The following is a 72,089-nucleotide window of genomic DNA, read 5'->3' on the forward strand; positions in this document are numbered from 1 at the left end:
TTTTTATAGATGAAAATGTGCGATCGCGTCGATCCGCGCAGGTGCAAGGGCTCTTGGAACGAGAACATATTCGACAAATGAATTGGCCTGCCCTTTACCCCTAACTTTAATCGAATGGGGCACGTGTGGGGTGTGTTGAAGAGGCGTACTGCAGCCCGTCCGTATGCATTGCAGCACGTCCACATGCGCCAACGACCATCCAGCATCCTCAACCACCCTGGTGGAGAAATGGGACGCCATACCACAAGAACTCTATCACTGCTGTGGCTAGCGTAGGAGAACTTTCCAGAGCGTGTATTGCCGTCTGTGGTGGTCACACACCGTATTAAGAGCCATGTCCAGCATTTTGTAACGATCAGGTGTTCATCGTAAATCGTGGTGACTTCTGTGTAATTACTGTCTTTGAAAAAGTATCATTCTTCAACTTTTGTAGTCATGTTTTCCTCAGTTGCGTGTAATATTACGGTATATTGATAATTTTTACTTATGGACCGTCTGACAGCAACTGAACAAAACACAATTTTAGTGCCATTCGCGTTTCGCCTTTATTTTCTGCAAGGCATCATCAGTGGCCTGGAATATGTACAGAGCCAGATGGTACACCGTGACCTACTCACATAAACTAACACACAGAGTTGCAAATATCCTGAAGAGACAGGGCTTCAAAATAGCATACAAGCCTGGGCAAACCCTCCAATCACACCTAAGCCAACCAGCTACCAAGAGGCAGAAATTCCAACAATCAGGAGTATATAAACTTGAATATCAAAGTTGTGATGCAGTATACATAGGTATGACATGCAGGAGTTTTAAAACACGATAAAAAGAACATACCAGGTGTTGGAAGTACGAAACAAACCATTCAACATTTGCAGAACATTTAAAACACCATAACCACCATCCTACAAACATGGAACAAGAAGTGAAAATAATGAGAATAAGTCACCATGACAAACATCTTATACAAACGTAAGAAAACTTCCACGTTCAGAAAGCCATCGCTGAAAACGAACATGTGATAAATGAATAAACACAGGTCAGCACAGGCTCCATACTACACTTAATAAAAGATATTACACAATAAAAAAAGAAAGAAAGCAGTCGTTCCTCTCACAGAACCAGGAAAAAAACACTCTTCCTCCTTCGCCTTCTGGACATACACACACACAAACACAGCAAAGAAAACACAGACACACACACACACACACACACACACACACACACACACACACACACACAAATGCATACACGAACAGATCACAGGATACTTCAATAATTACACTCGAAAGTTTGGCAATAACATTCGATCTTTGGCAAAAACATCTCACAGTCGGCAACAGAAACCAAAACATTGCATCGAAACAGGTGTTCAGTGCATAGTGCTGTGAAATGTGGGGAATAAACCGCAAATTGGCATTTATAAGAAGAAGAACAACACCAAAAATGCAACAGGAGCGCAATATGTAGGAAATCGTCCACGCAACCTGTAAGTACAGTTCAGAACATTACTACTTAATAGTAAATACCAACCACCAGAACTGTTTATGACCTACAGGTACAGTGACCAAAATGTAAATTAAATAGCATACATATGTAGGCCTACATATTTCAGGCCGCTGATGATGCCTTCCAGAAAATAACGGCACTAAAATCGTGTTTTATTCAGTTGCTGTCAGACGGTCCATAAGTAAAAATCACCAATATACCATAAGTATCATTCTGTTTTTCTCAGCTATCTTCTGTACTATACTGTAGCAATTCTTTCTGCATATGGGGCAAATTTCATAGAGGTATGTTACTTGTCAGTGACACATCATGTGAAAGCTATTTTCGAAGCTAAATTTTGCCCAGCAGCGTATCTGAGCTCAGAATACGTGTTCTACATGCGGCGGCGCGGTTCTTTCCGTCCCTTTACGACGTACCTGCACCTACCTGTGAACATTGTGTCAGCATATCATCAGTAGGGAAACTGAGCGAAACCTACTGTACTTCGAAGTGAACCAGGCTACAATTAAAGTCACTAATCTACGTTTCGGGAGAAAGTTTTCTCACGAAATGAATTAATATATTCTGAAACATAGGTGAACAAGTATCACTGCCAAGCCGGTGCTAGTCTTAACACAGTCACTCACAATCCCTTTCACTCACGTTAGCAAGTTTATGGTGTTGCATTTCCCGAAAACGTAATAGCTACAAAAATACTGATTGTTTTTGATTGAGAATGCTCGCCAAATATTAAGTCTGTCGATTCCAAATGCAGTCAGTTTTTAGCCACCGACCTGCTCAATACGCCACGCAGAATATAAATCTTTTCTAGTCACAAAATTCGTTTAAAAATTCCGAAATTTCTACACGCCCATCGGAATAATAATGCCGTCACTTTACCACACTTTTGATGTATGAAACACAGCTAGATCGGGCAACTTAATCGTTTCCATCGGAACTACTACTACACACGTCCGAATTGTTTCATGGCTAGGCTCCCTCTCCTCCCTAGGATAGTCTGTCTTCTCTACCACCAGAGAAAAGTGCGCGAAGAATATTGCTTTACTATTGGTCAGTTTACTCAACAGCCAATAGCAAAACAACATTCTCCCGCGTCAGTCGCGCTTTTCATCAATAACCAATCGCAAAATAATAAACCTAACGACTGTACTTTCTACCGACGTAATTATCTAATATGCTGAAGTTTGCTTATGCATAAAGTTATTTACTATTGTTATTTACACCTGAATTAACTTTTCCTTTACCATAAACTTACTTTACAAATCTATTCTGCAAAAATCCCCATTGTCCATATCCATACATTTCGAAATGTTCCCACACTAAATCCTACTACACAACTCGTTAAACAATTATCTTCATATTAACCTTAAACCACACTCACGCATCATTCATACTGCTAAAACACATTTATAACATTTTACATACACAAAAAGACATAATAACACTTTATGAAAATACTATAGCAGTTTATTAAAAACATTCAATTACTTTAGTGCACTCTAGTGGGCACGATCGAAACTAAAATCACAGTCCCCCAATTCAATATTGTCCTCTATCGGCTGATACATAAACTACGTGCGCGTCCAGTCTCGCGTCAACATCTGTCACGATCCAGCTCTGAGACATGTCCCACTTAACCAATTCCAAGGCAGGATCGGTATAAGGCGCTACGCCTCAAGAAGATGGAGCTAACAAGGGAACCTCCCCAACGCACCCCCCCTCAGATTTAGCTATAAGTTGGCACAGTGGATAGCCCTTGAAAAACTGAACACAGATCAATCGAGGAACAGGAAGAAGTTGTGTGGAACTATGAAAAAATAAGCAAAATATACAAACTGAGTAGTCCATGTGCAAGATCGGCAACATTAAGGATCGTGTGAGCTAAGGAGTGCCGTGGTCCCGTGGTTAGCGAGAGCGGCTGCGGAGTGAGAGGTCCCTCGAGTGAAAAGTTTACTTTCTTTATTTTCGCAAAGTTATGATCTGTCCCTTCGTTCATTGACGTCTCTCTTCACTGTAATAAGTTTAGTGTCTGTGTTTTGCTACCGCACCGCAAAACCGTGCGATTAGTAGACGAAAGGACGTGCCTCTCCAATGGGAACCGAAAACATTTGATCGCAAGGTCATACGTCAACCGATTCCTCCACCGGAAAACACATCTGATGTATTCTATACGACACTGGTGACGGCATGTGCGTCACATGACAGGAATGTATTGTCGACCCCCCTAACTTGTACACTTGGCGAATGGGTAAAAAGATTCTTCTACCTTGCCCGATTTAGATTTTCTTGTGGATGTGATAATCACTCCCAAAAAAGTGATGAAAACATAAGAGTTTGTCACATAAACTGCAACAAATGAATGCAACAGTTTCACAGTCTCACAGTTTTCCCTGTGCTCTTTCAAAACATACGTCTTTAACGTTTTCAAATTTTTCCGTCTGTAGACCGTCAAATCCTGCATATGTCCAAGCATCTGAACATGTCCTGGAATTTTGGAGAGCGAAGTTGATTATGTGCGAGTGCCTGACTTTTGATAATTGACACACGATCACGTAAACAATACTGCGCTGTGTACCTGTGCAGCTTCGCAAAATCATAGAATCTTTTCACAAAGTATTTCACGTGCCGAAAACCTCGCATCGGATGGACGGACAGATAAGAATTGTCTGAAAATAAAAAATTAAACTTTTTACTCTAAGGAAGACTTGAACCCTGGACCTATCACTCCGCAGCTGCTCTCGCTAACTACGGGACCACGGCGTTCCTGAGCTCACATTCTCCTTGATGTTGCCTATGTTGCGCATGGACTACTCAGTTTGTATATTTTGCTTATTTTTTTCACAGTTCCACACAACTTCTTCCTGTTTTCTCGATTGATCTGTGTTCAGTTTTTCAAGGCCTATCCACTGTGCCAACTTATAACTAAATCTGAGGGGGGTGCGATGGGGAGGTTCCCTTGTAAGCACTATGGGACTTAACATCTGAGGTCATCAGTCCCCTAGACTTAGAACTACTTAAACTTAAGTAACCTAAGGACATCACACACACCCATGCCCGAGACAGGATTCGAATCTTCGACCGTAGCAGCAGCGCGGTTCCGGGCTGAAGCACGTAGAACCGATCGGCCGTAACGGCCGGCTGTTTGACAAGGTCGCCGACACATATCCCCAACGTAAAGACCGATATACGGCCGTTTTTGTGATATGACATCGCATGGACATTGCCGTGGCAGTGGAAGACGATCTCAGAAGGCTACTGGAGTCGCTGTGTCCGGTCACACTGTGATGAATAGGTTACGAAAAAGGACTGTTTGACATAATCGTCCTGTCTGAATACCCTGCTTCACACAACATCTCGTAGCTCGCCTTCAGTTCTGCCGATCCCATGTCAACTGCCGAAATGTGTTATTCACAGATGAATCCTGATATTCTCTGACGCAAGGTGATGCTCATGTTCATGAGTGGAGATCTGTGGTGAGTTGTACCTCCCAAATGTTGTCCAGGATGTCTACAGATTTCCAAAGGCTCTGTGGTCTCCCCTCTTGACAGCCATACAGATCCTGCCGTTGTCCATGATCGCCTTACTGCCAGGCGGTACTCGTACATCGAACAGATCCCGTTGGACCATGTGGTAGATGTTGCGTATGTAGTGACCCAGAATTTCTTCTAATACTGGGACCCATGTGGCGGGAGTTAGTAGCAGGGAGATGGGGTTCCTGCCCCAATTTTGGTATCAAATTGATACCCAAATTGATTGAATTGATCAATTAATTACTCCCACCCCTACCTCCATCCCCTGGTGAAGTCATGTGTTTTCTTCAGCCTGCACATGGGTCCCCATCCCCTCCGCCCTTCTCCCCCTCTGCTACCCACCCTATTGGTAGGAATTTCAAATTTTGGTGGGAATTTTGAACTTTGGTGGGAATTTTGAACTTTGGTGGGAATTTCTTTGTCCCAGGGCTGTACAGACGTCCAACCCCACTCCAAAACCAGGAAATGGCGGGAAATTAAAAATGATGGTGCCATTCTGAGACTTGAACCCTGGTCTTTCTGAATGGAAAGCCCAAGTGCCCCCCCCCCTCCTTTCCCCCACTCCACCCCCTCCAACATATGGGAACTGTCCAGATGCAGGAGGGGAAGGTTATGTTAGTTCACTTCATTTTGGTGGGGAGACTGAAGTAAAGATCGGTCATAATTACGTAATCATAAAGATTGGTCCTATTTACGCAACCATATGCATAGCGCTACACAAGGAGTGTCTAAAATCGCAATACAGCTCAAAAATTTACGATGTCATACAACTGGTATTATCCTTCTGGGAAAAAATTCCACAATACCACTAGAAACTAGTGGTAGACATACTCAAACTCTACCTTTCACCTACAAGCTAGCTGGGAAAAGGTTGGAGTGGAAGGTACTACCTTTATTTTTTTGTGGGAAATATGTTCAACTGACGAGATGCTGATGCTGGACAGAGAGGAATTTAATAAGCGTATTACCTGTAAGGATACAGCTGAGGACTATACCTATACTGTTTGATACCAAAGTTCGCTACAGACACCTCCCCCCACATTGCTTGACAATCACCCTGCAGCCCAATCCAATAAGCGAAACCACGGATGGAAAATGCTTCGATGTTCTAATTACAGATAGAAATTGTCATGAAAAAAAACCAGCACTCATAATCAATGGGTCGTATTGCAACACAAGTACTGGGGAAAATCATCGTCCCAAAAGATTGCAGAAGGGGCAGCAGTTGCAGCTGTGTCCTCCTCGATGGGCACTCGCAAGCTAATCATATTAGGGGCAATCTTACCTTCCCCCTTACCACCCTCATCTATCCCTCCCCTTACCATAGGTAGGGATAGAGGCCTCTTCTATCTTACTGCTGGTGGTCCACAAAGAGATCCTTCTGTTGGCACTGATACACTGTCTCCAGCCTGTGGCAATCAGTCACAGATAGACAAAAGACAAGAAGAGGACGCTTTGTGCAATCTATTAAACGTATTTCTTGGAATACCTGGACCCCCCCCCCCCCCCGGAACAACAACGAAATTCCAGAGAACCCTCAAAATCGCTTTTTCAAACGTCCTCTGCTTGAAAAACAGGAAGCTCACTGCCTATGTCGACCGCAACCCCTTGAGCAACCTCCCGCCGATCTGGTTGAGGAGTCTTAGTACAATGCAACCCTGGCGAGGCACGTGGCTTGATGCTCCATTCGGCAGTTATTGTCTAACACAAAAGTCCATATCGCCGGTTGTCAGCAGAACAAAACGAGGTTAAAAGAGGCCAAAATGAGCCATGCCCTGGTCGGTTCACAGCTGCGTTGGGCGACCACACACACACTGGACCATTCCCACATTGCCCCCTCAAGTGCCCGTCGTTCTGAATGTTAAAACACTTCACTGTAGCAATTGTATTTAACGTCAACATATCTCCTATAAGCAAGCATCTATTAAAAAAGAAAACACAATAGTGACGACTATAAATGTCCTCTTTCCACGAAAATTGGCGCAGCCCATTTTCTTTTAGTTTTATGAGCAAAGTCGGTATAGTGTTTACGTTTGACTGCAGGATACAATACGCATCCCATTATTTTGCGACATTCAACGAAGTACACCGCCGCCGATTACCAATGACCAAAATTCAGAGGTCAAGTTATGCACTCCCATACGTGTCCATCCTTTGTAAAATCAGGAAAAAACACATCCACTATTTTGCTGCAATAACTGCCAATCACTACCGAATTTCTTCATTATTTCGAAAACATCATCGAAGTAAAGAAAAAGTGAGAATTTAAACGCCGAAGGAGAAACATCTAAGATAAGCAATTTCTTTCAGCTTGATGGACAAATTACACAATCTAAGACCGTCTCTCACGTTGAGATCAGTGTCCGTAAATAATCTGTCATGCATGTGTGTATTACAAACATTTCAGACAAGTGAAGTAACAGTAGCGAATACAATCATTCACGCCATCTGCATGTCGGAAAAGACACAATTAGTTAACATTCGACAACAACAAGCTATAATTCAAGAGGACATTACTGTCTTGTACACTATGGCAAGTCCTGTTTTACCAGTGCTATGCTATATCACACTGCCATTTACGAAACAAATCGTTAGAGGCTGTCTTGTAATAGACACACTTACAGGATTTTACCGCATCTCTCTTTTCCGGTACACTGAAATCAAATACTGTCTGCAACTTACATTTGATCTGTGTTCAGTTTTTCAAGGCCTATCCACTGTGCCAACTTATAACTAAATCTGAGGGGGGTGCGATGGGGAGGTTCCCTTGTAAGAACCTTAGGCTTGCCAGACTTGCACGCTATGAGAAAGGGGGCGTTTGAACACCGTAAACAAAGAGGCAGAGTGGAGTAGTGTAAGCAGGCGACGCGCGTGCCTCGCAGTCGGCGGTCAGTGGCCTCTGGAGCACGCAGGAGCAGCGGCTGCAGCGGAAGGCGCGCCAGTCATGGCCGACCCGCGGAGACCGACGCAGGCCCTGGGCGCGCTGCTGCTGGCGCTGCTGGCGGCCGCGCATGCACACGCGCTGCCCGCCGACGTGTACGACCAGCGCCAGAGCGGCCGCGTCAACGTGCACGTGCGCGTCGCGGACGCCGCACTTGTCGCCATGCTGCCCCACGGCACACTCTCGGTAAATAACGCTCGGCACATCGCACTCGTTTTACCGTCGCTATCTGTATTACTAAAACGCTACCCTGGAACCCGGTACCAGCTTCAGCGTAGGGGCAACAAAAATTCGATTTTGAATATTTCGCCTAATTAATTATTTAAAATGCTTTCATAATCTACTCATTCAGACTTATAATCTTGTCTTAAAAGTTTAGCAGAATGAGTCAAGTATTACAGTTAAAAACTGTGTTTGTATTGAGGCAACGTAACTGACGGCGCGCAAGTATACGGATTTCATTCAAGTATTTGACAATGACAGCACTTAGCGACTATGAACCAAGTTTAAACATAATTTCAAACCTTTACGAAATTTTTACTCGCTGATACCTCCCACAAAACGATGAAAGGAAAAGAAGTTTATCGCTTACTACATTTTCGCTTTTCGTGCAGTCGAACTTCAGCATCAAGCGTAACGTTTTACCTTATTACTTCTTTACCACTAACTCTATTCGCAACAATTTTCGCAGACTGTGTCAAAATATGCCGCTGAATGTACCCACAAAAATATATCATTGTACGAGACGTAATTGACGAGGTATGACCTACAATACAGAGATGCGTGAAAAACTGCCGCATCATGTACACCATTTTAATTTATTACTTCTTTGTTAATGGCTCTGAGCACTATGGGACTTAACAGCTGGGGTCATCAGTCCCCTAGAACTTGGAACTACTTAAACCTAACTAACCTAAGGACATCACACACATCCATGCCCGAGGCAGGATTCGAACCTGCGACCGTAGCAGTCGCACAGTTCCGGACTGCGCGCCTAGAACCGCGAGACCACCGCGGCCGGCACTTCTTTGTTACATACTCTATTCGAAATCCAATGTGCAGGCAGAATCCACATATACTAGTGAATGTACCTGCTAAATTATATCATTGTACGGCCAATAATTCAGGAGGTATGACGTAATAAACATTTAGATACCTGAAAAATTAGCTTTTCCTTAAAACGGCGTCCAGTAAAACTTCAACATCAGGCATAACATTTTAATTTATTACGTTTTTACTACTAACCCTATTCGCAACACAGTTAGCATACAGTGTCCACCTACACCACTTAATGTACGTATAAAATTATGACATGGTACGATACATATTTCACGACGAATGATGTTATAAACACGGAGATGTGTGAGAAACTAGCTTTTGATTAAAATGGAGCGCAAATTACCCAGTTCCTACTCACACAGTGTTTCATAGTAAGAGCGTTTGCCAGACCGTGTGGCCGAGCGGTTCTAGACGCTTCAGTCTGGAACCGCGCGACCGCTAAGGTTGCAGGTTCGAATCCTGCCTCGGGCATGGATGTGTGTGATGTCCTTAGGTTAGTTAGGTTTAAGTAGTTCTAAGTTCTAGGGGACTGATGACCTCAGATGTTAAGTCCCATAGTGCTTAGAGCCATTTGAACCATTTGAGAGCGTTTAGCGACTTTCAACTTCCCTAAACTTCTTTCGCTCTCATGCGTTAAAGGCAGTTAACACGTTAACTCATACGCAAAGAAATCAGAAATTTGAAGTTGTTCTATACTTGGGAGTTCGAGTTTTTAAAGAATCGTGGTTTTACTGGTAGTGTCTGACACGCTAACAGTTATGTTTTTTTGCCCTTGGGTGTCAAACGCGTATTCAGATTTCTGTTTTGGAGAGGGTGGAGGGGTCACTTTCGTTACTGTCATTCTTCCATCCCCCCTTTCCCCCCTTCCAAAGAGAACCGCCACTTTAAGCGCTGCAGATTGCTACGAATTTAATAATAACACCAATAAAAATTTAAAACGTTTTAATACAATAATAATATATTGTTCAGTTACAATAAATATGTATAAAGTTTTAACGAAATAATAAAATAATTTGTTTACATCAGTACCTTATTGTATCGCTGTAGCATAACTTCCGAGAAAATACATCTCCGAAAAATACATTTGAGAAATACAGTGTCATGCAAGTGACTTAGAACAATGATAGCAACAAAGTCTCCCAAATTTGACAGCGTCATATCTTACACGATGTGAAATCGAAGTGTGCACGCACCATTATCATTAATTCACTTAAAACAGTTGAGAACAGATGTCCGCAAACTATGGCTATGGAAATGAGCGTTTGGCGTCATTGGCTGGGAGGCCCCTTACGGGGCAGATTCGGCCGCCTTGGTACAGGTCTTATTACCTGCGCGCCGGATGGGGATGAAATGATGATGAAGACAACACAACACCCAGTACCTGAGCGGAGAAAAATCAACGGCCCAGCCGGGAATCGAACTCGGTCCCCTCAAGACGGTAGTCCGTCACGCTGACCATTCAGCTATCGTGGCGGACACTGTGGCTATGCAAGCGACTAAACTGATGTGGCGGTGGGGGATAGGGATTGTTTCTTTCAGCCGTTTTCGCCTGTTTTGGGAAAAGTCAGTCTAAGTTATTGTTCTTTTAATCGAAGACTTTCCTTTTACGTCTTGCCTTACTCTACCCCTGTGGCTTGTTGGTTCTACCAATGGCCTGATGAAATGTATCGGATTTGTTGCTGAGCGCAGGTATGTTCAGCCTGTGAATGTGCGATTTTCCCCGACTGGAAGGTTCTCTGCACCTGGTTAGGCCACATGCACAACTTACCTTTCCTGTAGTATACATAATTTCTAATTTCTAGACTTTCTAGTCATTTTCGAACTTTATAGTTACCATTCTACTTTATTCTCCGAAAGTTAACTGAGGGACTGGGAGAATTTAAGTGTGTAAAAATATAAACGCTTTTACCAAAAGGTCTTTTCGGGGGGCGCTGGATCGAGAGTGAAGACCTTGTTGGATCTGCGCCTTTTGGGATCGTGGGAGCAGCAAAACAGATACGCCATCGGTTGTATTTTAAAATAATAATAATGTCGTGTGACGAGGGCCTCCCGTCGGGTAGACCGCTCGCCTGGTGCAAGTCTTTCGATTTGACGCCACTTCGTCGACTTGCGCGTCGATGGGGATGAAATGATGAAACGATGATGATTAGGACAACACAACACCCAGTCCCTGAGCGGAGAAAATCTCTGGGAATCGAACCCGGGCCCTTAGGATTGACAGTCGGTCAATTTTAAAATGAAAGACGCGCATTGTTCAAATGATTCAAATGGCTCTAAGCACTATGGGACTTAACATCTGAGGTCATCATCCCCGAGACTTAGAACGACTTAAACCTAACTAACCTAAGGACATCACACGCATCCATGCCCGAGGCAGGATTCGAACCTGCGACCGTAGCAGCTGAGCGGTTCCGGACTGAACCTCCTAGAACCGTCGGTCACAGCGGCCGGCACGCACATTGTATTCACCCACACAGGGTGACGGCGTAAAATTATGACGACGGCAGTAGCAGCAGAAAATAGCACATCACTGAAATCAGCTGAACGGGTGGAGTAAATGACAGTGATCGTGATACAGCCAAGGAGAAGCATGGGATTGTCTTTCAGATTTACAACACTATTCTGTCTTCCTTGCTTGAGGCATCGTGTCACTTTTTTCTCTGTGGTGTATTTATTTCTGCATAGAGCAATAGCCATGTTAAGATTTTGTTGGACTGAAGTGAATGAAACACAATTCACGAAGGTGCTTTTCTCCCTTCCGCTCGTATAGCCGATCGGGTTAGCACGCCCCTTCCGGGGCCAATGTCTCTAAGGGAGCGAGGCGTTCCTAAATGATTGAAAATGAAGCGCAGACCATTCCCGCTTTCATGAAGGGTCAGCAAACAGCCGCACAAAACTATAGGCATGTATCTCTGACGTCAGTCTGTTGTAGAATTTTGAAACGTTTTGAGCTCGCGTATTATGACATTTCTGCAGACCGAAAATCTCCTTTGTAGGAATCAACATGGTTCCGTAAACAACAATCGTGAGAAACCCAGCTCGCTCTGTTCTTCCATGAGACCCAGGAAGCAGCAGACACCGGCGCTTTGGTTGTCGCCCTGTTCCTTGGCTTACGGAAAGCGTTCGATACAGTTGTGCACTGCTGTCCAGTGAACGAAATACAAGCATATGCTATATAGTACCAACTTTGTGACCGGATGGGAGAATTTCTAGCAAACAGTACACAGCATATCACTCTCAACGGAAAGAAGTCTTCACACATAAAGTCTCTTCGGCGTGCCCCAGCCGAGTATTATAGGACCATTAATTTTCACGACGTAATATAATTGCACAACAAGCACTGGAAGCAATTACCTTCATAAAATACGAGGGGCGTTCATCGGTAAGTAACATCTTTTACTTTTATTCATGATTCAAATACACCCTGTTATTCCCCTATTCTTCTGGCTACAAAACGCTTTTTTGAACAGAATCTGCACTCTATGCGATAGCCTTACGCCACGTTACTCAAAGGGCTCGTGTTCCCACATGGTACCACTCCACTGGTCGATGTCGGAGCCAACGTCTCACTGCGTCAATAACCTGGCCGTAATCTTTTACTGCTTCCAGCGGAGTGCACCCTTCATTGGGCGAAACAGATGGAAGTCTAAAGGTGCGAAATCCTTGCGGTATGGTGGATGAGGAAGAACAGTCCACTGGAGTTCTGTGAGCTCCTGTCGGGTGCGCAGACTTGTGTGAGGCCTTACTTTGTCACAGAGAAGGAGAAGTTGGTATGCATTCTTGTGGTGACGAACATTCTGAAGTGGTTTCTTCAGATTGCTGGGCCGGCCGGGCTGGCCGTGCGGTTCTAGGCGCTACAGTCTGGAACCGCAGGACCGCTACGGTCGCAGGTTCGAATCCTACGTCGGGCATGGGTGTGTGTGGTGTCCTTAGGTTAGTTAGGTTTAAGTAGTTCTGTTCTAGGGGACTGATGACCTCAGAAGTTAAGTCCCATAGTGCTCAGAGCCATTTGAACCATTTTTTCAGATTCCTGAGGGTAGTACAATAACACTTCCTAGTTGATCGTTGCACCATGAGAGACGAATCAAACGGAATAACACCTTCGGAGTCCCACAAGACGGCCGCCATGACTTTACCGGCGGAGAGTGCGGAACTGAACTTTTTCTTCGAAGGAGATTGCTATTTTGTTTCCGGTCCGAAGTGATGCATATTGTTACGATAAGCCTCGTGCCGAGCAAGCAACTCCGCACAGATGGTCCTTCGTTGCTCTGCATGACCTTCTGTTAAGAGCGGACTCACACCTTTGAGTATCCCAACTGGTGGGCGAGGTGTTTGATCGTCATCCGTCCATCACCTCGAACGAGAGCGTGCGTAGGTCCAACACTGCAGGAGTCTTAAGCCGTGTGCGGACGGCCGACACGCGGGGGATCGGGCAGATTGACAAAATGTCATTTTTTCCAAAAAGATTTGCGCGGCCTTGTTGCGATCATGACAGACTCCTCGCTCAACGATTCACCGTGTTCTTGTTCACTGCTAGGTCTTCATAGACATTCTGCAAGCGCCTATGAATATCTGAAATGCTCTGGTATTCCGCCAAAAGAAACTCAATGACGGTTCTGCTTGGAACGCACGTCCGTCACAGATGCCATTTTGAAGGCTACGTACAGCGCCGCCACCTATCGGAACATCATGAAACTAAAGGGGCTGAAGCCAGAATATTCTAGGATGTTGCGCAACAAATTCCGCATTTTTGTTAGCGAAATTTTTCGAAGAAATAAATGTGTTGCATTATTTATTGAACGTCTCTCGTACCTAGGAGTATGCGTACGGAGCAATTTGAAGTGGAACAACCACATAAAATTAACGAAGGGTACGGAAGATGCCAGACAGATTCATTGGATGAACGCTCTGGAAAAGTAGTCCGTCAACAAATGAAGTAGTTTATAAAACAGTCATTCGATCACTACTTGAATATTGTTCGGGGCAGTCTGGGAACCGTACCAGACAGGATTGTTAGAGGAAATAGAGAAGATCCAAAGAAGATCAGCACCTTTAGTTACAGGTTCACCTGGTAACTACGAAAGCCTCACAGGGAGGCTCCACTACACATGACTGTAGGCAAATTTATCGGTGTGTTCCCTAAACCCGGGCGCATCCATCGGACTGCCACACGGCTCAGCGTGATTCAGCTCTCATTTTAGTCACCCGCTGACCCGTGGCGTCACTCTTTACATCTCGTCAAGCGACGGTTTACACTGACTACGGAAGCGTGTGGTTTTTAAGATGATGTTCGAACACTGTACCCCATTTTTTTAACTCCCTAAGCGCAATCACTGTGCTAGCTAAAGTGCTGGTAGCGCTTTGAAACTCACGAGTGGTTCCTTCCTCGATTTCCTGCGAGTTTGTGCCGCCACGCTCCCTCAACTCTGATAACTACCATCTGGTTTCTGTACAAATTGTAAAGAGCCTTTCGCTCCCTGTATTTTACCCCTGCCACCTTCATGATTTGAAAGAGAGTATTCCAGTCAACATTGTCAAAAGCTTTCTTTAAGTCTACTAATGCTAGAAACGTAGGTTTGCCTTTCCTTAATCTTTCTTCTAAGATAAGTCGTAGTGTCAGTATTGCCTCGCGTGTTCCAACATTTCTACGGAATCCAAACTGATCTTCCCCGAGGTCGGCTTCTATCAGTTTTTCCATTCGTCTCTAAAGAATTCGCTTTAGTATTTTGCAGCTGTGACTTATTAAACTGATAGTTCGGTAATTTTTACACCTGTCAACACGTGCTTTCTTTGAGATTGGAATTATTAGATTCTTCATGAAGTCTCAGGGAATTTAGCCTGTCTCATACATTTTGCTCACCAGATGGTAGAGTTTTGTCAGCACTGGCTCTCCCAAGGCTATCAGTAGTTCTAATGGAATGTTGTCTACTCCCGGGGCCTTGTTTTGACTTAGGTCTTTCATTGCTCTGTCAGTATCGTATCTCCCATTTCATCTTCATCTACATCCTCTTCCATTTCCATAATATTGTCCTCAAGAACATCGGCCCTGCATAGACCCTCTATATACTCCTTCCACCTTTCTGCTTTCCCTTCTTTGCTTGGAATTTGGTTTCCATCTGAGCTCTTGATATTCATGCAAGTGGTTCTCTTTTATCCAAAGGTCTCTCTAATTTTCCTGTAGGCAGTATCTATCCCACCCCTCGTGAGATAAGCCTCTACATCCTTAAATTTGTCCTCTAGCCATTCCTGCTTAGCCATTTTGCACTTCCTGTCGATCTCATTTTTGAGACGTTTGTATTCCTTTTTGCCCGCTTCATTTACTGCATTTTTGCATTTTCTCCTTTCATCAATTAAATTCATTATCTCTTCTGTTACCCATGGATTTCTACTAGCCCTCGTCTTTTTACCTACTAGATCCTCTGCTGCCTTCACTATTTCATCCCTCAAAGCTACCCATTCTTCTTCTACTGTATTTCTTTCCCCCATTCCTGTCAATTGTTCCCTTATGCTCTCCCTGAAACTCTGTACAACCTCTGGTTCTTTCAGTTTATCCAGGTCCCATCTCCTTAAATTCCCACCTTTTTGCAGTTTCTTCAGTTTTAATCTACAGTTCGTAACCAATAGATTGTGGTCAGAGTCCACATCTGCCCCTGGAAATGTCCTACAATTTAAAACCTGGTTCCTAAATCTGTCTTACCATTATATAATCTATCTGAAACCTTCTAGTATCTCCAGGGTTCTTCCATGTATACAACCTTCTTTCATGATTCTTGAACCAAGTGTTAGCTATGATTAAGCTATGCTCTGTGCAAAATTCTACCAGGCGGCTTCCTCTTTCATTTCTTAGCCCCAATCCTTATTCACCCACTACGTTTCCTTCTCTTTCTTTTCCTACTGACGAATTCCAGTCACCCATGACTATTAAATTTTCGTCTCCCTTCACTACCTGAATAATTTCTTTTATCTCATCATATATTTATCAATTTCTTCATCATCCGCAGAACTAGTTGGCATATAAACTTGTACTACTGTTGTAGGCGTGGGCTTCGTGTCTATCTTGGCCACAATAATGCGTTCACTATGCTGTTTGTAGTAGCTTACCCGCACTCCTATTTTCCTATTCATTACCAAAGCTACTCCTGCATTACCCCTATTTGATTTTGTATTTATAACCCTGTATTCACCTGACCAAAAGTCTTGTTCCCCCTGCGACCGAACTTCACTAATTCCCATTATATCTAACTTTAACCTATTCATTTTCCTTTTTAAATTTTCTAACCTACATGCCCGATCAAGGGATCTGACATTGTACGCTCCGATCCGTAGAACGTCAGTTTTCTTTCTCCTGATGACGACGTCCTCTTGAGTAGTCCCCGCCCGGAGATCCGAATGGGGGACTATTTTACCTCCAGAATATTTTACCCAAGAGGACGCCATCATTTAATCATACAGTAAAGCTGCATGCCCTCGGGAAAAATTACGGCTGTAGTTTCCCCTTGCTTTCAGTCGTTCGCAGTACCAGCACAGCAAGGTCGTTTTGGCTAGTGTTTCAAGGCCAGATCAGTCAATCATCCAGACTGTTGCCCCTGCAACTACTAAAAAGGCTGTTGCCTCTCTTCAGGAACCACACGTTTGTCTGGCCTCTCAACAGATACCCCTCCGCTGTTGTTGCACCTACGGTGCAGCTATTTGTATCGTTGAGGCTCGCAAAAAACTGTGATCTCATTCCTCGCCAGGTCAACTGGGAATTTGTGACCGCGTCTGTTTGCAGTGGCTTCTTCCGAGTTCTCCAATTCACGCTGGACGTGTCCGATGAGTATCTGTTTCCTGAAGCTGCATTACAGCGAACGCTAGTGCAGTGCTGTGTTACGACGGATAACTATTGAATGAAACGATGGGAGGGAATTAAACGCACTTTTTCTAGAGACACGCATAAGAGGCTGTCGAGATAAACAGCTCCATCCGGATCTGGCTGCAATGTAAAAAGACGCATTAGAAAAATAGAGGACATTCCATAAGCTCAGCTAGTATCTATTATTATATCTTATTTACATGTTCTCTACCCTCGTTGTCTAGACATAGCGTCGTTAAGAACCTATTTATGTCTCTCTTACGTGGGCTGGGACGAACAGGAAACGTGAGAAACTATAAGAACGAAAGATTTTAATGTAGTGAAAATATTTTGCAATCCTTGCTGTATCATCGTCGCTCATTGTGGAAAACAAACTTTAGACTGTAGGTAGGCCATTCTCCGTCATATCCTTCTGCAGAGGTCTATTATGATACGCACCGAACTTCTATGGTTTTAGCAACAGCGAAGAAAAATGTGCAGGAAGTTTTTAATCAGGCCCTGAGGCAAGGTCTGATGTCTCAGTCGATAGGAGCGTCGAATGCGAAACGCAAATGTCCAGGATCGGACCCCAGTGCTATAAGTGGTTTCAACATGTTGGAGTGTATCAGTGTAAGAATGCTATAAAATAACACGAAATAGAGAAGAACTCGAAAATCAGATCGCAAATATTTTCTACCATAAGTGCTTTTCCGTAAGTCAATAGTGAAATAGTTATTTTATTACAAATGGGATAGTTCTGCTTGATCAAAATTCGTGTCGGAGTATGGGAGTTTCGTGTCAAGCAATTGATGTATTTTTTATTATTTCTAAGAAATCACTAAATTTGCATTGAAGCTCGGACAGCTATACTCTTGTGGGGAAAAAAGGATGAGCAAAGAAACATTTGGTCGAAAAACTTTGCTAAGCAGGAAGACAGGTCGGACTAACACACTAAAACCAGAATAAACAGGAAGCACGACTATAAAGAAAGAGAAAGAAATTTGAGGGCAAAACAAACTGTGTGAGCATTAGCTCACAAATGCTATGCTGTGATGAAGGCGTTCACCCAGGACCGTACAGCGCCGCCACCTATCGGAACATCATGAAACTAAAGGGGCTGAAGCCAGAATATTCTAGGATGTTGCGCAACAAATTCCGCATTTTTGTTAGCGTAATTTCTCGAAGAAATAAATGTGTTGCATTACTTATTGAACGTCTCTCGTACTTAGGAGTATGCGTACGGAGCAATTTGAAGTGGAACAACCACATAAAATTAACGAAGGGTACGGAAGATGCCAGACAGATTCATTGGATGAACGCTCTGGAAACGTAGTCCGTCAACAAATGAAGTAGTTTATAAAACAGTCATTCGATCACTACTTGAATATTGTTCGGCAGTCTGGGAACCGTACCAGACAGGATTGTTAGAGGAAATAGAGAAGATCCAAAGAAGATCAGCACCTTTAGTTACAGGTTCACCTGGTAAGTACGAAAGCCTCACAGGGAGGCTCCACTACACATGACTGTAGGCAAATTTATCGGTGTGTTCCCTAAACCCGGGCACATCCATCGGACTGCCACACGGCTCAGCGTGATTCAGCTCTCATTTTAGTCACCCGCTGACCCGTGGCGTCACTCTTTACGTCTCGTCAAGCGACGGTTTACACTGACTACGGAAGCGTGTGGTTTTTAAGATGATGTTCGAACACTGTACCCCATTTTTTTGACTCCCTAAGCGCAATCACTGTGCTAGCTAAAGTGCTGGTAGCGCTTTGAAACTCACGAGTGGTTCCTTCCTCGATTTCCTGCGAGTTTGTGCCGCCACGCTCCCTCGACTCTTTTAACTGCCATCTGGATTCTGTACAAATTGTAAACAGCCTTTCGCTCCATGTATTTTACCCCTGCCACCTTCATGATTTGAAAGAGAGTGTTCCAATCAACATTGTCAAAAGCTTTCTCTAAGTCTACTAATGCTAGAAACGTAGGTTTGCCTTTCCTTAATCTTTCTTCTAAAAAAAAAAAAAAAAATGGCTCTGAGCACCATGGGACTCAACTGCTGAGGTCATTAGTCCCCTAGAACTTAGAACTAGTTAAACCTAACTAACCTAAGGACATCACAAACATCCATGCCCGAGGCAGGATTCGAACCTGCGACCGTAGCGGTCTTGCGGTTCCAGACTGCAGCGCCTTTAACCGCACGGCCACTTCGGCCGGCAATCTTTCTTCTAAGATAAGTCGTAGGGTCAGTATTGCCTCACGTGTTCCAACATTTCTACGGAATCCAAACTGATCTTCCCCGAGGTCGGCTTCTATCAGTTTTTCCATTCGTCTCTAAAGAATTCGCGTTAGTATTTTGCAGCTGTGACTTATTAAACTGATAGTTCGGTAATTTTTACACCTGTCAACACGTGCTTTCTTTGGGATTGGATTATTAGATTCTTCATGAAGTCTCAGGGAATTTAGCCTGTCTCATACATTTTGCTCACCAGATGGTAGAGTTTTGTCAGCACTGGCTCTCCCAAGGCACACTAAAACCAGAATAAACAGGAAGCACGACTATAAAGAAAGAGAAAGAAATTTGAGGGCAAAACAAACTGTGTGAGCATTAGCTCACAAATGCTATGCTGTGATGAAGGCGTTCACCCAGGACCGGAAAAACTAGAAAACGGCATTGCAGGTGGCGTGGTGGGGGCGTCGCGGGAGGTGATTACGGCAGCAGGACCCAGCATTCCTCGTAGCCGCGGGAAGCGAGTCTGCTCCGTCTGCCAGCAGCACAGCATCCAGCGGATACGCCCGCTTTGAACCCTCAGAACCGTTTCTAAACGTTTTTGTTTTAATTTCTAAACAAGTGCAGCGCGCATTAATATTCCACAATGATAACTCATTTTTGTTTGAAAGAATTTGAACCTCGGGTCACACCAGTGATTTGTATACTAACTGGATGTAGATATCCGATCTCAGAGCAGGGAACTTCGACGTGCATACAGATTCTTGTCAACTGTTTAGTCTGCCATGTTGTAATTAGTCAACAAAACTTCGACAGATCTGTACGTGATAAAGAATTCTTTAGTGTTTTCTAACTTTGAACTTTATATTAATATGCGATGCTGATGTGGGAGCAGAATCGAAAAGTGTTTCCATTTTGCGTTCTCGTGGCATTTCGTGGCAGCCATGGTGTAATTAGGCAAGAAACGAACTACGAGCGTCTTTGTCCGGCACATTCAAACAGCTGGAGTTCGATGTCCATGTAGTATAGAGATCATTGATTAAGACACATAGCGAATCGAAACAAATTCATGGAAAGTCTCTGCACGAGTACTCAAGCCCTTTATTGCAAGACAATTGTCGTCATACGAATATTGGCCTTTCGTCATATTCCATACGCCTGATAGAGATATTTTCCGAAAAACGTCATCGTATGCAGCTTTGTGAGGTTGTTGATATTGCAAGGATCGTGTGAATAAGAGCACAAAATTCCTTGATGAATTTCTTCATATGAGAAATCTGAGAGCGCGATAGATGCGGAGTACAAGCTATGATGGAAGGCAATATCGACCGTCTTTTTGGTAAAGGAACATTTGCAGAATTCGCTTTAATAGATGTAGGAAAGCTGCAGGAAATCTTATTCTGGATGGTCATACGGAGTTGAACACCATTCCTAGTGAATGCGAATCTAGTGCCTTAACTAGAGTACCATCTCGTTCTATCCGTTATCAGATATCCCACTGTACTGTCTGTCTGTGCGGAAATAGTTTTCCAGAAACTCCGCTCCTCGATAACTTTTTATAGCTTTTGTTTGGTAGAAGTAGTACTAGTAGCAGTAGCTTCATTCATCACTTTTACAACGGTATTGGCACCCTTTAGGTGCTGGTGGTATTGGACATGTCATGATACTTCAACTGAAGAACAACAAAAATGACATAATTGATATGTACATGCATTTACACACTTACAGGTTCAGTTTGGTAAGGATGGGACAGATGTTAGGCCGTGAAGAAATTTAGGGAAACCACGGAAAACCTAAATCAGGATTGCCAAATGAAGATTGTAGTCTTCAGTTTGTTTAAAACATTGCTACATCATTCGGTTTATCCGTAGTGTACAATACTGTTTTAAAAGGAAGTCATTTACTTACGTCGAGGTAAAAGGCTAGCACTACACTGTTCTTTAATTCCTGGCTCTCTGTCACTGCACACGCTAAACACTCTGTTTCGTAATGTGACCGTACACGCGCTGTCAACTGGCGTCAGGACCATGGCGACAACGTTTGATTTCCAGGTTATGTACTGAAATTCCCCATCTGCTTGTCCGAAAAACTGTCAGCATCGCTTCATAATGGGTAAGATATTGAGCTCAGAAAGATTATAAGCCTTTAATGTTACACATTATACATAATTTTACTGTACACTTAATTTTCAGCTTTCTTCTCGATCGTCACTTTTGTAATACACACCCCAAACGCGACAAGACTGTATTTCTGTTGCAATTTTTCAAAAGCAGCGTACTTATATTTTTATATCTAGCGTCTACGTATCTATACATATTATAAAGTCTCTTGCCACAGTTTCTTCAGACTAATCTTAGGAGCTACGGAAGGAATTTTCATGCGGTTTTCACTTAGATGGACTGATTCATGAGGAAGTTTTGTGTATATAAGTTATTACCGCTAAGTATTACTGAGTATGTAATCTGTCCTATATTTGCTTAGCGTTTGGACTCAAGTCACTGCTGTTCAGCTACAGGGGAGACGGTATCTGGTGGGAAAACCACTAAAGTAAATAGCCGCAACAACTGCGTGGACCAGTAGAGCTTGACCAGCTGGTCGCGTAGCGGTAAAGTGTGTGCCTGAAAACTGACAGGTTACGGATCGAACCCTAGTCGGACCAATGATTTTTCAGTCTGCCTTCTAAGGTTATATTACTCTCTCAACGATGTGAGGATTCGCCAGAGGCGACACGTGGCGTGGATTCCACGCTTAGCTGTACGTCTCCTATCCCTGGTTTTGTTAGTGTCTGACAAGTTGCCAAAGTGGCGTCCAATTGACAGATTTACACCAGACTATTAGACCACATGAAATTATTATTGTCAGGTTCTACACATATCTTCTTCTTTTATACATATTAAATTAAAGTCCCCCGAGCGTTTTCCTGTCGCTATGTGAAGGCTAATCTCAGAAACTAATCTAGGTATTTTAATACAGTTTTCTCTAATAGGTACAGTGATTTACAAGGAAGGTTTGTGTATATCGTTTACAAATACTTCATGAAAACGTGGTTTAGTCCCCCAACACTGTGAAAATTATGCGAATTGTGATAGCTCCGCCACTGGGTGGGTACCAATGCCACATGGCAGACCGTGCTTTGTACCAGGTGTTACATGGGAAGAGACGCTTTGCACTAACATTGTGTGGCAGGTGGTTGCTAAAAATGATTCAAATGGCTCTGAGCACTATGGGACTTAACATCTGAGGTCATCTGTCCCCTAGAACTTTGAACTACTTAAACCTAACTAACCTAGGGACATCACACACAACCATGCCCGAGGCAGGATTCGAACCTGCGACCGTAGCGGTCACGCAGTTCCAGACTGAAGTGCCTAGAACCGCACGGCCATACCGCCTTGCTTCCCACCAATCAGTACATGAGAACTCAAACACAAAAGGTTACGAACGTGATTACCCACAATGAAATATGTATTAGCTGTCAAAATTACACATGATGTTGGACAGCGACAACAGGAGAGGAAAGGACGCTGCCTGAAATTACGTTAGTGGCCAGGGCAGGTAACCGGAACTCTAACGGCCACAAGGCAGAAAATTCCACTGGTGCACTCGAATTGTAGTGAACCAATATAGTTCATTGCACCGCATGGCGGCTAAATTTCAGCAATAGAAACACTCGGTGTTGTTCACAGGAAAACCTCCCCAACAGCGAACCACCGAAACGGATCACACAACCTGAATGCACGTGGCTTGGGTAGTTGAAACCACTACTCAACTTTGACGTCCTGGGTCGGTGAACCACGAAGCTCGTAGCGATCGGACACCTCCACACACGCTCCGACACTGCGCAGGGACCGCCAGCCGACTGCACCGCGCGGAGATAACTTCCCTGGTCTGCAGCAACCGACCGACTCCTCTCAGCATGCCGACAACCTCTAAAATAGTCGTCAGTGGAAGTAACGCCAACAACACACACAATCTGACAAACACTTGCACGAAGAGCTGAACGATACCCAACAGAAACTAAGCACACACGAAAACAAATCGGGAGTCGATGCACGCACGCACGCACGCACACACACACAGACGACTCATGAACGATTGGCCAGCCAACACGCGTCGTCCGGTAGGACGACTGACCGACGATGCACCAAGACCGTGGCCCGGTTCAAGTGATACGTGGCGGCAATGGACGGGCGAGCCATGTCGACGCACACCTCACTGCTGCTCCAGCCCGACTGCACTAGTGCCGCATTGCAACTCCCAGACTGGCAGGTCCGGACTGCGCTCCAGACGCGTTCCAACTGACTGGCAGACCCGAACTGGCTATCCGTGCTCGCTTACGACAGACAACGACCGTTAAGGTAATAGCAGTCAAGCAAAGATACTGCTAGAGGGGATATATCGATACGCGCTGCTAACGCCGCTCACGGTCAGGCAAAGCAGCAACTCATTGACAGTAGGAATCTAAATTAACGTAGTGAGGTGGAAGTACGTTATAAACAGGGCGTAAAATACATGATGGCGGGAACACGAGCCAAGCACGGCTCACCTTGTACTCTGCCTAGCATTAAAGTCTGATGTTAGTTCCGCCACAGTTCGCCGCCTGTTCTGTTTTACCAGTCTGTCCATTCTACGGCGTTCGACATCTATACTGAGGGATGGCCGCCCAACCTCATGACGCCTGGACGTGGTTTCGCCACGTCTTGAAGACACTCACCACAGCTCGAACACCCGACAAGTCGTGCAGTTTCCGGAATGCTCGTGCCGAGCCTCCGGGTCGTCACAACCTGCCCTCGGTCAAACTCAAATAGATCGCGCGCCTTCCGCAATCTACACAGGGACAGCACGCTTACTTTAGTGATGCTACATGCACCGTGCGTGTGTCTAACAGTCGTTCCTAGCCAGATGACACTGCTATCGCCTGGATGGTTCTATATCGATAGTAGGTCGATGGTCATAATGTTCTAGCTGTTCAGTGTATGTAAGACAAAAGATTTGCATTTAAGTGAGAATACTAGGAGCGAAAATAAAGTAATGAGACTGAGTTTTTTTCAGCTGCTTTGTTCCAATAACGTTATAATTGAACATTATTCCTTTCAAAGTACTTGACTTGGGGAGCCACACGGAGCCAGAGACTGTCGTTCCACTAATCATAGTAATGCCGGAACTTAGATACTGGAATAACCTTTAGCTGGTCGGTTACAGCTATTTGAATATTGCCCAGGACTCCAAAGCGATGTCCGTGGATGTGTTTTTTCAATATTGAAATGAGAAAAAAGTCACAGGGACTCAAGTCGGGTGAATAAGGAGGCGGAGGAGCGACAGGAATGTTCTTACTGGTCAAAAAACGGTTTACGGTAATTTATGTGTGGCATGGCGCTTTGTCATGATGTTCCACCCAATTGTTTTCAATGTTCGGTCCCTGATGAACGGTTCTATGCCTAAGATTCAACTTTTCCCAAATCATTTAGACTACAGCCAGCTGTCAACCGACGACCTGTCGATATTAGCATCAGTTCCTGAAACCGAAGGCGTTCCACTACGAGTTCATCTTCAATTGACTATGCCTTCAACCACTGAAACGCCTGGACCATTGACAAACCGCTGTCTCTTCAGGCCTGCCGGAATTTATCAAATTTCCACGTTGCAACAGATCGAAGTGTGAAGCAAAATCTGATCGCACACCATTCCTCGAAATTCGTGTCACTCATTTAGAACTGATAAACAGACAACCACCATGGCACAAGCACAGTCCAATGCACACTAGTGGCGTATCACATGTTTACCTGCCACCCCTCCAAGTCCGGTGTCGCCGGTGTTGCCGGATCGAAGACTACGCTATCAGTATACAGGGTTGGTCCATTGTTCGTGACAGGGCCAAATATCTCAGGAAATAAGCACCAAACGAAAGAACTACAAAGAACGAAACTTGTCTAGCTTGAAGAGGGAAACCAGATGGCTCTATGGTTGGCCTGCTAGATGGCGCTGCCATAGGTCAAACGGATATGAACTGCGTTTTTTAAAAATAGGAACCCCTTTTTTTATTACATATTCGTGTAGTACGTAAAGAAATATGAATGTTTTAGTTGGACTACTCTTTTCGCATTGTGATAAATGGCGCTGTAATAGTCACAAACATATGGCTCACAATTTTAGACGAACAGTTCGTAACAGGTAGGTTTTTTAAGTTAAAATACAGAACGTAGGTAGGTTTGAACATTTTATTTCGGTTGTTCCAATGTGATACATGTACCTTTGTGAACTTAGAATTTCTGAGAACGCATGCTGTTAGAGCGTGATTACCTGTAAATACCACATTAATGCAATAAATGCTCAAAATGATGTCCTTCAACCTCAATGCATTTAGCAATACGTGTAACGACATTCCTCTCAACAGCGATTAGTTCGCCTTCCGTAATGTTCGCACATGCATTGACAATGTGCTGACGCATGTTGTCAGGTGTTGTCGGTGGATCACGATAGCAAGTATCCTTCTACTTTCCCCACAGAAATAAATCCGGGGACGTCAGATCCGGTGAACGTGCGGGCCATGGTATGGTGCTTCGACGACAAATCCACCTGTCATGAAATATGCTATTCAATACCGCTTCAACCGCACGCGAGCTATGTGCTGGACATTCATCATGTTGGAAGTACATCGCCATTCTGTCATGCAGTGAAACATCTTGTAGTAACATCGGTAGAACATTACGTAGGAAATCAGCATACATTGCACCATTTACATTGCCATCGATAAAATGGAGGTCAATTATCCTTACTCCCATAATGCCGCACCATACATTAACCCGTCAAGGTCGCTGATGTTCCACTTGTCGCAGCCATCGTGGATTTTCCGTTGCCCAATAGTGCATATTAAGCCGGTTTACGTTACCGCTGTTGGTGAATGACGCTTCGTCGCTAAATAGAACGCGTGCAAAAAATCTGTCATCGTCCCGTAATTACTCTTGTGCCCAGTGGCAGAACTGTACACGACGTTCAAAGTCGTCGCCACGCAATTACTGGTGCATAAAAATATGGTACGAGTGCAATCGCTGTTGATGTAGTATTCTCAACACCGACGTTTCTGAGATTCCCGATTGTGGCGCAATTTGTCTGCTACTGATGTGCGGATTAACCGCGACAGCAGCTAAAACACCTACATGGGCATCATCATTTGTTGCAGGTCGTGGTTGACGTTTCAAATATGGCTGAACACTTCCTGTTTCCTTAATTAACGTAACTATCCGGCGAACGGTCCGGACACTTGGATGATGTCCAGGATACCGAGCAGCATACAGACCACACGCCCGACGGGCATTTTGATCACAACAGCCATACATCAACACGATATCGATCTTTTCCGCAATTGGTAAACTGTCCATTTTAACACGGGTAATGTATCACGAAGCAAATACCGTCCGCTCTGGCGGAATGTTACGTGATACCACGTACTTAAACGTTTGTGACTATTACAGCGCCATCTATCACAAAGCGAAAAAAGTGATCCAACTAAACCATTCATATTTCTTTACGTACTGCACGAATATGTAATAAAAAAAAGGGGGTCCCCATTTTAAAATAAGCAGTTGATATCCGTTTGACCTATGGCAACGTCATCTAGCGGGCCAACCATAGCGCCATCTGGTTTCCCCCTTGAAGCTAGACGAGTTCCGGACTTTGTAGTTTTTTCGTTTGGTGCTTATTTCGTGAGATATTTGGCCTGGTCACTATCAATGGACCACACTGTATATGTATGCATTTCAGGTTTTACCTCAATAAAGTAAGACAAAACGCGTCTCGAAAACAAAAAGTGCGTTTGCTGACGAATCTTCCAGGCTGTATGGCCGTGATTCCTGCCGTTTCGTCCATAGCTACACTGAACATCTTCGGAGGTATTCCTGGCGACGCTGAATATTGCCGACTGTCGGCAAGAGTCAGCGTCACGTCGGCCGGAGCATCTGTGAAGACGTCCAGTGCAGCTCTCGATGAAACGTCAGGAACCGAAAAAGTTTCTTACGTCAGGAACCAAAAAAGATTCTTCGACCACGGTCATGCAGCCCGAAAGGTTCAGCAGCAACTATGACTCCTGGTTCTGAAAGCATTCATTGTATGAAAAGTTGCATTTATTCACTTCACGTAGGCAGACAGAAAAAACATTGACAAACAATAATAAAGTTGTCATCTTGTAGAATCTGGTGTACTGTCGGTGTTCCGCGTCTTCCTGACACAATATTTCGACGTCTTAACTCAGGAAACAACTGACGAAGATGCCGAGTTACGACGTTAAAATATCGTGTTGGGAAGACGTGGAATACCGGCAGCACATCAGATTCTGCAAGATGACAACGAATCTCTGGGAAATTCTTAGAAATAATAATAAAGTCATTAGTTTGATATCTGTTTATCGAATGATATTATCCTTCGCAGAGAACGAATACTTCTCGCTGTCAGTGACTGTCACATTTGAAGGTATTCAAAATGGTTCAAATGGCTCTGAGCACTATGGGACTTAACTTCTGAGGTCATCTGTCCCCTAGAACTTAGAACTACTTAAACCTAACTTAACTAAGGACATCACACACATCCATGCCCGAGGCAGGATTCGAACCTGCGACCGTAGTGGTCGCGCGCTTCCAGACTGTAGGGCCTAGAACCGCTCGGCCACCCCGGCCAGCTTTGAAGGTGTAGCAAGTGGGGCAGTGAGCCGCGTGCAGTGTGACACGGAGGGCTGGTCTGGTGCAGGAGCTGATGGACGAGATGTACGACGAGTACGAGGACCCGGAGGACCCCGTGGCGAGCGACGACGACCCGCCGGCCGACTCCCCACCGCAGGCGGAGACGACGACGACGTCGACGACGACGACGATTCTTCAAAACTCAGCTGCGACGCCTGCCATCGGCAACGCCACGTGCTCGGGTAAGGCCGTCTTTCTTAGCTACACTTAGCTAGTTTCCACAAGTATTAGGGAGATTCCGTATGATTAAAAACAACCGTGTTATGAATGTCGTCAAACTCAACCATAAAGGAAACACATGACATAGCAGAAATAAAAGATAATAACGTCGGTAAGAACAATCCGTACATTCAGCAACAAGTAAAGGAGCCAAACGAGAAATCTGGAAAGGGAATAAAATTTCAGGGAGGTGGAGCAAAAACTTTTGAGACTTCAGGTGTATCCGAAAGAGCCTCGAACAAGCAACCATTGCCTTTCATGGAAAGTGCTTTGAAGATTATGTTTTATTTTAATAAGGGCCTTCATCTTTCCCTATAGCCTATATTTGCGCTCGCCATTTATCTTCGTTGGTGCGTGGACTCTGTGGCCTTACTATTTTGACTTCATTGGAGCGTTACCTTTGTTGTCATGCAGTCTGTTAAGTCATCGTATTTGCAGACTATCTAAAGACAGATCTTAAAACGATAAACGAGAATGAATAAAATGTCTTGAGTACCATTCGGAATTTATCTTGGAGTTTTCACGGCACTTAAAAATGGAAATAAAATATTGTTCCTTCTAAAATTAGAAGTTCATAGGAACTGGCTGCTTCAGAAACAAAGTTAAATTCTTGAGGCCATTTATCTACTAGTATTTTTGATGGAAGTTTACTTCTTTCTTCTCAAATGGTGAAGACGTGGCCTAGCTCGGGGTAAATGTTGCCTACTTTGATCGGTGGTACTTTATCTGCAGGAGTCATGGCAGGGAAGAGTTCTATCGTATTTTACTGAATACAGGGATTGAATAAAAAATGGAAACACAACAAGTGATTGCTTGAACATAAATACAAACACTAGCCAGGCCTGCAGGTTGCGCTGTTGTATTTGACCACAAACGCCACCTGTGCAATGTCCTCAGTACGTCGCAAGAGTCACTCGTGATCAGAACAGTGTTCTGTGTATATTTAAGAGTGCACTATGACGAAGCTAAGTAAATTCGAACGCGTACAAATTGTTTGTGCTCGTACGGTGGAAGCTTCCGTAACCAAGGTAGGAGAAGTGTTTGGTTTTTCAAAGGCACTGCATCGAAGATTTATGCGGAATTCGCGGAAAGCGAAAAACTATCCGCCAAGACGCAACGCGGACGAAAGTGTGTGTTGAATGATCGTGACGAGAAATAATAGGACGACAGCTGCGGAAATCACTGCAGAACTGAATGTTACACTCACGAACCCTAACGGTACCAAAACAACAGGAAGGGAGGTCCTTAAGCAGAGAATTGCAGGACAGCTGGAATTCCAAAACCAGTCATCAGTGATGCAAATGGCCGTAACAGGAAAACATGGTGCCGAAACCATAAAAGCTGGACTATTGAGCAAATGAAGAAAGTTATTTGGTCGGATTAGTGTAGTGGCACCCGGTTTCCATCTTCTGGACGAGTTTACGCTCCAAGAGTGAAACAAGGCGGGTGTTCGGCGATGATTTGGGCAGCCATATCGTGGTGTTCCATGAGCCCCATGGCTACTCTGGAGAATCACCTTACTGCCAAGGCTTATGTCACCATTTTGGCTGATCAGGTCCATCGCATGGTAGAATGTTAGTTTCCCAATGGTGATGCTTTGTTCCAAGACGGCAGAGCTCCTGTTCACACAGCTCGCATCGTCCAGGACAGGTTTTATGAGCACGAGGATGAATCGCCGCAACTCCCCTGACCACCTCAATCATCAAATCTCAGTATTATTGAGACTTTGTAGTCTATTTTGGAGAGAAGTGTGCGTGATCGCTTTCCACCTCCATCATAGTTACCTAAACTTATCACTGTTTTACAGGAACAATAGCACAAGGATCCCTTGAAAACCATGCAGAACCTGTCTTTATCCATTCCGAGACGACCGCAAACTGTTTTGAATGCGTACGGTTTCTCCTGCAAGGTATTGGGCATAGTAATGTGTTGTGTTTTTGAAGTTTCCATATTTTTGTTCGTCCCCTATATGCACCATAACTGCCTAGTTGACCTTTTCTTCGGTCTAAAGTCGCTCTATGGAAAGGAGCTTAGAATATGTTTCCCCTACAGACATGGCGACAAGACAAAGCTAAGATATTTTGTGATATGGTTTCCAGTATTGGTAGGGCAGTGCGAAATGTTATATCTTGCTCAACACGTCTTCATTACTGAAATATGCTAGCTGAAAGGAAAGCTCACATTGAGCTACCCATGCAGGACTGAAGACCCGTCCTTACAGCTTTACGTCCGCCAGTACCTTATCTCCTATCTTCCGAACTTCACAGACGTTCTGAGGCATACCTTGCTGTGTGGTGGGTCATGAGTCATGCCTAGATAGCTCAGTCAGTAGAGGATTTGCAAGCGAAAGACGAGGATTCCACGTTCGAGTCCCAGGTTCGAGTCCCTGACCAGCACACGGTTTTAATCTGAAGTTTCAAATCAGAGTATACTCCGTTGCAGAGTAATAATTAATTCTAAAAATACTGAGGTCTGCTCATGACGTTATCGTGGGGAGGCGGCAAACACCTTGGACGATCAAATGAACGGAATGGATAGTGTCTTAAAACGAGTTTACAGCGTATCAACAAAAATAAAATGTGGGTAATGGAATGTAGTCGGATTAAATCAAGCTACGCTGAGGGATTGAGGTTAGGGAATGACATGCTAAAAGAAATAGATGAGGTTTGCTATTTGGACAGCAAAATAACTGACGTAGGCAGAAGATATAAAATGAGGGTTGACAATAGTAAGTAATGCATTTCTGAAAATGAGAGATCTGAATACATCGAATATAAATTTACGGGAGGGGTTTAATATGTAATGCAGGACTTTTTTTCTGAGAGTAACTGGGTTTTATTCAGGATTTCAATACGCCATATTATTCCCCACTGTTTGGTACAAAACCTTGTTTTTCAACATAATCTCCATTCAATGTGTCGGCCTTACGCCACCTCGCTGGGATGGCCTGTATGTCAGCAGGGTGCCTCTCTAGTAGTCGAGGTCGGAGCCAACGTCTTGCAGCATCAGTAACCTCCCCATCACCTGCGAACTGCTTCCAGTGGAATGCTTCCTTAATTGGACCAAACAGGTGGAAGTGTAAAGGTGCGAGGTCTGGGCTGCACGGTGGATGATCAAGAACAGTCCAAAGAGGTTTTGTGAACTCCTCTCGGGTGTGCAGACTTGTATGAGGCCTTGCGTTGTCATGGAGAAGGAGACGTTCGTTTGCATTTTTATGGCGACAACACTCTGAAGCCATTTCTTCAGCTTCCTGAGTAGTACAATACAGTTCCGATTTGATCGTTGCACCATGAGCGAGGACATCAAAAAGAATAACCATTCCAGAGTCCCAGAAGATGGTCACCATGACTTTACCCCCTCAGCGTATGGCTGTGAAATTTTTCTTCGGAGGAGTGGTGGTGTCGTGCCACTCCATGGATTGCCGTTTTCTTCATGTTCGAAGTGATGAGCCAATGTTTCATCGCCTGTGACGATGTTCGACAAAAAATTGTCACAATCAGCCTTGTAGCGCACAAGCAGTTCCGCACAGACGGTTCTTCGTTGCTCTCCATGGTCTTCTGTTATCCGGCGGGGAACCCAGCGTGCACACATCTTTGAGTATCCCAACTTGTGGACGAGGGTCATAGCTCTACCGACATATAGATACAGTTGAATAACAAGGTGTTATGTTGTGGTCCATCGATCATCTCAAATGAGAGTGTCCGCACGTTCCAACATTGCGGGAGTCACGGCTGTGTGCAGCCGGCCGGCATGCGGGGAGATCGGACAGGTTTGCGCGACCTTGTTGCGAAGATGAGAGACGCCTCGCCGAACGACTCACCTTGCTCTTGTTCACTGCCAGGTCCCCATAGACATTCTACAAGCGCGTTTGAATATCTGCTAACCTCTGGTTTTCCGCCAAAAGAAACTCAGAACAGCTTTCTGGTTGGAACCCACCTTTGTTACAAACGCCATTTTGAAGGCTACGTATACTTCATGAAACTACAGGGGCTGATGCAGAAATACTCCACGATATTAGCATTTTTCAACCGAAATGGACCGAGAAAAAAGTGTGTTGTGCTACTTACTGAACGTCCCTCGGCTGTGTAAGGAAGTCCTCTTAAGGTATTTGTCTGGGGTGTAGCCTTGTACTGAATTGACTGGTGGAAGATAAATATTTCTGACAAGAAGAGAATGGAAGCTTTTGAGATATGGGGCTACAGAAGAATGCTGAAGATTTGATCGTATGTCTGAAGAGAAGATACTGAATCTAATTTGTCAGAAAAGAAATTTATGGCACAATTTGAGTTAAAATAGGTATCGATTGACACGGCACTTACTGAGGCATCGAGGAACTGTCATTTTGGCAACAAGGGAAGTGTCTGGTGTAACAATTGTAGTGAAGCACCTAGGCTGGACTGTGTTAAGCAGGTTCAAACAGACATAACTTGCAATAGTTACGCAGGTATGGTGAGGATTCTGCATGGAGAGCTACATCGAACCAGTCTTTCGAACTAAAAGAACAACAAAATGGACGAATCAACTTTCGAACCCAACACGTTTGAAATGTGACGAAAGGATATGTCCTAGTGTTAAGTAACAAGTAACGGCAGAACTGAAAGGTATTACATCAGTCACTGACACTGTACTCTTGGATCCTTTCTTCCAGATTAGACCGAACACTCGATATGGCCAGAATTTGACTGTGTCAAGTTCGACTTCACTGTGATTTTTCGCAATGCTCCCAACCTTAGGGGCTAGTCTTATACAAATTCCTCGCAGAGAGGAGTGTGCTAGTGTCATCTGTAGCCCTTAACTTGAAGAAGAACATTCTGAGAATGGACGTCTGGAGCGTAGCACTGTATGGATATATGTCATGGGCTGGTAGGAAATCCCGAAAAGAGGAAAATTCGAATGTTTGAGATTCAGTGTTACGGAAGGTTGCCAAAAGTTAGGCAATCTGTTAAGATAAGAAATGAGGAATACTTCACACAATCAGCAAGGAAAAAATATGCGGAAAATACTGACTACAAGATGGGAGAAGATGAGAGCGCATGTTTTAAGGCGTCATCAGGGAATAACTTGCGTCGTACTAGATGAAACCATAGAAGTAAAAAAGTGTAAGGGAATGGATGTAAGTGTTAGGAAGTGCTACTCTCAGTTGGCGGAAAGTGACGTGGGTGACAACTTATGATAATCACGAATTCTTTGAATAAATATTTCAGGCAGTACGAAGTCTTGAATGAGAAATCCGATTTAGCGACGTGTTTGTAAACACGAAAATACGTAAACAACTTCCTGTTGCATCAACGTTGATGATCCTATCTTGAAATTCAATATTCAGTTATCTGTGATGTGTCCACGTAATTTTGTGATAGAGTGTGGAAGATGATCGATTACTCGTTACATGATCTTACAAATTTGCGTTTAATGTGTGCTGCAACGTGATGGTTATCCCGAAAGACTGAACAAATACCCAGAGAACTGTTTTCCAACAGACGTCAGCCTCATAGGAAGAAATTTGCTGCCACAGAGAGAAATGTTCTAAGATCATTCCATGGTTATGGACGTAACATTTGTACAGTTTATACTGATGTGATAACATGAAAATAAAAAGAAAAGAAACAGATAGACGTAAATATGACACTGTATACAGCCAAGGTTTGATGATGTGAGCTGTGTTGATAAGCTACTAAACGAAGGAACAGTAAGTTTTACAGATGTGACAAAACCTTCACAATTAATGGACTGACCTTCTCGCATCTGTTTTTCAAGCCACAAGAGCTGGCCAAGGTACTCGGTACTGAGTTGTTCGCACAGTAGTAACTGTGTTGGATCGTGTGGGAGAAAGTGCACTCGTCCGTAGAATGCACGCTTCGAATGCTAAGTATGCACAATACTGCCGGAGTAACTGAAGAAAAACTTATAGTACATGCATTGAGACTGGCAGTCTCCTATTTTTACGTGTGATATGAGCTTAAGGTGCTTCATTAAATTTCGGGTGTGCTGCCGCATAAATTCAGCCTTTTGGGCTGTATATCACTCAGCCATCTTCAGAGTCAGCCGGAAGAATGATGCTTCAGTGCTCGTTACGTCCTTTTAAACTCACGGACTGCGCCATGGGCATGCGGCCACTAGATTTGTTACTCAACTGATACATATATACATTAACCCTTCTTCCATAGATCATGAATACGACATTTCGTGTCACTTTAACATAAGTTTTCTTTACACAAAATAATTAATTAATTAATTATTTATTATTATTATTTTTTTTTACAGTTCCCACTTCATATCTAAGAATTCATCCATTGAGTAGAAGGAGTTGTCATTTAGAAATTCGTTTAATTTGCTTTTAAATGTTGGTTGGCTATCTGCCAAACTTTTAATACTATTTGACAAATGACCAAAGATTTTTGTGTTAGCATAATTCACCCCTTTCTGTGCCAAAGTGAGATTTAATCCCGAATAGTGAATATCATCCTTTCATCTAGTGTTGTAGCTATGCACTTCGTTGTTATTTTGAATTGGGATGGGTTATTAATGACAGATTTCATAAGTGAATATATGTATTGCGAAGATACTGTGAATATCCCGAGTTCCTTAAATAAATGTCTGCAAGGTGATCTTGGGTGGGTTCCAGCTATTATTTTGATTACACGCTTTTGTGCAATGAATACTTTCTCTCTTAATGACGAATTGCCCCAAAATATAATGCCATATGAAAGCAGTGAATGAAAATAGGCATAGTAGGCTAATTTACTGATATGTTTATCACCAAAATTTGCAACAACCCTAATAGCATAATTAACTGAACCTAACCGTTTCAGCAGATCATCAATGTGTTTCTTCCAATTCAATTTCTCATCAATGCACACACCCAGAAATTTTGAGTATTCTACCTTAGCAACAGACTTCCATTCATAGTCTATATTTATCAATGGTGTTATGCCATTTACTGTACAGAACTGTATAAAATGTGTTTTCTCAAAATTTTGTGAGAGTCCATTTGCAGAGAAGCACTTAATAGTTTTCTGAAAGACATTATTTGCGATTTCCTCAGCTGATTCTTGCTTCTTGGGTGTGTTTACTATACTTGTATCATCAGCAAAAAGAGCTAACTTTACATCTTCATGAATATAGAGTGGCAAGCCGAAAATAAGTATTAAGAACAATAAGGGACCTAAGACTGAACCCTGTGGGACACCATTCCTGATACCTCCCCAGTTAGAGGACTCTGCTGGTTTTTATAGACTATCTGCACTGTTAATTTCAACCTTCTGCATTCTTCCAGTTAAGTATGAAGTAAACCACTTGTTGAACTATCCCACTCATACCACAATACTTAAGCTTATCTAGAAGAATTTCATGATTCACACAGTCAAAAGCCTTTGAGAGATCACAAAATATCCCAATAGGTGATGTTTGGTTATTCATTGCATTTAATATTTGATCAGTGAAAGCATATATAGCATTTTCTCTTGAAAAACCTTTCTGAAAACCAAACTGACATTTTGTTAGTACTTCATTTTTACAAATATGTGATGCTACTCTAGAATACATTAGTTTTTCAACAATTCTGGATGAAGCTGTCACAAGTGAGTTGGGCGATAGTTGTTAGCATCAGATCTATGTCCTTTTTTATGCAATGGTTTAACAATAGCATATTTCAGTCTATCTGAAAAAATTCCCTGTTTCCGTGAGCTACTACATATGTGGCTGAGAATCCTACTTATTTGTTGGGAACAAGCTTTTAGTATTCTGTTGGAAATGCCATCAATTCCATGTGAGCTTTTACTTTTGAGTGAATTTACTATTTTCCTAATTTCAGTAGGAGAGGTGGGTTGAATTTCAATTTTATCAAATTGCGTAGGTACTGCTTTTTCCATATACTGCCTTGCATTTTCTAATGAATATCTGGAAACTATTTTCTTTAAAACACTTAAAAATGATTATTAAAAATGTTTTCTAGTTCTGACTTCTTGTTAGCAAACTTTTCATTGTGTTTGATAGACATACAGTCTTCCTGTGCTCTCAGTTGCCCTGTTTCCCTTTTCGCAATATTCCAAATTGTTTTAATTTTATTATCAGATGTGCTAATCTCAGACTTAATGCACATACTTCTGGACTTTTTAATAACTTTTCTTAATGTAGTGCAGTAGTTTTTATAATGTTTCATTGTTTCAGGATCATTACTCCTCCTAGCTATAAGATACACTTCCCTTTTCTGTTTACAAGATAGTTTTATCCCTTTAGTAAGCCATGGCTTTTTACATGGTTTCTTACAATTGTATTTCACTGTTTTCTTAGGGAAACTGTTTTCAAATATACTCACAAAGGTATCATGAAATAGGTTAAATTTTAAATTAGCATCATGTTCCTTGTACACCTCATCCCAGTCTAACTATTGCAAGCTTTCCATAAAATGTTGAAGTGTTAAATCGTTAATGGAACGCACTATTTTGGAGGAGTGTTTTGCATTACTGTTTGGAGCTATATCATATACTGTATCTAGCGGTGCATCGTGACCAGACAGACCATTCTTAACAGGAAAAGTTTTTATTTGATTGAATTTATCTTGGTCTATGAAAACGTTATCTATCAGTGTGCTGCTTTCTTGTACCACCCGAGTAGGAAATCCAATGACCAGTCCACGTTCGGAGCCACTGAGCTCCCCTGGCCAACCCATTCTGTTGTTAGAGCTTTATACTGACAATACAAGATCAGACAGTGTGCAATACGTTTTGTGTTCGTCCTGTCAAATATGGTTCTGGTCTACGACACGTTCTCAAACTCACGAAATCGTTTATGGCATCAATGAAAATTCCGAAAGCTTGCCCGCTCTTGCATAAATGTCTACGGACGCCCAAGCGTGCGGAACAAGTAAATAATTTCGAACTTTTTTCCACAGAGGCTCCCGCCAGCACCACCACCACCGCCGCCGCCGCCCCATCCGCCAGCACCACGACCCCCGCCAGCACCGCCAGCTCCAGCACACCGGCGAAGCGCAGACGGCGCTGCAGGGACGGCTTCTATCGCAACCAGGCGGGCCGTTGCGTCCGCCTGCAGTTCGCGCAGTGAGTACTGTGCTCACACCTCACTGCTTCATTCCTTGTGCCAGAGAACTTCTGTAGTAAATGACTGACCTCCTAAATGTGAAACAATAACAACATCGTCTTCCATTGAAACAAGCACACTAGATAAAAAAAATTAAAAAATAAACTTAATTACCCTAGGAGCCGACTGCTGTGGTCGAGCGGTTCTAGACGCTTCAGTCCGGAACCACGCTGGTGCTACGGCCGCAGGTTCGAATCCTGCCTTGGGCATGGCTGTGTGTGATGTCCTTGGCTTATTTAGATTTAAGTAGTTCTGAGCCTAGGGGACTGATGACCTCAGATGTTAAGTCCCATAGTGCTTAGAGCCATTCACCTTAGGAGACGTCACTTTAGTATCGTCTAAAGCCTTGTATACCGTTGATACTGACATCGGTTCGACGTGGCAGAGAGTCCACAAACTTTTTCAAGAACTCCATAGCCAGGTGAAGCCACTTATTAATGATCAGATTACACAGAACTGCCAAATTTCGAGGATGTTAATCGTTCCTTCTCACTTGTTGTGCCGACCGCTGTGGCCGAGCGGTTCTAGGTGATTCAGTCCGGAACCACGCTGCTGCTGCGGTCGCAGCTTCGAATCCTGCCTCAGGCATGGATGTGTGAGATGTGCTTAGGTTAGTTAGGTTTAAGTAGTTCTAAGTCTAGGGGACTGATGGCTTCAGATGTTAAGTTCCATAGTGCTTAGAGTCATTTGAACCATTCACTTGCTGTTCCAAGTAGTCCCACACATTTGAGGTGCCATTGAAACTGGATAATTAAGCCGGCTAGTCGACATGCTAGAGGATGCTCGAGTGTTCGTCAAATATAGAAAATGCGCGAGCTGTCCTGTGAAAAATGCTCTCATCGTCTTAGAAGATGGGAGCGTCCACGACATACACATCTGTAAAACAAAACTATAATTAATGTAGAGTAATAAATTTTTTAATACAATTATCTAGCTGTCATATTTAAGTGGTTAACATTGCGAGATCACAAGTTAATGTAAGCACGAGATAAACCATTGCAAATGTGAATTGATGGTACATTAATAACCGGTATAACCGCCAGAATCTTAAACGCAGTCCTGAAAACATGGATGCATTGTGCTGTACAGATGCCGAATGTCAGTTCGTGGGATGGGGTTCCATGCATGTTGCATTTGGTTGGTCAATACAGGGACGGTTAATGCTGTTTGTGGATGATGCTGGTATTGTTACCCGATGATGTCCCATATGAGCTCTATTGTAGACAAATCTGGTGATCGAGCGGGCAATATGTCTATACTCTATACAGCACATTGGGTTACAACTGCGATATGTAGGCGAGCGCTATGCTGTTGGAAAACACCCTCTGCCTTGCTGTTCATGACTGGCAGCACAACAGGCCGAATCACCAGACTGACGTATAGATTTTCATTTAGAGTGCGCGGAATAACCACGAGAGTGGTGCAGTCATACGAAATTGCACCCAAGAGAATAACTCCAGGTATAGATCCAGTGTGTGTAGCATGCAAACAGGTTGCTTGCAGGCTCTCAACTAGCCTCCTTTTAACCAACACACGTCCATCACTGGCACCGAGGCAGAGCCAGCTTTCATCACAAACACAACACACCTCCACCCTGCTCTCCAATGAGCATTCGCTTGACGCCAGTGAAGTCACAAATAGTGGTGGTTTGGGGTCTATAGAATGTACGCTACAGGGCGTCTGGCTCGGGGCTGTTCTTGAAGTACACTATGTGATCAAAAGTATCCGGATACCCCCAAAAACATACGTTTTTCATATTAGGTGCATTGTGCTGCCACCTGCTGCCAAGTACTCCATATCAGCGACCTCAGTAGCCATTAAACATCGTGGGAGAGCAGAATGAGGCGCTCTGCGGAATTCACGGACTTCGAATATGGTCAGGTAATTGGGTGTCACTTGTGTCTTACGTCTGTACGCGAGATTTCCACACGCACGCCGTCTCCCTTCAGTACAGAGTTGTGACGCGCCATATTCGCATTCATTTCAAGCCTATACGTATATATGCCGTTCCGAGCACCAGCAAATTGAGAATCACTGCAAAACTCATTGTTAACTGTGTGATTCGTTGCTATAAAATAATGAGAAACATCATATTCACTGCAAAATAATTATTGTAACTTGCGTATAATGAGAGTAGGCTATTTGAAGGCAGCGACACACTGAAGATCCACCCAAAACGCATTGTTCTTGGTACAATGTGAAAGTTTTTAGCAAGAGGTAAGGTACTATTATTAGATACAGCAACTGTGATGTTGGTATAGTGTAATGAATAGCATCATTGTATACTAATGAGGTTTTTTCGTTGGGTGGGGGGGGTGGTTCGCGTCCTGACACGACAATTTTTTTTTCCCCTAACATTCGCGCTTTTATTAGGTTCTGATACTTTATTATTAGTTTAATATAAGTATAGACTGTAATGTTTGATTTTATGTAAATACAAGTTCACCTTTTTTTGAGGGGTGACTTTGTTCGATTGGCTTAATCTAAAGGACAGCTGACGCTATTTGTATAAAGGTATTTTTTCTCCTTTTTCTTTTACGCTTCGTAATTGACATGTTGCAAAGATTCTGCTACTGGGTACGAACAGTGATCAAGTAAGACTGACCTTGGGGTTTTACTAAAATGTGGGAATGATGAAATAATGTTTATCTTATGCGGAAAGTATTCCAATTTTGTAACGCACTGCTTGTAATGGAACTTTTATAAGCCTCTGTCCTTATTGATTGGAGATGGTACTTTCCTTTTCGTGGACGATGGGGGAAATGTGCATTTTAATAGAGCTAACGTGGGAATTTTACGCGCCCGTTGAATAAACAGTGTGATTAACGAACTAGAAACATCCCTCAACTGTCGGTTGAGTGCGTTGCGATCGCGTATACCACGTTGGGGTCCACGTACCGTATGCACAAGTCGCATCATTCCTGAGCGTTGAGCAGCACATTGAACTGGGCACGCTCAACGTTAACGTTCGGCAGCACGGTCCGTGTGCCGACGGCTTAAGCCACAGACCACGCCCAAACGACGCCTCGCTTGGTGTAAGGAGCGTAAACATTGGATGATTGAACAGTGGAAAAACGTTGTGTGGAGTGACGAATCAGGGTACACAATGTGGCGATCCGACGGCAAGGTGTGGGTATGGCGAATGCCCGGTGAACGTCATCTGCCAGCATGTGTAGTGCCAACAGTAACATTCGCAGGCGGTGGTGTTATGATATGGACGTCTTTTTCATAGAGGGGGCTTGCACCCGTTGTTGTTTCGCATGGCACTAACACAGCACAGGCTTACATTGATGTTTTAGGCACCTTCTTGCTTCCCACTGTTGAAGAGCAATTCCGGGATGGCTATTACGTCTTTCAACACGATCAAGCACCTGGTCGTAATGCACGGCCTGTGGCGGAGTGGTTACACGACAATAACATTCCCGTAATGGACTGCCCTGCACAGAGTCCTGACCTGAATCCTATGCAACACCTTTGGAATGTTTTGGAACGCCGACTTCGTGTCAGGCATCACCAACTGACATCGATACCTCTCCTCAGTGCAGCACTCCGTGACAAACGGACAGCCATTCCCCAAGAAACCTTCCAGCACCTGATTGAACGATGCATGCGAGAATGGAAGCTTTCATCAAGGATAAGGGTGGGCCAACACATTCCAGCATTACCGATGGAGGGCGCCACGAACTTGTAAGTCATTTTCAGCCAAGTGTCCGGATACTTATGTTACAATTCGTTGCGTCCCTGCGGTGCCAACTGTTCCTCAGATTGCTGCTGCAGATGCAGTATGATGCGCCAGAGCTATACGCTTGATCTTCTTGCGAACGTAAATTCTCGTGATAACCGCTGCTAACAATCACGCGCAGTGTCTACATACCTGTCAAGTCTTTCTGCAATAACGCAGAAGGAATGTTACACGACTTTATTCAAACTCAGTGAGGTGTTGATAATGGCGTCTTTGTTTCCTTAAAGACATTCAATTCACGAAGTCGAATTTCAAAGGTAACTAATGCTCAGGAGAGTTACAGTGGGTATTAAAAGCAAATCTGAAGCGCATCCTAATAGTGGAGCCACTAACGCCACTCTTATACGACTGGAGCGAAATCTGAATAGACATCATCTTTCATATGTAGAAAAACACCTACCAACTTCCGTTTATGTCATACGACTCCTTCTTGGTGTTGCGCCTTAGGTACACGGCTTAGGTAGTACATACATTCTTATTACAGTTAAGTTGAATTTCAGGAGTAAATTTCAGTATTTGAAACTAGTTCGTCGTCAAAGATAAACGGCTGTTATCATCTTGGAAGACTGGAAGTGCCTCCAATATACATATCATGGAAATATAGAAGAAAGGGCAATTTTTAACACCGAGAATTTCGTCTCTCTGCTCGGCTTTTCTCCTTTAACGTTCACTTGTTGGGTGGAAGCTGTGGATATCAACGTGTCTGAAGCGCTTCCACCTCTAATTTAGCGGGAGGTCATGATTAACTCTTCTTCATGATTCAAACATTTCATTAGGTTCGTGAAGTGGCTTTGGGCAATTGTTTCTCTTCTAGCTTCAATCGCGCACATTTTCCCTTGAAGCTCGTAGGGTTTGTATGCATTTGTTACGTTCAATATATGCTGCACTCTGACTGTTGACGCGTGTGGTCATTGGTTTCAAAGCTTCACGATAATTGAGATTAGTCTAAATTTTTCGTTTCCTCATACGAATCAGCCTTGACTGTAACACCTTTAACCAAATTCTTTGCCTTGTCTTCCAAGTAGCCTCGGAGCAAGACGTGCTTGTGTATAGCACAGATTTCTGTCCAAGGACGACTGAAACTGTTCCCAAGTCTCAAACTCTAATCTGATGGTCAGGAGTTCGACTGTAAGTGTCACGGGAACACAAGATGCTGTCGCAACTGCAGCTGGCGTAAGGCCAGGTTTGCAACCGATGAGGACAAACATTTTGCAGTCTTTCTTGTGGCCTTCGGAATTGCCTTCCTACCTATTTCGACACATTCTTCGCACTTCGTAATGTCGATGTCATAAAAAAATGATTCAAATGGCTCTGAGCACTATGGGACTTAACTTCTGAGGTCATCAGTCTCCTAGAACTTAGAACTACTTAAACCTAACTAACCTAAGGACATCACACACATCCATGCCCGAGGCAGGATTCGAACCTGCGACCGTAGCGGTCGCGCGGTTCCAGATTGTAGCGCCTAGAACCGCTCGGCCACCCCGGCCGGCGTCGATGTCATAGTCTGTGCCTGAGAGCAGATCCTGGATAGCATGGTCTAGTACTTCCAAACAATCTAACAGCTCTTGCAGTGTCTTTCGAAAGTATTAATAAGTAGTAGCTTCGCTTGTGCCTCCTTCAACTATTTCCACACTGAGCCATGTAACTAGTGTTCTTTCAGTCTTTCATTTTCTTTTCAAATTTCGCAGACGTATTTCTGTATCTGTCTCAGTCAAGGTGTCTTGAACGGCGCCGGCCGCTGTGGCCGAGCGGTTCTATAAGCTTCAGTCCGGAACCACGCTGCTGCTGCGGTCGCAGGTTCGAATCCTGCCTCGGGCATGGATGTGTGTGATGTCCTTAGCTTAGTTAGGTTTAAGTAGTTCTGTCTAGGGGACTGATGACCTCAGATGTTAAGTCCCATAGTGCTTAGAGCCATTTGAACCATTTCTGAATCTTGAACGGCCATCACACGGGATAACCAAACAGTGCACATCTACATCTACATGTTTATTCTGCAATTCACAATTAAGTGCTTGGCAGAGGGTTCATAGAATCACTTTTGAGCTACTTCTCGAACAGTACCCGGGAGAAACGAACACTTAAGTATTTCCGTGCAAATTGTGATTTCTCATATTTTATTACGATGGGCATATCTCCCCATGTAGGCAGGCGCCAACAAAATATTTTCATAGTCTGAGGAGAAAATTTGCGATTCAGGTTTCATGAGAAGGTGCTCCTGCAGTGAAAAACAAAATGTTTTAATGACTGCCATCCCACTTCGTGTATCACATCCGTGTCACACTCTCCCTTATTTCGCTATAGTACAAAACGAGTTGCGCTTGTTTGGACTAGTACTCCGTCAATTGTATCTGATGCGGATCCCACGCCGTACAGCAATATTCTAGAAACAAAAAATGTTTCAAATGGCTCTGAACACTATGGGATGTGACATCCGAGGTCATCAGTCCCCTAGAACTTAGAACTACTTAAACCTAACTAACCTAAGGACACCACACACATCCATGCCCGAGGCAGGATTCGAACCTGCGACCGTAGTGGTCGCTCGGCTCCAGACTGTAGGGCCTAGAACCGCACGGCTACTCCGGCCGGCATTTAGAGTCAATTGCCGCTTCTTGCGCCATACAGGTACCTCGTCTAAATCATTTTGCAATTCGTTTTGATCATCTGACGACTTTACAAGGCGGTAATTGACATCCTCACCCACAAACAATTTAAGAGGAATCCTCAGATTGTCTCCTAGATTGTTTACGTACACTTGTTGTTGTTGTGGTCTTCAGTCCTGAGACTGGTTTGATGCAGCTCTCCATGCTACTCTATCCTGCGCAAGCTTCTTCATCTCCCAGTACCTACTGCAACCTACATCCTTCTGAATCTGCTTAGTGTATTGATCTCTTGGTCTCTCTCTACGATTTTTACCCTCCACGCTGCCCTCCAATGCTAAATTTGTGATCCCTTGATGCCTCAAAACATGTCCTACCAACCGATCCCATCTTCTAGTCAAGTAGTGCCACAAACTTCTCTTCTCCCCAATCCTATTCAATACCTCCTCATTAGTTACGTGATCTACCCACCTTATCTTCAGCATTCTTCTGTAACACCACATTTCGAAAGCTTCTATTCTCTTCTTGTCCAAACTGGTTATCGTCCATGTTTCACTTCCATACATGGCTACACTCCATACAAATACTTTCAGAAACGACTTCCTGACATTTAAATCTATACTCGATGTTAACAAATTTCTCTTCTTCAGAAACGATTTCCTTGCCATTGCCAGTCTACATTTTATATCCTCTCTACTTCGACCGTCATCAGTTATTTTACTCCCTAAATAGCAAAACTCCTTTACTACTTTAAGTGTCTCATTTCCTAATCTAATCCCCTCAGCATCACCCGATTTAATTTGACTACATTCCATTATCCTCGTTTTGCTTTTGTTGATGTTCATGTTATATCCTCCTTTCAAGACACTGTCCATTCCGTTCAACTGCTCTTCCAAGTCCTTTGCTGTCTCTGACAGAATTACAATGTCATCGGCGAACCTCAAAGTTTTTACTTCTTCTCCGTGAATTTTAATACCTACTCCGAATTTTTCTTTTGTTTCCTTTACTGCTTGCTCAATATACAGATTGAATAACATCGGGGAGAGGCTACAACCCTGTCTCACTCCTTTCCCAACCACTGCTTCCCTTTCATGCCCCTCGACTCTGCCATCTGGTTTCTGTACAAATTGTAAATAGCCTTTCGCTTCCTGTATTTTACCCCTGCCACCTTCAGAATTTGAAAGAGAGTATTCCAGTTAACGTTGTCAAATGCTTTCTCTAAGTCTACAAATGCTATAAACGTAGGTTTGCCTTTTCTTAATCTTTCTTCTAAGATAAGTCGTAAGGTTAGTATTGCCTCACGTGTTCCGATATTTCTACGGAATCCAAACTGATCTTCCCCGAGGTCCGCTTCTACCAGTTTTTCCGTTCGTCTGTAAAGAATTCGCGTTAGTATTTTGCAGCTGTGACTTATTAAACTGATAGTTCGGTAATTTTCACATCTGTCAACACCTGCTTTCTTTGGGATTGGAATTATTATATTCTTCTTGAAGTCTGTGGGTATTTCGCCTGTCTCATACATCTTGCTCACCAGATGGTAGAGTTTTGTCATGACTGGCTCTCCCAAGGCCATCAGTAGTTCTAATGGAATGTTGTCTACTCCCGGGGCCTTGTTTCGACTCAGGTCTTTCAGTGCTCTGTCAAACTCTTCACGCAGTATCTTATCTCCCATTTCATCTTCATCTACATCCTCTTCCATTTCCATAATATTGTCCTCAAGTACATCGCCCTTGTATAGCTATGATTAAGTTATGCTCTGTGCAAAATTCTACAAGGCGGCTTCCTCTTTCATTTCTTCCCCCCAATCCATATTCACCTACTATGTTTCCTTCTCTCCCTTTTCCTACTGACGAATTCCAGTCACCCATGACTATTAAATTTTCGTCTCCCTTCACTACCTGAATAATTTCTTTTATCTCATCATACATTTCACCAATTTCTTCATCATCTGCAGAGCTAGTTGGCATATAAACTTGTACTACTGTAGTAGGCATGGGCTTTGTGTCTATCTTGGCCACAATAATGCGTTCACTATGCTGTTTGTAGTAGCTAACCCGCACTCCTATTTTTTATTCATTATTAAACCTACTCCTGCATTACCCCTATTTGATTTTGTATTTATAACCCTGTATTCACCTGACCAAAAGTCTTGTTCCTCCATCCACCGATCTTCACTAATTCCCACTATATCTAACTTTAACCTATCCATTTCCCTTTTTAAATTTTCTAACCTACCTGCCCGATTAAGGGATCTGACATTCCACGCTCCGATCCGTGGAATGCCAGTTTTCTTTCTCCTGATAACGACGTTCTCTTGAGTAGTCCCCGCCCGTACATCCGAATGGGGGACTATTTTACCTCCGGAATATTTTACCCAAGAGGACGCCATCATCTTTTAATCATACAGTAAAGCTGCATGTCCTCGGGAGAAATTACGTACACTACAGGCCATTAAAATTGCTACACCACGAAGATGACGTGCTACAGACGCGAAATTTAACCGACAGGAAGAAGATGCTGTGATATGCAGATGATTAGCCTTTCAGAGCATTCATACAAGGTTGGCGCCGGTGGCGACACCTACAACGTGATGACATGAGGAAAGTTTCCAACCGATTTCTCATGCACAAACAGCAGTTGACTGACGTTGCCTGGTGAAACATTGTTGTGATGCCTCGTGTAAGGAGGAGAAATGCCTACCATCACGTTTCCGACTTTGATAAAGGTCGGATTGTAGACTATCGCGATTGCAGTTTATCGTATCGCGACCTTGCTGCTCGCGTTGGTCGAGTTCCAATGACTGTTAGCAGACTATGGAATCGGTGGGTTCAGGAGGGTAATACGGAACGCCGTGCTGGATCCCAACGGCCTCGTATCACTAGCAGTCGAGATGACAGGCATCTTGTCCACGTGGCTGTAACGGGTCGTGCAGCCGCGTCTCGATCCCTGAGTCAGCAGATGAGGATATCTGCAAGACAACAACCATCTGCATGAACAGTTCGACGACGTTTGCAGCAGCATGCACTATCAGCTAGGAGACCATGGCTGCGGTTACCCTTGACGCTGCATCACAGACAGGAGCGCCTGCGATGGTGTACTCGACGACGAACCTGGGTGCACGAATGGCAAAACGTCATTTTTTCGGATGAATCCAGGTTCTGCTTACAGCATCATGATGGTCGCATCCGTGTTTGGCGACATCGCCGTGAACGCACATTGGAAGCGTGTATTCGTCATCGCCATACTGGCGTATCACCTGGCGTGATGGTATGGGGTGCCATTGGTTACACTTCTCGGTCACCTCTTGTTCGCACTGACGGCACTTTGAATTGTGGACGTTACATTTCAGATGTGTTACGACCCATGGCTCTACCCTTCATTCGATCCCTGCGAAACCCTACATTTCACGGAGCGAGGTGGCGCAGTGGTTAGACACTGGACTCGCATTCGGGAGGACGACGGTTCAATCCCGCGTCCGGCCATCCTGATTTAGGTTTTCCGTGATTTCCCTAAATCACTCCAGGTAAATGGCGGGATGGTTCCTCTGAAAGAGGTCTGCTTCCCCAAAACAACCAAACAACCAACCTACATTTCAGCAGGATAATGCGCGACCGTATGTTGCAGGTCCTGTACGGGCCTTTCTGGATACAGAAAATGTTCGACTGCTGCCCTGGCCAGCACATTCTCCAGATCTCTCACCAAATGAAAACGTCTGGTCAATGATGGCGGAGCAACTGGCTCGTCACAATACGCCAGTCACTACTCTTGTTGAACTGTGGTATCGTGTTTAAGCTGCATGGGCAGCTGTACCTGTACACGCCATCCAACCTCTGTTTGACTCAATGCCCAGGGGTATCAAGGCCGTTATTACGACCAGAGATGGTTGTTCTGGGTACTGATTCCTCAGGATCTATGCACCCAAATTGCGTGAAAATGTAATCACATGCCAGTTCTAGTATAATATATTTCTCCAATGAATACCCGTTTATCATCTGCATTTCTTCTTGGTGTAGCAATTTAATGGCCAGTAGTGTATATGGGCAACTTGCGTAAATAACTATTGTTATGTTATTTCTTCACATGTTTCTTCACGTCCCCTCTAATCTCCCTGTAATACAGTGGAACGGGTTGTGGCTGAGAGCAGTCTGTTAGAGGCATGTACTTGTTTACAGAACTAGCTGGAGCCCAGGAAGGCAGTAGTTGTGACATGAAGCAGACGCGATGGACGTACCACTATAAGAATAGGTTGGAGCACTTCGGTGAATGGGCGATAGTATGAATAGGCAAAACAGAGATTATGTGTTGCTGATTCTAAAGTACGACGAGGACTTTATTATATTTTATTATATTCTATTACATTTTATTTAATTTCATGACTATTTTGTGCATTACTTAAGTGCCTGTGCATGAAATATTGAACACAGGCAGTCCAGGTACGACTCCCAAAGCGCTTAGCTATGAGTAACATTCCTCTCATTTGTGCGGTTTATGCTAAATAACTGTAACGAATTTCTTTACAGTTGTTACTTTCTAATCATAAGACGAATAGTATGAGAAATTTTATGTGCTCATTCGAGAGAACGGTCTCAGATAGTCTAACGCAATATTTGGTTTGATCGCACATATTAACAGCAACAGTATAACACGAAGAATAACCAGTACTCCAGCAACGATTGTGTAGCTCTGTTACATGGTGGTAGCACGGAGGCTGGGCGGGACGACCAGCGTACGTGGCTGGGCAATTCGCCCAAAGCAGACGTTGTAAACAGATGTCTGCCGACCTTTCGGTTTCTGATGTTGCTATCGAAAGGATCAGAGACTAATATAGAATAATCCACGAGGTCATAGAAGCAATACAGCTCGAGATGTTATAATTTTCAAGATATTTACACAGAACAGCCTAATGCTTCATTTTCTGTATCCCCACCACGGTAACAAATACTGTATTTCATTATGCTGAGAGATTAAAGCAAACTGCCATTTTCAGTGTCCTGTGGCACTCGCGACATCGATAACTTCGTTCATCATTTTTTCCTAGGCGTGTCGTTTGGCGGCTTGCGCTGTGTCTGCTACTGCCACGCAGCCACGTTAGTTTCTCGCTACTGGAGTAGCTCTATTGGCTGTTCCAGGCATTTTGATGTCCTTGTTAACAAAATGTTCAAATGTGTGTGAAATCTTATGGGACTTAACTGCTAAGGTCATTAGTCCCTAAGCTTACACGCTACTTAACCTAAATTATCCTAAGGACAAACACACACACCCATGCCCGAGGGAGGACTCGAACCTCCGCCGGGACCAGCCGCACAGTCCATGACTGCAGCGCCTGAGACCGCTCGGCTAATTCCGCGGGGTTCCTGTTAATACATACAGCTAAGTCGAACATTGAAGTAGACTAACTTTGTGCCGCTCACTCGAATGGACAAATACTGTTTTCACTGTGAGAACATTTTCTTTGCAATGAGGAAAAAAGCTATGCTTTCTTTTGAAACCGAGCGAGGTGGCGCAGTGGCTAGCACACTGAACTCGCATTCGGGAGGACGACGGTTCAAACCCGCGTCCGGCCACCCTGATATAGGTTTTCCGTGATTTCCCTAAATCGCTCCAGGCAAATGCCGGAATGGTTCCTTTGAAAGGGCACGGCCGACTTCCATCCCTGTCCTTCCCTAATCCGGTGAGACCGATGACCTCGCTGTCTGGTCTCCTCCCCGAAACAACCCAACCCAACCCCTTTCCTTTGAAACAGGGCGACGCGTGAAGAAAGTGTTGATCAGAAGATCTACTCACAGCAAAAACGAAATTTCAGATACGTTATGAAACATCACTGAAAATGTGCGTGATGACTCTTTAGGAGACACAGTGATACGATGTCTATTCGATGTCTACACAAAGTCAAACGACAAAGAGATAATTCTAAAAGGAATATAAATGTTATGTCCCATTTTTACAAACGACAGTACAATGATCACACTATGAAGATTTCATATAGTTGCTTTGTCTAAGTTGTTTCATGGGCGATCGTCACACATATCATACTAAGGTAATAAGCAGTTTAGAGCAATGTCTCATATCTGTCTATCATCCAGCTAGAAGCATCCACGGCTTGGAGCTAAATACTATTGACCATGGGCTGGATATAAAGAAGGCTGAAAGCGATCAAGAGAGGCGCTGTGTATTTCTAGAAGGCATAGTTATTTGTTTCACGAAAATCACAAAATGGTTGAAATGGCTCTAAGCACAATGGGACTTAACATCTGAGGTCATCAGTCCCCTAAACTTAGAACTACTTAAACCTAGCTAACCTAAAGACATAACACACATCTATGCCCAAGGCATGATTCGAACCTGCGACCGTAGCAGCCGCGTAGTTCCGGACTGAAGCGCCTAGGCCGTGCGGGATTAGCCGAGCGGTCTCAGGCGCTGCAGTCATGGACTGTGCGACTGGTCCCGGCGGAGGTTAAGTCCTCCCTCGGGCATGGGTGTGTGTGTGTGTTTGTCCTTAGGATAATTTAGGGTGTGTAAGCTTAGGGACTGATGACCTTAGCAGTTAAGTCCCATAAGATTTCATACAAATTTTTTTGAAGCGCCTAGAACCGCTCGGCCACCGCTGCCGGCTACGAAAATCACATCTAATTACCATCTTCTCCGTTTCAAGAATGTCAGAAATGATTGTGCTTCGTTATACATCATAGACATTCCATCTTCACATTTTTTTTTTTTTTTTTTTTTTTTTGAATTTGTACGCTGTAATTCATATTTTGTCATGAGAGTAAGTTCGTTTGGTATTGATTTGTGACACGCTTTCTACATTTGCCATCGTGATAAAATCCTTATACAAATAAAAATTTAACTTTGAAAACCTAGGTTCAAATGATAACATCGACCTAGTTAGGTTCGCTCAAATGGTTCAAATGGCTCTGAGCATTATGGAACTTAACATCTGAGGTCATCAGTCCCCTAGAACTTAGAACTACTTAAACCTAACCAACCTAAGTACATCATACGCATCCATGCCTGAGGTAGGATTCGAACCTGCGACCGTAGGGGTCGCGCGGTTCCAGACTGAAGCGCCTTGAACCGCTCGGCTACAGCGGCGGGCAGTTAGATTCGTCGGTCACATGTATCCCACCCAATCGATTTCCAAGATCACTCGACTTAAAATGTTGTTGTTTTTGATCATAGGAAAAGACAGTTTTTGAACTTTTAATTTTAAAATAAGTGTAAAGTGAGCTTTAGTCATGAAAGGTTAAAGCACTTTTGTCACAATATGCGTTGTTCCTATAATTAAAACACTGACGTTAATTATTGACTAATACGTTGAGCAAACATAAAAAAGAAAGAAGAATTTTCGCTTGCAAATTATCTGTGGTGATAAGTTCCTATGGGACCAAACTGCTGAGGTCATCGGTACCTAGGCTTACACACTACTTAATCAAACTTAAACTAACTTGCGCTAAGGGCAACACACACACACACACTCATGCCCGAGGGAGGACTCGAAACTTCAACGATGAAGCCGCGCAAACCGCGTAGGGCGCCATAGTCCTTGCGGTTACCCCGCGCGGCAAATTATCTGTCGTTGCTGCAAAAAACGTTCCCGTATACATGCAAGAGTCTCCCTGTGTATACAATATATTCATGAACGACAACACTACATTTATCCTGTATAAATAAAAGTAGTACTTATTTCTACTTTAAGTGTTCCTTTATAAATCTGACTGTCATTCTCACCCATCTGCATGACGTAACAAAGTGTCAGGCAGTTCAAACAGATAGCTATGAAGTGATCATCCTGGACAAAATTCACCCAAAAATTATACAATACGCATCACATATTAAAACTATTTGTATGAAATGATGTCTCACTAATAAGTATTACTGACGCTACGCGTGGGAAGAATGTTGGCACTACTGACACATCAGGCACAGTTGTGACTTGTCAAAGTTTCAACTTTCACACATAATATTACTTATACTGAAAATAGAAATTTTCATCACTGTAAGCATGATGCTCAGTCTGGAACCGCGTGACCGCTACGGTCGCAGGTTCGCATCCTGCCTCGGACGTGGATGTGTGTGATGTCCTTAGGTTAGTTAGGTTTAAGTAGTTCTAAGTTGTAGGGGACTGATGACCTCAGGTGTAAAGTCCATAGTGCTCAGAGCCAATTGAACAATTTTTTAAGCGTGATGCTAAGCGGAACGACGTATTATCATCGAAACGCACGATTCCACTGAGGAACGTGTATTCAGTGCAGCAACCCATTGACCCGGAAATTTCCTGGCACTACTTTCTAACAACGCACTATGTTTGGCGTCAAGAACATCCGGCACTCCTTCAGAACAGGGCAGAGAAATACACTACTGGCCATTAAAATTGCTACACCAAGAAGAAATGCAGATGATAAACGGGTATTCAATGGACAAATGTATCATACTAGAACTGACATGTGATTACATTTTCACGCAATCTGGGTGCATAGATCCTGAGGAATCAGTACCCAGAACAACCACCTCTGGCCGTAATAACGGCCTTGATACGCCTGGGCATTGAGTCAAACAGAGCTTGGATGGCGTATACAGGTACAGCTGTCCATGCTGCTTCAACACGATACCACAGTTCATCAAGAGTAGTGACTGGCGTATTGTGGCGAGCCAGTTGCTCGGCCACCATTGACCACACGTTTTCAATTAGTGAGAGATCTGGAGAAAGTGCTGGCCAGGGCAGCAGTCGAATATTTTCTGTATCCAGAAAGGCCCGTACAGGACCTGCAACATGCGGTCGTGCATTATCCTGCTGAAATGTAGGGTTTCGCAGGGATCGAATGAAGGGTAGAGCCACGGGTCGTAACCCATCTGAAATGTAACGTCCACTGTTGAAAGTGCCGTCAATGCGAACAAGAGGTGACCGAGAAGTGTAACCAATGGCACCCCATACCATCACACCGGGTGATACGCCAGTATGGCGATGACGAATACACGCTTCCAATGTGCGTTCACCGCTATGTCACCAAACACGGATGCGACCATCATGATGCTGTAAACAGAACCTGGATTCATCCGAAAAAATGACGTTTTGCCATTCGTGTACCCAGGTTCGTCGACGAGTACACCATCGCAGACGCTCCTGTATGTGATGCAACGTCAAGGGTAACGGCAGCCATGGTCTCCGAGCTGATAGTCCATGTTGCTGGAAACGTCGTTGAACTGTACGTGCAGATGGTTGTTGTCTTGCAAACGTCCCCATCTGTTGACTCAGGGATCGAAACGTGGCTCCATGATCCGTTACAGCCATGCGGATAAAATGCCTGTCATCTCGACTGCTAGTGATACGAGGCCGTTGGGATCCAGCACGGCGTTCCGTATTACCCTCCTGAACCCACCGATTCCATATTCTGCTAACAGTCATTGGATCTCGACCAATGGGAACAGCAATGTTGCCATTCGATAAACCGCAATCGCGATAGGCTACAATCCGACCTTTATCAAAATCGAAAACGTGATGGTACGCATCTCTCCTCCTTACACGAGGCATGACAACAACGTTTCACCAGGCAACGCCGGTCAACTGCTGTTTGTGTATGAGAAATCGCCTGGAAACTTTCCTCATGTCAGTACGTTGTAGGTGTCGCCACCGGCGCCAACCTTGTGTGAATGCTCTGGAAAGCTAATCATTTGCATATCACAGCATCTTCTTCCTGTAGGACGTCATCTTCGTGGTGTAGCAATTTTAGTGGCCAGTAGTGTACATTTTCCTTGGCCTGCCGTCATGCGAAAATTTATTTCCAACCCAAAATGTGTGACGTATGATCCAGTGAGCACAAGGTAGCTAACAAGTGTAGGCTCACGATGTTTGTATATGTCTATGTTCTGTAATGCCATCCAAAAATGAAAATGTAAATGGCTGCTGACCGTGCCTATGAGTGTTGCTACTGAAACGGCAGCTCCATTCTACTCGAAAAGATCGATTGTTACAACATTCGGTGAAGCGCTGGTATGAGTTCTGCATCACCTCAGCTGCAGGTATTAGAACTTTAACACCAAGAAAACGCATCTATCTGAACTGTGTGTATGGAAAACTACAAATTTACAGTCATAAAATTCAATTATTGCGAGTATGGTACAAAGTAATATTAGAAAGTTTTAATATCGTTGCTATGATAAACAAGTTTGAGATAATAAATATTAAGTTGACAATATTTGTAACCATTCTTCCTCTGTTAGTAGTGATTTACTGTTTATCTTGTAGTGAAAACTATTATTCGTTTTTGCAACTGATTCTTTTCGGCCTAACATGTTTCACTTATTTGTTAAACAATAGTAATAGTTATTTGCTTCGTTATAAAGATTTTGCTTCACAATTTATTTGTCAATGTTGCTACAGCAAGATCGAAACTGCACACTGTTTTTGGCAACATGTTTCAAGGTTCGTCCCTAAATGAGTGATAGTGCTTGCAAGCAACATTTAAACTCTCATAAACAGCGATATTCTCCTGTCTCTGGTGTAAAGTTTCTGAATAGTGTGCATGTTTAGCAGATATCTTGCAAGGTTTTGTGGGCTTGATTACCAGTGTAGCAGTTTGATTCGATTTTCCTTTATTATACAATGAAACAACTTATAAACGGTAAGAGGAAGTCTTGAAGGTGAGTTATTTTACAAAAGTGTTGGCGAGTTATACGGGGGACATTGCAAATGGACTTTTATTTTCTGGAAAGACGAAGCCTGGCTTTGAGTATTAGATGGGCAAAAAGGCCAGAAGAAGAAGAAGAAGAAGAAGAAGAAGTAAACATGTAATCTTGTGTCAGTGAATGATGTACGATCTAACTGTTTCGGTCACTGGCCACAATAGGGGCTAGAAATGAAAATGTAGTCTTCGCCCTCAGGGATAATGTAATGTAAAATTCGGAAAATATACCATTGTTCTGTGCTTTGTAGGAAAATTGAATTGTTTTAAGACATTTCGCACGCAGTAGTGTAAAATGAAACCATTTTTCTAGTCATAGGAACAACGTCGTGATAGGACCTACTTTTTTTTGTAGTACCCTTGCACCATTTGCAGGCAATGATGTTTAAAGGTAACATACTGTGTTTTGAAATTATTGTATGCAAAACTGTTCACATGACCGTGTAAATCTAATTTAAGTAATTTAATACTTTGTCTTCACAATATTTCTGTGTGAGTGCAAATAAAGATTTTTAGTTGTTTTGAATTACATACGTAGGGATTCGTAGCAGAACTTTTAAGTTAACTCATTGTTTCCATTAATGAAAGGTAGATGATGCTGACTGAGTACTGTTTATTTCTCCTATGCTTTATGTGTGTCCACTGGCTCTTCTATAAGTACTCTGGACCGAAATTTCTTTCTACTCCTTTACAGGTTTTCACGTAACGTAATTTCACGCCTAGCGAGGGGGAGCAGTGGTTAGCACACTGGAATCGCATTCGGGAGGACTACGGTTCAAGCCTGCGCTCGGCCATCCTGATTTTGGTTTTCCGTGATTTCCATAAATCGCTTCAGGCAAATGCCGTAAGGTTCCTTTGAAAGGACACGGCCGACTTCCTTCCTCAGAATTTCACACAGGTTTCATGTTCCTACAGTTGACCTTGCAGTTACGTTAAGTGAGGATCATGGGAGTGTATGAAATGTAGAGGATGACAGCTTAGTGCGGATGTTGCAAAAGAGGAATGACTGTTACTCTTGTCTGCCTCCACAGCGCGTCTGACTGCACTGCATAGGACTGGGGTTCAATTCCCAGTGTTGCCAGCAACTTTACCTTCGTGATAGGATTGGAGACGGGTGCATCAGCCTCGTGAAGCCAATCGAGGAGCTACTTGAATGACAAGTCGCTTTTCGAAGGTCGGGTGGAAAAGCGGTTTGTCAATTCCGTACCCGTCCATATCACATCCAAATGACGCCCTATGGCACAGGATGGCAAGGCAGCCGGTTGGAATTATGTGGTCCTCTGGACATGATCATGGAATTAATTTTACTTACTTTATTAGAAGATAAAGAACGCAATAAGTTTTAGTTCAATACATGTGATCAATTTCTTTTTGTATTGTAGTACTTGTTAGAAGGAGAGCACTGAAAGAGCGATTGCTCCTGTTTCAGAAACGGGTATAAACTGAGAGTGTTGCCTCTTACCTTCTCTTAACCGGTGCCAGAAGAAGTCTCCCAGGCGCAGACTACGCTCCTCCATCGCCGCAGTCCGCAGATGCGACAGCCACAAACGCGCTACAGCTCGGCGGTCTCCTGGTGACGCCGCGCCTGTGGCAGCAGTCTGCAGTTGTGTCGCATTTTCAGACTGCCACAGTCACGCAGTGGTCGTGCCAAAACTACAGTACAGACGACCGCTGCCCGACTGGTACACATATGTGTTTGTATCAACAGTAACACTTAAGTGACAGTCTCATACCATTCATGTAAGCTACACTATCTTCAATATTGTACTACACATTACACTGAACATGTATACATTTTCTCTTGATACTTGTTTATTCGTTCACACAGTAGCCAACTGAAAGTATTCAAAATGGTGCGTAGGGCTCCTTTGGTGCAGAAATGCCAGTTGATGTATAACGTACTCCGGCGAATTTGTAGGTTTAATAAAAATGTAGCAAATGACAAACCTTTTTTAAAAGCAAAAAAAAAAAAAGTTAGTTTTCAGTGTAATATCCGCTGTGCACTACGAAGTCACTCCGGTGACATGTCTTTTTTTGAACTCTTACGAAAACTTCTTTTGAATTGTAGGTAAAGCTCCTTTCCAGCACAGCTAATCTATTTTATGCAAAATAAATTCTCTCGTAGAAGAAACGAATTTCAGCTCTCGAGGAAACTTGTTTTCAGGACGGATAACCACTTCATTCGGATAAAATGTTTGCTCTTCTAATCATTTTCTGGATTAGGAGGCAGAAAAAAATTTAAACGTGCACAAATCTTCGAAATAAGGTAAGTATAACTCGTGCAGTTTCGCCAGCGCTTCTTGATGTATACAGACTCTTGCTGGAGGAATAGCAAATACTTCGGGGGGTGGTAGTATGGGCCGAATCGAATAAAACATCCCACAAAACATGTGTCCAAATTTCATTGGTTAACAGATGCAGGTGTTAGAATTTTACCCAAAGAAATACTCACAGAAGGTGGTAAGCAAAGGTAATGACTAAGATCAAAGCTGACTTTCATAGATTCCACCAAACACTTCAATGCAATTTTTGAGTCTCTTGACAACACCTCTTGTAATCCTTCTGACGTTGCTGTTTTGGAAGAGCACAACTGCGTGGAAACCACTGTTTTCGTGCAAGATGGGTAAACACCTCATGTCGCTCGTCTTGTGAAAGATCTAATCGATGCACCTTCCACAGACGTGTTATCTCCAGAGGACGTCCTGATGGGCGGCCTGCAAGATCACCTGATCTGTATTCATGCGACTTATGGCTCTAGAGATTTCTAAAAGAACGCTTTTACCAGGGTCATTTTCGGGCTCTACTTGATCTGAAGTCCAGTAAACAGACACACGTTGCTCAGATTCCACCGGAACAGCTGCGAGCAACCGTTGATCATGACGTTTTGCGGATGCAGCATCTCGTTTATGTTCCCGTGCTCATATTGAACAAATTGTGTAAGCTGTGGTTAATAACAGAATCAATAACCTGCTCACGTACCGTTCCTAATGCAGTACATATGGAAACACTTCTGTACGTCTATCTTGCATGCACAACTCCTGACGCGCACCTGTTGGCCAAAATTGGAACTAATTTTTTTCCAGCGAAAGTCGGTTTCGTATTAACGTCTGAATATCTACAAAGTTTCGCTGTCATACGATAATTACAGCCGACGCTGGATCTCTGTGAGTAGCTGCTCTTTAATCATAAGCACCCGGTACATCTGCAGTCCAGCCTGCTGCAGGCTACTCCATTTCTGTGCGACGATTTTACGAGTATATTTTACGGTTCTGTGCAACAAAACATCCCACTACACTTGTCTCTACTGCTGTTCTGGAAGCTACAAGCCATAACAGTAGCTTTCAAACATTTTGAGTCCACAGCTCCCCTTGACCTGAATACGACTCCTTTTGCACATAACACCAGATTCGAAGTGTGGGGTAAATACACTTACGTTTACAAAAAAATGAATAGAGAGTCACAGCCGATCCAACCTACAGGCCACGCAGTGCGTTTTAGACAAGAGTTGTGAGTAGAGCTTGAATCAACATCCAATACAGTACGTGAGCAGACTAGAATAACTGAAGGTGAGCAGGAAGTGTTGAATGATCAGACAGAGTAAATGGAATGGAATAGTGTCAGGAAGAAATGGAGGACAATGCTAGGCATCTGCCCAAAATTTGGACCAAAAGCTTATATCCGAAAAGAGTTTTTCTGAAATGGAATCGGTTAGAGCCCAGGAAGCAGTAAATAATATTTTTGGATAGGATAAATCAATTTACATCTAATTTGTGGAAAAAAATGAGTGTAATTTTGTGAATACTGTACCAACTAGGGCCAAAGTTTCAAAAGAGGCTACGTCCTCTCTGAAGATAGGATATGTTTGTTCCTGTTTGTGAGTTGGCTTTCATCTCCGCCAAACTATTTTAAAATTTTACCAGAACAAATTTCGTAAATGTCCCAGACAGGAGCGGCGCAATAGACGATGTGGACCGACGGAATTTTAGAAAATGCAACTTGCATATCGCGATTTGATAAGGGCTCTATGCTGTGTGACTGATTTGAAAAACTCGAACTTCCTCTCGGAATATCTGCAGGCTCTGGTCTTAGAATAAGGAAAAATGAACATTGCATATAAGTAACGAATCACGCCAGTGGTGGATCGGTGCCAAATCGAAGTGTTGCGTCTTCCCTGCGAGAAATGTTGAAAAATAGAACTTCGAGATAAACATGTGATCCGGTGAATTAATAGGGAATCAACAGATCTCTAACGCAGAATAAGTTAGTATATTAAGAATAATTTATAACTACCGTCCACAATGCTTACATTATAGCGGCTGGAAGAAGAAAGACAAAAGCAAACAGCCAGGCTTCTCCTAGCTCCTCTCTAAAAATTTGAAGGTGCAGCCTTCATTTATTACAACGACAACGCAAGTATGAACATCGACTCTTTGGTCGCAAATTTTTACACAAAATTTTACATACAAAACAATTTTTAGAAAGGGGTATTACTATGCATCCTGAATGGCTACGATGCACTTCGTTGCCTGATTGGGAATAGTCGTTCATCTAGAAAGAAAAGTTAATAAGCATTCATTTTTTTCTTGTTCGATTAAAACAGTTCCAATTAGAGACCTGAGTTTCTCCTGGTGTATACAACTTTCAAATAACTTCCGGGAATTCAGCCAGGTAACACTTTCAGCGACCGCTGATACTTCGACGGGAGAACATCCCGCCATTTTCAAGGCAAACTGTAACGGACAGGCGACGTACATGCAAATTTCAAACTGCGGTTCTCAGACTGATGCAGGAATGAAAACACACACACTGAACACTAGTGCCACAAAAAATGACCAGAGTCAGAGATATCGATAGTGAGACTGCGTATTCGCAGGTGACGAAAAGTAACCTCAAGATCGGACAGCTCAGCTGGCAAAGTCTCAGCGTCGGAAACTACTTGTGCCCTGTGTACCAAGGTACGAAGTACCCCTTCACGCTGAGCTAGGTGGTGACAACTATTAGCCAGTAAGTACAGGTCGGTGTGAATACGTTTCCTGTAGACTGCATGTCCCAATGATCCATCATCCTTCCTCCTAACCAACACGTCAAGAAAGGGAAGGTAACCATCGTCAAAATTGTTATAGTGATTGACAGACTGAACGTGCGTTGCGCTATCGATCAACTGTACATCGGGTGACTGATGATAATTTTGAGTCGACACCTAAGTCTACTGCCTTTTTGCCTTACGCAGGAAACACTTCCAACAAGATCGGTCGTATTTTACGGAAATAAGATGTTAAATGTGTTTTCCGATCTCCATCTAAAATTAGAGTGCTGTTGAGTTCTGTTAAGCATGATCTTGGTCTGCGTAAGGCGGGTGTATATCGCATTCCTTGTAGCTGTGGAATGGCATATATTGTTCAAACTATCAGGACCGTGGAGGACCGATGTACTGAGCATAAACGGCACACACGATTACAGCAGCCAAGTAGATCTGCTATTGTCGAACATTTGTGGATACTGGCCACCCCATTTTATATAATAACACCGAGATATTGGCATGAACGTCCAGCTATTGAGACTGTTATTGTGGAGGCAGTTGAGATTAAATTAGCGAGCAACCTCGTTAACCGGGATGGAGGTTTTTGTTTAAACTCTGTTTGGAATCCGGCAGTCTCCCTTGTCAAAAAACAGAGGGACAGAGTCAATGCTACCTCACCTGCGAGTTCGTAGTCTCACTATCGATGTCTCTGACTTTGGTCATCTTTGGTGGCACTAGTGTTCAGTGTGTGTGTTATCTTTCCTGCATCAGTCCGAGAACCGATGTTTTAAATTTGCATGTAGGTCGCCTGTCCGTTGCAGTTTGCCTTGAAAATGGCAGGAGCTTCTCCCGCCGAAATATCGGCGATCGCTCAAAGTGTTACCTGGCTGAATTCCCAGAAGTTATTTGAAAGTTCCAATTAATGTATTATTTGTCTAAGGTAAAGTCATTGGCACAAACTTGTCACTCTGCACAGGGTAAACGTCAGGTTATATGGGCAACACAATGCTTATAGGCGAATATTGATTCCAAGCACTTGTCAGTTTCGTAGGTGATGTAATGCAGGCTGCGAGTATATCGGAGGAATGACATGTAACACGGACTGTGACGTCAAAAGCAGGTTGTGGCGTTAGACACGGGGCATGAGACATCACTCAACCAGCGTCAGGCCGGATTCGTCTGATCTCCACAGTCCCACCGATGTTCACACACACAGTGTTGTCTTGTTGGTTCTCACCCCAGTGTCCATTCGCATGCGTGCAGCAGTGCTGAGGCTCTGTGATTCGTGAAACATTTGTTCCATGACATCAATCTTTTGAAAGGATGCACCTGTATGGTACATACAGGGTTAAAATACAAAACAGTATATAAAAAACTGAATTCTTTGCCTTACAGCAGATAACAACATTGGATCAGACTGGACAATTACTCATTTTTCGTCAAATTTTTATAAACTGGAAAGACTTGGACATAAGAATAATAAGAATAATGTAAAGATGAGTATCGCATAATAATAACGAAAGTTCAGACAAAACTGAAAGTTCTTCCTCTATTTCGATGATAAAAAGAACAAAGTTTTAAATTCACACGAGTATTAACGTGTCTATAACTTCATTTACATGTACGCGTATCATTATTTTAAATGTTCAATACCGCGCACCGCACAGACGTCCGGCTCCAATCACATTTTACTGCTGGCCTGCCCGCGGCCAAGTTCACACATGACTGTTGGGCGTGGCATACCGTGTTTACGTGATGTGGAGTTTTTTCAGCGAAGATACATTTTGAGTTCCCCTGCCATCGAATACACCGACTCCCTTCGGTAGCACAACCTCTCGGAGGAAACGGCTTCAGTTTTTTCATGAGGTAAGTGCACAACTTTGAATCTGTCAGTAATGCTGTTTACAGGTCCTAATGTTCGTTTAGCACTCCACCAGCGATAAAAATTACACATTATGCACTAATTCTCTATCCCATCACAAGACTGGTCACTGTTTATCACAGGCACACCACTAGTTTGTTTTTCATCATAATAGAAGTCTATATACCCTCGTACATGATTACTTATTTACTGTAGGTTTTCATATTTACAGGTTGTCCTTGCAAGTCATTTTATCTATTAGTATTCATCCATTTACCAGTCTCATGTTTTTACAAATTTGACTGAACTTATTTTCAGCCTTTTAAAATACGCTCCAAAGTCTGGGTGTAAGATTCACATATCATCAAGTTAATATTTAATTTTTATATAAAAGTCAGGTTAGAGAAAAGTCACTAAACACATCAATATCTAAAGCACTTGAGAGCAAAATAGGGAAGTATCCACTTTTAAAAACGATTCAGTTACAAAACAAGCAAATGCTAATCAAAGGTAGCAGAGGAAACAGACCTCTAGCGACAAGTTTCGTGTCAGCAGTACACCACCATTCATGTTTATTAGTAGTATTTTGATGTGAGTGTAGTGCTGATTTACATTGTGAATAGGCTAATAACTGTACAGACTTGTGATCATGTTGTATTTAGGTAGTGCATGGAATACAGTATAGTGTATCTGTATAAATATTTTCATTTATTGTCAGAACATCATTATCTGGGATTTTACTATTCATCCGGTTTTATCAGTTCATGACCATCTTTCATTCTATTCACAAAACAACTGTAGTAGTATTAGAATGCACTATGCATACAAAGTATTTATCCATTTATTATTCTGAGGTACACCTTTGCATACAAAAATAACAGCATTGTATCTATATGGGTGAAAATACTTGGCATTAAGAAAACATAGAAAAGTCATACATAAAAATGAGTTGCTGCTGGTGCAAATCATCCTCAAAGTAGTGTGTGCATATGAATGCAAATATGCAAATACAACTTCAGCTAGCAAATATTCTCGTAGCTGGTATTTACCTTTCATAATGTTTATTTGTTGGATTTATGTGTGTTGAAACTTGTGTGGGTACAAATCTTGAAACTTGTTGATTCTAGGATTTGTGAGGAAATAACAACCTGGGTGTGGAATGCATGTGATGACGTATGGTCCTTCTTAGAGTAGTGCCCACTCGCTGATCTTACATCTGCGCTATGAAGATTTGGGGCGAGTTCTGAGTAAAACCAAATTTCCTACTTCATAGTTCTGCTTGTTTGTGATATTCTCGTCATACTGATGAGTGAGTACAGTTCACAGGATCTTATCTTTTCTTCTTATGGTTCTGCTTGTCTTGGAAATTTCGGAAAGTATCTACCCTTTCGTTGTTTTCTCTGACATTCAACATCAAGTCTGCAGAAATGTATTGTGTGTCATAAATAGGAAGATGGTTCACTACCTGCTCACAGAAGTCAAGCGACTGCACTCAACACATGTATAGCTAGTGTGAATAAGTGCTTATGAATCCGTTTTAATTTGCGGAACACCTGTTCACAGGGATTTGTTTGAGTGTTAAAATGTGATATTAAAATTATTTGAATGCCATTATCTTGCAAAAATTGTCTCCCTTTATGGCCAGTGAAGTAAGATGCATTGTCTGTTAGCAGTGACTTGGGTTTCCTACTGTGGTAATGTAATCATTTGAAACGCTTTTGATAATTACTACAGCCATAGCGGGCTTAGCAGCATATAAGCTTTACAAACTTGGAGAAACAGTCATATGATCCAACAACATACTTCATATCTCCATTGGTAGTAGGGTATGTACCAGCAATATCAAAAGCTACGATTTCAAGCTGTTTACTAGGCAAAATAGAGCGCAGTTCAGTCTTAACAGTTCATTTTTTATGAACTTTGCTTTCTGATAGATGACACAATTGCTGAGTGATCGATGAACTTTTCGTCGCATCTGGGGAAGGTAGCAAAACAGGCGAATCTACGTTTTCAACCGGAGTTCTTTTATTACGATGTCTACAATAGAACAATGCGTCATTGTGTGGGGTGTGATGTTATTTTCGATTGCCTGCGTTATCCTGTTTCAACTGTGTTCTCATCGTGTGCCAACGTCGATCTACTTCTTGTAATTCATGTTTCTGCACACGTCAGTATAATATTGCCCACACAATTGCAAGTGTTTCTAATTCTGTGGTTGAATAAGAACACTCGCATTCAGTTAGTGTTCTACTCGCAAAGCTAATGACTTTTACTTCACACTTACCCTGTTCTTGACCAATCACACATGAGCCCAAACCTGAGTTTGAGGCATCTGTAGAGACACAAAAATCTTTCCTCATACCAGGATGACATAAGATATCTGAATTGAATAATGCTTCTTTTATTGCATTAAAATCATTGGTCAATTCCCGTGTTCAAAGCCATGAGTGGTTCTTCTTAAGTAAACCTAGCAATGCAGTACTATTTAATAACTGGTGTGGAGCGAAACGTCGAAAGAAAGAGCAGAGTCCAAAGAATGCTCTATCTGCTTTTTGGTGTTTGGATATGGGAAATTCTTGACTGCGTTAATTTTTTCAGGATCTGGACATATTCCTTACGAGGATATTATACGTCCTAAAAATTTGATCTCCGCTATTGCAGGCATAGATTTTTGTAAATTTGCTGTAATTCCTGCTTGTGATGACTTCTCTAGTGTTTTCTCTAAAATGTTCGTCTTAAGTATTTGTTGCTATCAGAATATCGTCAGCATACAGCGTTGCACTTTCTAGCAGTTCTGGACCTAGTACTGTGTCTAAAGGAGTGATGAACACTACAGAACTAATATTAAGTATGAAAGATAGGGAGCGAAATTGATAACGCCATGGCCAAAAATTAATGACATATGCTTTCTAGATTGTAGTATTAGTTTTACCTGCCGATATGAATTTTTTAAATCAATACTTGTAAGGTATTTGACGCCATTAAATTTTGTAATCGCTCATCAAGGTTTTCTAGTCCTGAACGTACAGATACAAATATTTAATTTATGCCATGTACATCCAACACAAGACAAATATTTCCATTAGTCTTGGTTACCACTAACAACTGACTGCAGTATGGCGATGCAGATGGTTCAGTTGCTTGACCTTATCTCTCACTCCTGCTCACTTTGACCAAGTGGGGGGGGGGGGGGGGGGGGGGCAACGTCTACATTGTAAATATAGGTTTTAACAACACCTGGTTTTTGCGAAAATACCTATAAGTAGTGTACAACTTACCTTGTTGTTTCTCAGTAGTTTCTGTAGATTCAAATACTTTATCACTTACGAGTTCCTTTAAGTCCGATATTTAATATTTTGTTACGGAGTGACAAAGGTTATGGCTATTATCATAGCCTAAGAATTGTATCAGATAGCTCTGGCGATATTTACCTTGTTTTAACTTTTGCCTGTCCAGAAATACGTCCATCTCTTCGCCATTGAGCGTCAAGAAACATTTTCCTAAGGAGAAATCAATTATTGCGTCTTTTTCTTTCAGAAACTCAATGCCTATCAGGCAGTCAGTGACTAAATGATCTATTGCTAGGAATAGACATTCTGTCTCTCCATTCCCCAGTTAATTGTCACAAAAACCTGCTTCCTAACCTCAAGCAATTAAACGCCAACCGCATTCACCTTTCGGCGTTTCTGGAGAGGAATATATGGAATGAGGCCTAATTTCCTCATCCTCTTATACAAATTATATGATGCAGCACATATTGCTGCCCCGTATCTGTAACAGTTGTGGTTGGTACACCACTACGACAGCTTGTGCTGTGCCTGTATCATTTCACTCTTTGGGCTACGACATCTCGTATTTTCTTCTGTTAACTGCTCGCGAAGATCCATGTTTTCTCTGTACAAGGTCTGTGTGATTACTATCCGGTCATTATGGTTCTTGAAATTAACTGAGGAGAGGTAGTTGTTACCGATATGATCCCCAGTCATTATGTGAAGGCAAGTCAGACAAAATCTAATTTCACAGGCCGTAATTTGACGATCGAGGTTCATTCGCCACTTCAATTATATTCACACGAGGATGTTGTGTCCTCCAGTCCCCTGAACCGCACCACTTTGTGCGTTGTTTTTTGAGCTACTTTGTTTGTTACTGTTGTTATTATTATAGGTAGGGAGGTTTCCAGGATAATTATTTTTGTTGTTTGGTAAGTTCAAATGGTTCAAATGCCTCTGAGCACTATGGGACTTAACTTCTGAGGTCATCAGTCCCCTAGAACTTAGAACTACTTAAACCTAACTAACCTAAGGACATGACACACATCCATGCCCGAGGCAGGATTCGAACCTGCGGCCGTAGCGGTCGCGCAGTTCCAGACTGTAGCGCCTAGAACCGCTCGGCCACACCGGCTGGCCGTTTGGTAAGTACCACTGCCGTTGTCCATTTCTATTATTACAGATATTGCTGTTATTACAGTGGTTACTGTAGTTACGGTTTTCACTGTCAGTCCTGCTTCCATTCCGGATGTTCCATCTATTTTGACTGTCAAAGTATCCTGGATGGAAACGATTTTCGTTCTTTCTTCTCTTGTTTGGCGAATTAGATCCATAGTTCTGAGGAGAAGGATTCACATTTGTCGGCTGATTAGCCAGTCCTACATGGTTAACAAAGTACTGGCCTCGTGAATTAGGTTGGCTGTACTGTCGCGACTGAATCACGTGGGCTGTCTGATTATTGTTATTTCGTGAGTCGTGCGTGTCTTTCTGGATGAAATCCAGTGAGTCGAGTACAGACGGGGAGTATTCTATGTGTGTCTCCGGAACTTGTATAAGTTTTTCACATATCTCACTCAGTAATTTTGCTTTCAATATCCGCAACTCATCACGTTTGGAGACAGAACCGTTCTAGTAGCGAGTTATATTTAGGTTCTCTTCAAAATAACGTCTTTGGCTTCATTGACGTGGACTGAACAATTCTGTCTCGGAAACCTTTTTTCTCTACTTCTCCTGAATCTAGCCTGACCAAAATTTCTTGAGGAAGGCACTTCCAAACTGTTTGTAATAGATAAAGTTATGCGCTGTTTAGCTTGATCTTTTGATCGCCTCACCTTGTATTTAGCCTTTCACATAATTAATCTTTTGTCGTTCAGTCCGGGACCAAGTCAAAGCTGTTTTAAATGATTTAAGAAAAACGGCAAGGTGAATAGTCTTTTTCTCTTGGATGAATACCTGAGACTGACGCTGTTTTAGTAAATTCTCCTCCAGTAATACAGTTGACAAGTTAGGTACTGCCTCCGTATTATACAACATGTCACTGGTAAAGAATTGAGAACCATACACATTTTCATTACTATAATTTCGTGCAGTTTGCACCTGCTGCAACTTCCACGCGTGAGTGCAATCTTGGGTGAGGAATATGTTACACTTACCTGTATTTGTGTTAATACCCTTTGCAAACTGGACAATATTGAAGACTCATTTTGTTGCCAAATCTGCAGATCTTTATCAAAGGTGCCTCTAAGTGGCTTCAATTAATGAATCTCAGACTTGTGTGGGGCCGAGCGTTATCGCATTGCAGAAAAACATCTCCTGTGTTGCTGTGGCCCCGAAGTCGCCAGAAGCGCAGCTTGAGTTTTGTTAATATGTTGACTATGCTTCTGAATTAATGGTACTCCCACCTGGAAATATATCAATGAGACTCACACCTTCACAGTACCAGAACACGGTGATCATGACTTTACCAGTGGAAACAGTTGCTTTGAATTTTTTCATCTGTGGGGAGTGGGAATGGCACCATTCAATCGACTGTCTTTTTGTTTTGGGCTCAAAATGGTGAACCCAGATTTCATCACCTGCCACAATACGGGACAAGAAGGCCTCCCACTCAGCTTGAAAACGTTGCAACAAATCAAAACAAATGTTTTTCTGTGCGATTTGTGATACACCGGTAGACACCTCAGGACTTATCTTGCACACACTTTTGAATATCCACTAGTGTGGATAATTACATCCACACTTCCTTTGCTGATTGACAGATGCAACGCTAACTACCGAATCGTAATGCGTCTGTCCTCGTGAATGATAACATCAGCTCGTTGCAACATGTCAGGTGTGACAGCCGCTGTTGGTCTCCCCAACAGCTGCAAATCGTGGAGCTCCGTCGAACCGCCTTCTGATGACCTCACACTCCATGCCCAGCGACTAACTGTACTTCTGTCGACAGAAGATGCTCCATAGACTATGCACTAGCGTTTGTGAATATCCCCCACAGTTGCTTTCTCTGCAATGAGAAATTCAATGACGACACGTTGCTTGTAATGTACGTTACCTACAGACGCCATTTTGAAACTGTCCTGCAACCACGCTATCTGTCGGAAGTGATGGAAACTTGGCGCGCTCACTCGGGAGACTTCAAATAAAACATACGCTCAGTTCACATTCGTAACATTGTTTTCGGCTGAGAAAAAGAAATGTACATTACTTTCTGGGCAACCTTCGTATTGTGTATTAATTTGATATTTTATTCCATGTAAAACCACAGTAACAGAAACTGATGTAATTGATCTTTTAATTACAAGCTTACAAAATGTGTTTTGAATAGATATCGTATTTTCGTATTTTGCGAAATCTGCTTACTTCATAAAAAAATCAGCTTAATGAACACATCAAGCAATACACCAGGAATTTGTGCAAATGCTACCCAAAAAATCGAATTTGTAACTAAAAAGAAAATAATTATTTTTATTTTGCGTTATTAGATCAGATATAAAGGATTATTTTACGCAGTAAATTACTAAATTCACAATTACAACCACTATGTGTCAATGTGAAACTGCTGTGGGAAGAACATTTTTGATTGTAAATAACGTATTTGGAATTTGACAATTTCTGTATATATATATATCAGCATTTAGAAGTTATTAGGTGTTGTCAGGTTAGAAGTTGTTGAGAGTGCAGTGGAGGAAATTCGCAATAGATACCAAGAAGACATAAAGTGGTTTCAATTTTTATAAAACCTAGATCCCATAAAGTATGATTACTCAGGCTGCAAAGACAGGAGGACTACCAAATATGAGATGAGAATTGCAGTGTACTAAAATTACTTGCAGTGACAAATACTTGCTTGAAAGTTCGTCAATGGTCATATTTTAAGTATAAATATGCATGCTTGGTTAGTTGATGGTATGTCATAGAATCTTTGTATATTTTAGTGACTTTGCTCTGAAAAAACTGTGTACCTTCATACACAATCAATATTTCTGCAGACAGAATTTATTACTAACTTCATTCAGAATATCACGTAACTTACAGTGTAATCAGTATAAAGCAGAAGTTCACTTTTTTTACACAATCTTAACCCCACACCTTAAAAGACACACCATACTTAATATGCTTATGCACAATGATATTTTTCAAAACATTTAGAGAAGCAGTTTATCTTTCAAGTGTTTGTATGTATGTATCTCATCCTGATTTTATATATTTGCACTTGTCTCTGTTTTCATGTTAGTGTGTATGTGAGTGTTCTTACGTTGGTGGAGGTGGGGCTAGTAGTGAATAGATCCTGCAGAAGCATTTGCCTTGCATTAAATTATACTGAGAAGACTGAGGCCAGCTGTATGTTTGTCATTTTCAAAGACAGTTTCTGACGCAGAATGCTCAACGGTAGTATTGCTGTCTACCTATATACAAAAATTAGTAACAGAATGTCACCATTTAATCGTTTTGATGTGTTATAATGTCACATAATAATCAAAATAACGTAATTTTCAGATCATTTTAGTTTCTTGTCTGTAATTTTCGGTTAAAATTGGTAGTAGTCAGAAAGGCTACTCAGTGCTTAAACTTATTCTTGACATTATTGCAGAATACTGAGTAGTGAATTGTGAACTGATGATGATGATTGTGTACTTTGCTGGTGCAGAGAAACATTACAGCTGAGTTGTTGATTAAGATGAGAATTATGGAGACTACTGTTAAATGATTCAGGACGAAGAAATCTCTTTGTCATTTAAACCAGAATAGGATTTAGAATTTATGTGGCACTGTAAGATTGGAAGTAAAGAGATAGGCATTTACTTTTACAATGCAAGGCCACTTTGTGTTTGTCATGTGTAAATGTGCAGATAAGCTGATGAAAAACTGGATGTTGTCACCAGAGGACTAATGAAATGAGATCTTTATCTGGAGACAAATAAGAGTTAGAGAACTAGAAGTTAGCACTGAGTGTAAGAATAATATATTTTGACCACATTTTTTCATATTCTTCTTTTTCTTCCTCCCTGAACTGTAGTGCATTGGCATCAACCAACAAGATAGTAGCTTTTTGATAAGTTAAGAATTTCTTTTTATTCTTCAGTGGTAAAATGGCTATGTGATGAGACAATTGATGACTCAGATATTGAATGTTTTGAATATCTTTCCTTTCACTCCTCACAGTAACATGGTGATTTGATGTAAACTGTCCAGTGAATCAACATATCAGAGGCTGTTTATTGATTTTCTTTCCAGCTGTTTGTGGTGAATGTATTTTTATGATAATATCAGAATTAATATAGTAATGCTTCATTGATAATCTTTGTCTTAGTACAGGTGCCTGGCGACTATTAAGAATTATAACATTTGTGCTTCATGTTTTCATGTTGATATTAATTTATTTTCTTGTTTGTTTGTATGAAAATCTTGTGTTTTATTGTGTTATTATGTTTGCACTTTATATTTTCATGTCCATATTCAATTATTTTATTGACTGTTCTTATTTTGTATTGTCTTAGCTCTTGGTAATGATGTGCATGCATCAAAAATATGAAAAAGAAGTGCTGCTATGAATTGTAATGATGATGATGATATGAAAAATGGGCCAGTTCAGCTCCGCCTAGTATATCTTTGTTACTAATGGCTTCATCTCTTACTGTCAGGTGATATGAAGGAGCTATCATTGAGATTGAACGAAAGGGTTCAAGTGACACTTTTTCCCCCCATTATCTGAAGTGCTCTATTGCATATTTGTTTTACATTTTTGTTACATCAGGAAAACGTTGTAACATAGTTTGCCTTATTAGTAACTGAATATGTGTGTATGTTCCTGTGTTGGAAGATGATGCTGTTTGTATAAACTGAGCTAACGTTTTCTTCAACAGATTGCTGATTTGTGATAGATACTTCGAAGAATGACGTTTTTATTTGTTTAACCTGGACTAACGCTTTTCTCGGTAGATTAAGAACTTATTTTTTGTATTTTAGCAAAAGTCACGTAGCAGAGTCTTGCATTCCAGATCAAAGGTGTGACAACCAAGAATGTTCCCTAAAATAAGTGGTACTTGAGCCTAACAGGCTATAAGATTGATCTACACGAGGCATGTGAAACTTCTAGGGGCCTGTGACTGAAGCTCGCAGGCCACTTCATCACGTGATGCGACAGCACTGGTCCTAGCATGTAAATTCAAAACCATAGCATTATGATGTTAATGTTTATGGCACCCCTTTCCAAACACACCGAGCTCATAAATTATGCTGCAAAACATGTATTTTTGAGAGTGCATTCATTTTATGTTCAATCCCATCTTCAGAATTTTACAATTATTTGTACATTGTGAATATTGTTTCTTTATTTACCATGTTTTACAACTGCTGTCTTAAAAACTTTCATTAAAAAAACTCTGCAGCACCTCGCTCTCTCTCCCACGAATTTCTTCTCCAGGCCGTACTGAAACAGCGGCAGGCCAGATCCGGTCTGCAGACCACTGGTTTACCCACCAGTGATCTAGGCCCAGTGTAGAGTGGTGTGTTGTAGTTAGTGTTCTGTAGATGGAGTATTTTTGAAGTAAACTGAGTAACTCGAGTGTTGTGTGGTGATAGATACGATTTATCTTGGAGAAGTTGCAGATGATATCACCAGACATGTCTGGAATGGTTATAGAATATCTATATTGTGTATCCCTGTAGGGGTCTGAGATCATTTTGGCACCATGTCAACTATCCTAAGAGCCTAGGCGTTTTCTGAAAACAGGAATATCGATACACAGTGATCTCTGCTTCCTTCTTTGTATTGTATTATTATCTTATATACAATAAATTGTTTCTGTGACATCCTATGATAAAATCAGAGCCTATTGCTTGTACATTGTGTGATATTGTACAGAATATTCAAGCTGTTATATTTTTGTTGTTGTTGAACTAACCCTCTATTCATTACTTGCCGGAGACATTGCTAATCTTGATACTGTACTTAAGTACAACGTTTTCCTACTTTGTTAGAGTTTATCTTTGCTATGAGATTTATTCGTTTTGACTGAACAATGTGCTCAACTCTATTTTTTCATTATGTATTTCGTGTATCAGAACTGAGAAGACTGTGGGCACTGATTAAAACCGAGGAAGTATGTATGAAAGGGCCACGAGCTGAGCAAAAAACCAACAGCCTATCAATGATTAAATAGATGAGCATTCTATTGGAATGCTGTTTTACTTGACATGACAGAGCTACTCGTATCACGCAAATCAAACGATGGATGTCTCTGGACGATATGGAGGGTATCAAAATGGTTCAAATGGCTCTGAGCACTATGGGACTCAACTGCTGAGGTCATTTGTCCCCTAGAACTTAGAACTAGTTAAACCTAACTAACCTAAGGACATCACAAACATCCATGCCCGAGGCAGGATTCGAACCTGCGACCGTAGTGGTCTTGCAGTTCCAGACTGCAGCTCCTTTAACCGCACGGCCACTTCGGCCGGCGAGGGTATCACAGTGAGCCAGTACTACTTGAAAATCGTCCTGCAGAGAGGGACTCATCCAGACGCTGGTAGCACTTATCTGGGCAGGGTGAGGTACTTGCTTAATAGACAGAACTTCTACTTTAATTTTTGTGTGTTTTGTATAGGTCAGTTAATATGAATGCTTAATAATTTGACAAGTCTGTTTAAAAACAACATTTCATTGTTAATTCTCTTATTGTACTTAATATAATATGGGTACTGTAATGGCATGGATGGCTGTGGTGAAGAGGTTGTCTGGAGGAAGAGGTCAGGAAGTGCAGACAGTGTAGGT

At 42.7% G+C, this 72,089-nt stretch overlaps 1 protein-coding gene across 1 annotated transcript; it reads left to right on the forward strand.

Moving 5' to 3' along the window:
- The first annotated feature begins 7,980 nt into the window (after positions 1–7,980).
- Positions 7,981–55,962, forward strand: LOC124718266. Its single transcript, XM_047244255.1, has 4 exons — positions 7,981–8,163; positions 27,834–28,008; positions 36,936–37,101; positions 55,595–55,962. The coding sequence occupies exons 1-4, from the start codon at positions 7,981–7,983 to the stop codon at positions 55,635–55,637; spliced, it is 567 nt and encodes a 188-aa protein (XP_047100211.1). The 3' UTR covers positions 55,638–55,962.
- The last annotated feature ends 16,127 nt before the right edge of the window (positions 55,963–72,089 follow it).

Source organism: Schistocerca piceifrons, chromosome 1, assembly GCF_021461385.2.
Source record: "Schistocerca piceifrons isolate TAMUIC-IGC-003096 chromosome 1, iqSchPice1.1, whole genome shotgun sequence".
Lineage (NCBI taxonomy): Eukaryota > Metazoa > Arthropoda > Insecta > Orthoptera > Acrididae > Schistocerca > Schistocerca piceifrons.

Bases quoted from the DNA above. Each gene is read 5' to 3' on its own strand.
- LOC124718266 (XM_047244255.1), top strand. From the start codon at position 7,981: ATGGCCGACCCGCGGAGACCGACGCAGGCCCTGGGCGCGCTGCTGCTG. The intron at 8,164-27,833 runs GTAAATAACGCT...GGTCTGGTGCAG, and splicing joins TGCCCCACGGCACACTCTCG to GAGCTGATGGACGAGATGTA. The intron at 28,009-36,935 runs GTAAGGCCGTCT...TTTTTTCCACAG, and splicing joins CGGCAACGCCACGTGCTCGG to AGGCTCCCGCCAGCACCACC.